The following is a 60,948-nucleotide window of genomic DNA, read 5'->3' as shown; positions in this document are numbered from 1 at the left end:
ATCACCTCCACTTGTCAAAGACTTTGCAGAAACAGGAACAGACGATCTTTGTGAGCATACTGATATCTAGTGGACACTGACATACACTGCATGAGCAGAGAGGAGTGAATCACTTCGTAAGTCACTACATGATGTTTATGTCTGTGCAGGTTTTCATCAGTCGTGGTAACTGTAAGAGCTTGAAAATAAAAGGTAACTGGACTTTTTGTTTTAAGTCTGTGAAGCCGTTTCACCTCTCACACAAGTGGTTTCTCAAACTAACAGGTGAAGACCACAAAAAGACTTGCAGCAGTCAATCTTCAGACTATCACCATGTTTCTGGTCACTTAAAGTGAGAGTAAGGAACTCTTCCTCAGCTCAGCGCTGATTTCAGGTCTATGGACAACAAACCAAAGAAAAACATTAGAACTTAAAATATGTTTGCGTGTAATTACACATAGTCTGTATTAAGTGATTATTAATAATCGTATGATAAATATGATAAAGCTAAAGTAACATCAATCTCGTACGAATGTTAAATGTTAAGAGCTGATCCTGAATACTCACCATGTTTGCAGCACAGTGTAGCTCATTCGATGTATGCCATGGATAAGAGTAGGAGTGATTAGCGGTGTTAGTTATTAATTTATTGTAAACAGACATATGTTTATATTTAATACTTACAGACAGGAATTGCCCACAAAACATCATTTTCATTTTAATTATGGTCTGTAATTAAGAATACTTTGACGCATTTGTCTCCAAATAATCAAAGTGTGTGTGTGTGTGTGTGTGTGTGTGATAATTAATAACTACATCGCTTAGCCTGGCGTTGGTTACATGAAAGATATACCTGCTCTAAGAATACTATGTAAGCAAAGAAAATATGTCACCTGCTAGTTGTATTTGTACAGTCCCTAAAAGTAGCACCAAAACTGCAGTGTGTCACATTAAGTTTAATTATGAGGCATGTGCATGTTCTTTTTCCACAAAGGAAGAGCTGAAAGCTTTGTGCGCGTTTCTTGTGTTTAGGTTAGAAAATGACACGAAAAGGAAGGCAGATGTTTGTTCATTTGAGGAAATGAAAACAAGGACACAAAGAGCTCAGAGACACAAATGTTTATGGGAAGCGAGGTCTGCTCTCCTTCTGTGGAATAGCACAGCACAGTGGTCTAAGCATTTCAAGGATATTGGCTCCCTTATTAAAAGCATCATGTAACACCTTCAGCACTGTTAATGTAAGATTTGCTACATAAAATGCCATTTCTATTCATACAACATTGAAAATGTACCTTAATATTCAAATTGACTTTGCACAAACGCTTTTTCACTAATCTGCTTGACAGTGCCACCTAATGTATGAGTGAGACACTGCAGGAGTAGACTCCGTGTCGCTGGTTTTTAGAAACTTTTTATTCCAATTTTAATAGCTTTGTTATTTTCTGAAACATTAAATCAGAATAAATATTTTCTGAGAAAAATAAAACCCAAATAGCAATCCCCAAAAAAAAAAAAGATTTAGGAGAGAAATATTTACAAATTCTCTTCCTGAATAGCTTTAGTAGACATCTGAGGACAGGAAGGGCTATTGGTTGTTTTTTTTTGGTACAGATCTGCTGAGAGTCTGTCTACTTGCTGATGACCTCTGTGTCTACATCTTCTGAGCGGGACACCACTTTCCCATCAACGATCTCCTCAATCACCACCTTTTTCCTCTGGGTTCTGACTGGTTTACCTGCGGAGCGAATAGGAACATAATTTAAACCTGTAGTATGTGTCATTTTACCAGGCAACAACACTGAGATAAATAAAAGCAGCAGTGACGTAAACTTACGTTCTTCTTTGACCTCGACGACCTTAACGGTTTTCCTGCATGAAAGCAAAAAAGTTAATTTTGGATTGCTACAAGTTTAAGGAAAAAAGTACTAAATGATGAACTTTTGGGTGCAGGAACTTTTAAAACTTTCCAAATGTGAGTCAGTGTCCACAAACTCCCACGTTAAAGTTTCCAGCTTTACAGCACAAATGAACATGTTTACAGCCTGGTATATAATAAAATAAGATAAAAAATAAAAGTCTTTACAGCCAATTTCCTCTTTTATGACATCTATATGGAGAGGGAATTTGTATAGCTCAGCTGGTTTGATTTTATTAAGGGTTAAAGTTTGCTTTATTTGGCCACAGAGTGCTGTATCCTCTTGCTTTCTGAGGATACTCGGGATACTGAACTGGACCTGCCTTTCCTGTTTGTGCTTTTGAAACATTTTAATGTTTTAAGGACGCTTGGCATTCCCAAAACTTTGGTTTGCTTTAATAAAACAAACTATAACACAAAATTATGTTGTTGGGTCTTTTTTTTAATGCCCACAGCTTTACGATTATGACACATTCGTTTCACTCATGTTTCCTTCTTCTGGCAGGAAGCGTTTTTACCACCATTTCTTCATCCAACCTTTTAACCTTTGAAAGCTGACAAGGAGTAACTCTTGAACTGTGCGGTTTGTATTATATTTCAGGCCTGTTTACAGAACAAAATGAATGGGAGTGCATCAGAGGTTAGTGAGGGTGGTCTTCGCCTATGCAGCTAACATTGGAAAAACCCAGGAACTATTCTACTGGTCGCCAAACCGCGTCTTTACTGATTACAAAATTTTTATTCAATTTTTTTTGGATTAGCTGCAACTCCTGCTCCTCTCTTCAGCTTTGGCTGACTTTAAATGCATTGATGCCAGAGCACTAGCACATTAATACAGCCACTGGCACCAGTTTAAACCTCTGCTTTACTGCAAAAGTAGTAAGATTTACAGTGATAGATGTTTATTTATAAGTAACTTACTGTATATCCTCTCCATCCAGCAATCTTCTGTACTCTGCAATCTCCATCTCCAGCCTGGTCTTGATGTCGAGCAGCAGCTGGTACTCCATGGACTGCCTCTCGATGTCCACCCTCACCTCGCTGAGCTCTTTCTCCAAGCCGTCCACCATAGCCTGGAGCCGGGTAAGCTGCAGGCTGTAGCGGGACTCTGTCTCTGACAGTTGACCCTCCAAGGCAGATTTCTTCATGGGAGAGTAAACACACGAGGATAAATGAGTGTGTGCCGAGTGCTAATTGCTTGTTTTGAAACTCGTATTTCCACTTGAGTTGCATAAGGCATAAAAAATGGTGACTGGCAGGTTGACTAACTGCGGTTTGTGGTGTGTTCAGGAAAATGCTGCAAATGTGTTGCTGCTATGTAGAGCCTTCCTTACCAGGCTGATCTGGGACTGTAGCTCGATCTGCAGGGCCTGCAGGGTCCTCTTGAGATCGTTGATCTCTGTCTTTGAGGACTGGAGGGTCTCTGTGCTGGAAGCCACCTGCTTGTTCAGCTCATCAAACTAAAAGGTATCAAAATGGACACAATAATGGTCACAAAGATATTCAAGCCATCGGATGATCACATTTATTTTAGTGCAGTCATGAGATGATTCAGTTCAAAGTGCAGCCTCTTCTCCTCACCTTGACCTTATACCAGGCCTCCATCTCACGGCGGTTCTTTTCATTGATGCCCTCATACTGAGCTCTGATCTCATCCAAGACCTTGTTCAGGTCTTCCTGAGGCTTGGCGTCCACCTCCACATTCACAGAGCTGCCAGAAACCTGTCCACGCAGGGCTGCGAGCTCCTGAAACCATGACAACAGTAACAGGTAAGAGCATGAAGTGCTAAGAGAGGAAAAAAACAGTTTGGGTCCTAAGGTGAAGAGCCAGTTAAAACCAGACTGCTACAGAAAGTACCAAAATTTATAAACACTGCACTCATGTAGCCTCACACTGATTCAGTTCATGACTCTGTGTGCTGCTGACTCGCTGTGTTTTCACTGTGTCCCACTGTTGTTCTGTGTGGCCAAAGCATTTTTCTTTGAATGTGTTTTTTTATGCAGGTGGACATTTATGAGACTTTTGTCATCTAAGCAGACCTGGACTGTCATGTGAAAAGTCTTATCTTTTTTTATCAGCCTGAGGCTCTGAAGTCACATTAAAATGATCTAAACAAATTCGGGATTAACGGCTGTTTGAGTAGGCAAATGATGCCAAATTGCTGGTGAACTGACTCATCAAAAACTACTTTCATGCTTTTGTTCTGCACTCTGTTTTCTCGACGTGCAGCCCTGAGACTTTCAAAGTGCATCACATGTCTGTTTTTTGTTCTGCCACTCTGATGTCAGTGACAGCAGGCCGCTCACCTCCTCGTGGTTCTTCTTCAGGTAGACCAGCTCCTCCTTCAAACCCTCCACCTGCATCTCCAGATCAGACCTGCTCATGGTGAGGTCATCCAGAACCCTTCGCAGCCCGGCGATGTCCGACTCCACCGACATGCGCACCGCCAGCTCATTCTCAAACCTGTTGGGGATAAAATATTGCTTATATTTCTGTAGCTGCTCGATTGATGTTAAAACAAAAACAAATACAGACGATGTAGCGTTAGCTCAAAAACCAGCTGGGCCAGTTAAACCACTTTTTCCTTTTGTTGTTGAAGGTTACGGGTCAGTGATAATATCAAGAGAGAGCAAGAACGGGTGAAGTCATGTCTGAATAAATACCAGTCAGCTAATTATTTTTCCACCACACAGACATCGGCAAATGTTCCCACTCACTTGATTCTGAAGTCCTCTGCAGCCAGCCTGGCGTTATCAATCTGCAGCATCAGCCTGGCGTTGTCCTGTGTGGCCAAGCCGATCTAGGAAAAGTAAACAAAGCAGAAATAGCGTGAGTGGTTTCTAATCCGAATATAATACTACCACAAAGGCGTGTTAGTGACTCATTGTCCAGAATGTAGGCTGGCAAGGTTGGGTTATTACACAGAATGACTTTATTTATTCATTCCAGAGTAAATGCTTTAACAGGATCAAAGAACTATTTTGTTCATCAAGTGCGTCTGAGCATCACTCTTGGCAGGGTTTCTACATCCTGTTGAGTAACAAAGTCCAGTTTGTCATTTCATGTAGTTTTTTTTTAGATCTGATCCACATTCCACGGACAGACAACTGAATGATGCTGCTGGTGTGTCAGCATGCCATATGTTATTGATAATGTTGCAGAGTAGCCTTATTGTGTTTAAAAGAAGCAGGTGACTTCCTTTGAAAAAGAGGCGACATATGTTGAAACGTTAATTTGTGTTTGATTTTTATGTTTTTCTTCAAACAAATAACGGCATTTCCATCATCACCTAATGCAGAAAGGGTTAAAAAAATACTAAGAAACGAAGGGAACTTAGTTCGACAACATTCAGAGCTTATCAACAACAGATGTTGGAGATAAAGAAAAAAGTTTAAGGGTTGGAAAGAAGAGTTCAGCTTCATTTTTTGAAGTTTTGAAATTGTTTTCTTTGCTTAAACATTTACTGAAGGGGAGAGCTCACCTTTTTGCGCAGGTCTTCGATGATTTTCTCATACTTGCTGTAGTCCCTGACAGTGGGGGTCTGCTTCTCGTACCACTCGCGGATTTGACGCTCCAGCTGCGCGTTGGAAGTCTCCAGAGAGCGCACCTTTTCCAGGTAGGAAGCCAGCCGGTCGTTGAGGTTCTGCATAGTCACCTTCTCGTTGCCTGATACGGAGAAGCTGCCGCTGTCACCTGAGAGCGTCTGTGACAAGTCAAAGCCGGAGCCGAGGCCGTTGGAGGCGTAAGACACCCGGACGTTTCTACCACCTGCCCCGCCATAGACGCTCATTGTACCCCGAGAGCTTCGCAGGCTGGGCGCGGAGGAGAGGGAAAGAGCGGATAATCCGTGGCGGATGGAGGTCATGATGAGTCGGTCTCTGTTCTCAGGTGCGGCGATCGCTAAGTCTCCACGAGTGGTACGCAAGAGGTGGTGCTGACGGAGCCCGGAGGAAGGTTTTATAGGGCAATGAGAGGAGGGAGCTGCCAAACAGGTATACTGCTCGTCACTGCAGGTGTGACCAGGCGTGGTGGGTCTTTTTGGTATTCGCTGTAACGGCCGCCACTGAATATTTTGTTCAAGAGGCGTGTTGGCCATTGTTCGTGCCGTTCGTCATTTTCAATTAAGCCTCTTAATCTGAGGAGGAAATGAAAGATGAATTTCTCTTTTGGTAGAAGTATGTGGGAATGATCTTTATAGAATAATTCGCTCATAACAAAGACCAAAAATAATATCCTTACAGAGATGAACGTGTCACCCTAATGTGTCTCACAGTTGGCATTTTGACCTGTTGACACAGGCTGCAGACAGGATGCCCAAAGTCAGGCGCAGGTCCACCTTCTATGGGTCGGGTGAAATGCAGACTCTTTCCCTTTAAAGGTGGTCTGTGGCTAACAGAGACCAGACGTTAGCGTCTGCTCACATCTGTCTATCCACATCTGCGGTTTTTTCTATGGGCCGCATTTTGAATTTACTCAGGGTGACTCATGGTGATTCTGCTCGGACACATCTGAAACATTTGCCAGTACTGTATGGTAGTTAAGCCATAAATGCAAATGCAGCTAAGATTAGGCTCGAATGTATCGCCTGTACGGCTGTTAGTTAGTAACTGCTTCTTACAGTAGGTGTTACAGTGACAGACCTACAAACTTACCACAAGAATAAAAGGAGTCTCTCAAAATGATATATTATATATATATATTAATCTAAAAAGTAACTGTATTCCATATGAGGTATAAGAAGTGGTAAAACCCAGGGATAAGAGGGTTACCTGACCAGACAAGCTTCATTCTCTGAACAGAGGCGGAGCCAAGGGGTGGCCATAGACTCTTAACCAGGGTGAAACCAGAAAACTAATGATACAGTTCTCTTGGGAATGCATATGAATGGGGGCCTGTGGTAAGAGCGGGCGGACTGATCCAAACATTGATAGTATTAATGCAACGTTGCTACTGGCATCATATAGATGGGGATGGCATACTTCAGTTTCAGTTTTTCACTCCTTAGGTTCAGTATGTTGCTCCCCTTTCATCACAAAGTAGACGTGTCTGTGCAAACACAGCTCCTCTCATGCACATACGATTCTCCCCCTCGTTCTGTCATGTGACACCTTGTGCAAAGACACATGCGGGCTGCAGAGAGGAGCATCCTGCAGGAACATTTTACAGCTGTCAGTGAACACACAGCAAACTGCAATATGTGTGTAAGAAGGGAATTCTCTGCTGTTGCAAAACAGTTTGTACAAACGGATGAAAAACTGAAAAAGGCAACAACAAGCTGCAAAATAAAAAAAATTAAAAAAACGCTCAAAGAGACCCAGATCCCCGGCACAGACACCGAGGCTCCTGGTAGAGAAAACCCAGGTAGTTTATGGTGGTGAAAGTCATGTTTCAGTTATGACTCATGTGGGCTCAACAGCATTAGTAATTTTCAAAGTGTTTTTGGTCACGATAGCTGTTACTTCAGCTGACTGGTTACCAATAGAGTACATTCAAAGATTGAAATAATGTAATCATCCTTTTGAAACATGTTAAATTATTTTATTGGAAGTGAAAAAATGTAAATGCCTGGATATAATAACCCCTTTGTGTTAACTGTTAAGATGAATGTATTTATATAGCACAACAATGATGCATTCACCTCATTAAGTTTGTTGTATCACTACTTGGTATCAGTGATACTGGGCCAGTATTTACACCTCTAGCCTACAGAGCTGAAGCTCAAGTTTCTACTACTTTTTATCACACTTTTAAAACACCTGGTTGGTGCAGTATAGATGTTTTAGTAGTAGTAAAGTGTCTTTATGTGAGTCTCAGGCATGTCACCACGCCACGAGCCAGTTTGATGTCAGGAAACAAGCAGCAGTTACTGGATTGCATCATTTTCCCTCCCTACAACCAGCTGTTTCTTATGTACACGTGGAAGTCTCCAGTGTGCTGTATGTCTAACATTTAATTATCTCTTACAATAAAATGTGTCCTGTCATAAATCCTGGACCAACCAATCAACATACAAAGGTTGTGTTTTATGGAGAAAAGAATCAGAATCAGAATTCAACTTTATTGTCATTGCACATATCAAAAGTACAAGGCAACAAAATGCAGTTCGCATCCATCCAGAAAGTGCTTTAGCAATAACATAGATATAGATACAATACAAAATATGGGTCTATTATGGGTATGTTACAATGTACATGGAGGTATGTTATGAATATGCTATAACTATAAGTATGTACAGGGTGTAGTGAGTGTACAAGCTATGATCAGGATATAAATATGAAACTATACAAGTTATAAACAGTTGTAAAATTATAATTATTATATAGTACAGAACGACTGTCTATATAACATTTACAGTAGTGCAGTTTATTCGGGCTGAGGCAGAGCAGCTCCCGTACCAGACTGTTATACAGTTGTTCAGGATGCTCTCGATGGTGCAGCGGTAGAAGTTCACCAGGATGTCTGAGGACAGGTGGTTCTTCCTCAGAGTCCTCAGGAAGAAGAGGCACCTTCTTGACCAACTTGGAGCAGTTGGTTGTCCAGATGAGATCCTCGTGTTATTTTATTTAAATTCTGACATTTTTTGTGCTGTACTTGCAAAAAAAGGGTGCTTTTTTCTGTCTGGAAGCAGATATAGATAAAGATTTTACAATTTAATTAATTAATTCAACAATTACACACTCCCCCTCCTGCACACACAGCTGAACTGCAGTTGTCTTCTGCACAGTGAGGTTACCATGAAGTGGAACGGCTCTCCTAGATCGGCTCTGGTGGCACTCTTTCTTTGGGGGCTCCTTAAACGCACTCATAGAACTGGAGTTAGGTCTGGTACCTCCCCTTTTCTATCAAAAAACACTGACACATCCAACAAACGCAGCGTGACGTCAGTGTTACCAAGAAATTAATTAATTAAATATGATACATCTTTGGTAGATGTAGCCAGTTCTGAAAAGTCATTTTCTCTGGAGTGTTGTTCTCTCGGGCTGCTGCTGTTGCACAAGCTTTTGTAGGTGAGCACTTGGGTTGCGTTTGCTAAAAGTTGGATGAGCAGCTTTTTAGGTTCATATGAGCGCTCATACAAACCAGAAGAGAAGAAACTTTTCCTACAATTTAGAAGATGAATCATGTGTTTGCAAAACTTCCTTCCTGAGTCCTTCATACTGGGTGACCGTTATTATAAGTGATCCATTTCAATGCCATGAAGGGAGTGCCTGCTTTGACTGACAGGTTGTTTCCATCTATAGTTGTTAGCTGTCTTCTTGGACTCACCTCAGCTAATTGGAGTCACTGAAGTGGAACAGTTGACTCTGTTTGTGCTGTTGGTGCATTTATGAACATTTAATTCAGTTAACTGACAAATGGTTGATGTGCTGTGTCATAATGGACTTCAAGAGGCACAGACAGGTCCACTCCACTCATCATCACAAATGTAGAACAGGGTGAATCTGTCTCCACCTTCAGGTTTTTGGGCACCCACATCGCCGCTGATCTCACCTGGACCCACAACACCATCTCCCTGGTAAAGAAAGCCCAGCAGTGGCTGCACTTCCTCCGTGTGCAGAAGCTGCTGCTGGCCTTCTACCGCTCCTCAGTGGAGAGCATGCTCTCTTACTGTCTGGATGTTTGGTACGTAGAGGCCACGACTGAGAACAGGAATCTGCACATAGTAATTAACACCACCCAAAACATAACTGGCTGCCCTCTGCCACCCCTGGAGGCCATCACCAGAACCTCCTGTCTCAGAAAAACCTGGGCCATCACAGGTGACCCCTCGCACGCACCCTGTCCACAAGCACTTTGACCCGCTGCCTTCTGACTGGTGCCTCAGGTCAATCACGTCCCACACTTCCAGACTCAGAAACAGCTTCTTCCCCTGGGCCATTCAGACTGTTAACAAACACCGACACACCCCACCGGTGTCCACCCACCAATCTAAGTCTTTTCTGTGCACTACTTCCAAGCACTTTGTTCTTTAATGTGTGTCTTTCTCATGTTTTGTATATATTTCTTCCGTTTCTTATTTATTTCTGCTGTCACCCATAATGTTATTATCACCCATAATTCTGTTGTACATGCACAATGACAATAAAAGGCTATTCCATCTATCTATTGTATTCTATTGTAGAAACTATCAAAGATGCACGATTTCTATTTCATTGAGTGATTTCTAGTATTTGTAGAAGTTAGTTATTTGTTCTTTAGTTCGGATTAGCAGACTTGTGTGTGTCTGCAGTGGTTGCCACTATTTCTTTAAAGCAAGAAGGTTGTGGTTTCAAATCCCCCATCCAGCCAGGGCCTTTCCATTTTTTGCTGTGTCTGCGTGGATGCTCTCTAAGCACTCTGGCTTCCTGCCACATGCAGTTAGTGGACTTAGGTTCACTGGTGGTTCTGAATTGCCCAGAAAAAGGCAAAGAAAAGCAAACGCAGCAGCGACCAAAACACTAACATGGATGGTGTTGCAGACATCATCTAACAGACTGTAGACTGGATTCAATGTGCATCTGTGGACAATAAACAAAAGATCATCTTAAGCTTAGTTAAATAAAATCAGCCATGTTCAGCTTCAGGTTTGGTCCGCTGTAAACTTACAGCTCGCTGCTGGATCCATGTTTTCCTTGAGTGCTAATAAACCAAAAGTCCACAAATCATACTTTTACCAAGATCAGCTGTTAACACCAGAATAAAATGTGCAAAGTTAGAATAATGTTTTCTTCTTTATTAGACATGATGTGTGGCAGCCTGAAGGAAAAAAACCTGAACATCTGAAGAAACATTTCTATCCTGAAGGAAGCACAGGTCTGTGGCCTCATGGATTTTAAACAACTGAGAGTAGGAACATTCCTACTCTGATTGATATGATTGCATTGCTTATCTGTTGCACAAAAATGTTGAATAGTATGGGTAGGTGTTGATCTTGGCAGTAATGGTGGTAAACTCCTGGATAAACAGAAACTATAAACACATTTTATTTTCATTTTCACAGCAGTTGCCAAGAGCCTTCTTTTAAAACTTGTGAATAGGCTCCAATTCCCATGAAGCCTGTTTGTTCTTATACAGACATGTATCCAAACACATCAATGCTTCATTTAAATTATGTCCAATTACTTCAACTACAGGCAATTGGCAGATGTTTTACTGTTAATAAATGCAGGGGTAGGTCCTGTTCAGTGTCCCTTACCTTTCAGTGTGATTAGGAAAAGTATTTCACTCTGAAATAATTCACATTATTCCGGGTTTTCAATGAATTACTGACAAGAATTCCTTGCAGGCAAATTCGTTGCAAGGAAAAAAGAAAACACAGATGAAATCCAGATATGGTTCTCTCAGAAGGTTTTAGAAGGTGCAAGTGCGTGCAAGTATACACTCCTACTCGATGCCTAAACAAACAAGATTAAATGTTGGGTTAAAATGACAAGGAAGTTTAGCTCTGGACCAACACGACTGGAGTTAGACACACAAGAGCTTAAAGTAAGAATCGAGTGAATGTGTGTAATGTGAAAATGGTCGCTTGTAAAAATGCAGGTTTAACAGTTATTGCTGTGATCTGGAGTTCACCTCTGATGAAGCAGCTTTCAGCCACACGCTGTGACTCTGAAGGCTCGAGTTAAGCGTCCTGGCGTCTGTCATCGTGTAGCAAAACTGAAAAGCAGAAGATGCTGCTGAAGCAGAAGGTGAACATGAAACGGTACATATGTTTATTCTAACTTACATCATGGAGCCCTGCTCTAAAAACTGTCAGATTTAACTCTGTCCATAAAACTTTATTTGCCCTGCTTTATCATCTAATTTACTGCAAAAGGGAGGATAATGATAAAAATGTAAATCATGTTGTATTAAATAAGAATTTAAAGTAGTGATTTAAAGCACAACCTCCTTAGTAAATGTTTACATCATAGATCAGGTGAGCAAAGATGTTTTTGCAGCGAGAGCAGACGAACAGAAAGAACGCAGGTTTAAGCTACCTCTGCATTAGCTTCCCTTTTCTGTGCGTTTTCAGCTCACTGGTTTGACCCGAACTCTTTCATGGCATGCATTTTTAATTTCTCTTTGCTATTTGGGCGGATTAGGGCCTGATGAATGTAAAAACAAAGAATTACCTGTTTTTGTTTTTTTTACCTTTATTTTGTTTCTGAGAAAAATTAGATCGAGGACATTCATGTTAAATTTCGATAGAACAGTGGCAGTATAATGTCCTTGTTAGTGGATATCAGACCCTTGTAGAGCAAATTTAGCATTTTGGTCTAAACAACCCAAAATCTGATGCCCACATACAGTGGGGCAAAAAAGTATTTAGTCAGCCACCGATTGTGCAAGTTCTCCCACCTAAAATGATGACAGAGGTCAGTAATTTGCACCAGAGGTACACTTCAACTGTGAGAGACAGAATGTGAAAAAAAAAATCCATGAATCCACATGGTAGGATTTGTAAAGAATTTATTCGTAAATCAGGGTGGAAAATAAGTATTTGGTCAATAACAAAAATACAACTCAATACTTTGTAACATAACCTTTGTTGGCAATAACAGAGGTCAAACGTTTACTATAGGTCTTTACCAGGTTTGCACACACAGTAGCTGGTATTTTGGCCCATTCCTCCATGCAGATCTTCTCGAGAGCAGTGATGTTTTGGGGCTGTCGCCGAGCAACACGGACTTTCAACTCCCGCCACAGATTTTCTATGGGGTTGAGGTCTGGAGACTGGCTAGGCCACTCCAGGACTTTCAAATGCTTCTTACGGAGCCACTCCTTTGTTGCCCGGGCGGTGTGTTTTGGATCATTGTCATGTTGGAAGACCCAGCCTCGTTTCATCTTCAAAGTTCTCACTGATGGAAGGAGGTTTTGGCTCAAAATCTCACGATACATGGCCCCATTCATTCTGTCCTTAACACGGATCAGTCGTCCTGTCCCCTTGGCAGAAAAACAGCCCCATAGCATGATGTTTCCACCCCCATGCTTCACAGTAGGTATGGTGTTCTTGGGATGCAACTCAGTATTCTTCTTCCTCCAAACACGACGAGTTGAGTTTATACCAAAAAGTTCTACTTTGGTTTCATCTGACCACATGACATTCTCCCAATCCTCTGCTGTATCATCCATGTGCTCTCTGGCAAACTTCAGACGGGCCTGGACATGCACTGGCTTCAGCAGCGGAACACGTCTGGCACTGCGGGATTTGATTCCCTGCCGTTGTAGTGTGTTACTGATGGTGACCTTTGTTACTTTGGTCCAGCTGTTTCTGAGTCTGGAAGTGTGGGACGTGATTGACCTGAGGCACCAGTCAGAAGGCAGCGGGTCAAAGTGCTTGTGGACAGGGTGCGTGCGAGGGGTCACCTGTGATGGCCCAGGTTTTTCTGAGACAGGAGGTTCTGGTGATGGCCTCCAGGGGTGGCAGAGGGCAGCCAGTTATGTTTTGGGTGGTGTTAATTACTATGTGCAGATTCCTGTTCTCAGTCGTGGCCTCTACGTACCAAACATCCAGACAGTAAGAGAGCATGCTCTCCACTGATTCATTTTGGACCCCACGGCGCATGAGTATTTGCGTGGAGCCCAGTCGAGGAATTAATCAGTGGTCTCTGTAATGTTGGGGTCATTTATTCTGAAGTGAGTGTGCTCCACACGAGATATGGGATCAGTCTTTTTCGACACCAAGCTGCTTGCCTTGCTTAGATCGGGTCAGCTCGATTCACGCTAGTCATGGCTGACTAGCGTCTGGTGCAATTTACTTTTCCTAGAGTGGATTGCTTATGGTGTCTCGCTGAAGGCTCGTTTGCGTCTATAGGTGCCAAGATCAGCGGCCGGATGCGAATGGTTTTGTGAGTCTCGCACTGTTTTGAGGCTGTTGGACCAGAGATGTCTATCTTCAAATACAGGCTGATAGATGGATAGTTGACAAAGACATGGTCGCCATTTCCATGACAGTGTAAGCGTTGGGGGAAGAAAAAAGCTTCTATTACATCAGAATACGTTACAGTGATTGCTATGATGAGATGCCAAGATGAGTTTTCTGTAGCTTCTGAGGTGCTGTAGCATTTCTCTTTGAAGTTCCTCCCTTGAATTGATACGAACTAAATTCTTGTACAATCACATAACCTATGCTGGATTCATGTCGAGTTTTATTTACATTGTATCTGATACTCGCTCATCAGTTCAATTGTGTACCTCTGAGTGCAAATGTACTGGACCTCATTGTCATCATGTTAACGATAAGGAGCAGGAGTACTCATTGCTCGTCTCATCGACTGTGCAGCTGACTAAATACTTTTTTGCCCCACTGTATGTGGACGCCAAGTCCTAGGAGGTTAATTTGACATGTAATTATTTGCTGTTTTAATGTCAGTCTTGGTGCTCTAGGCAGGTTAGATTCAGGCGGGTAAAATAGACAGAAATGATAACATCTGGCACCTTCTTCACAAAAAGTCCAAAACAAACAACCAACAGAATTCTGGCAGAAACACTCACGCAAGGAAGGATAACAGACGATGTGATAAAGGACAAAGGGAAGACACACATAAATGCAAAACACGGGTTATCATAAGACTACCAAAATAAAGAGAAATCAGCACACAGGGAAACACTGAAGGAACAAATACACACTAAATATTAACAGAGGGTATAACCAGAATGCAGGAGGAACAGAGTACTGATGAAAAAGCATGAACGTTTTATACAATGAGCACAACTCCTCGTTTTCAAAGACAAATAAAACTGCAGGTTCTAAGACCAGAAACGTTACACAGCTAATTGCTGTCCACATAGGAGACAGCTGCTTTTATAATAAGCTAATATGTGCAGTGTTTACAGCTTGTTGGCTGTCCTAATGGTCACTAAATAACCATTTATTGAAGGATTTAGCTATATTTAGGTCTTAAACTGAAGGTAGATGTAAGAGTTTTTTCATGAGGGTTAGAAATTAAACAGATGAGATTAAATTAATGGTTGATGGTAAATTACAGCTAATCTTACTGTAGTCTAAGTCTTATCACTGGTCTCTCAAGTGGGTGATAAAGTCAAGTGGAACTACATAAAATATATTTTTCAGGCCTCAGTCATTCAGTTTCCCCCCTCATGATATTAAAATCATTATCATTGTTGTCAGTGGTTTTGTGCTTTTTCCAGTTTGTCAAATCCTTCCCTCTAGTGGTCAAATCACAAGGAGAAAAGAAGTGGCTAAATGTGAGTAAAATATATATTTAAATGCGCCCCTGTGTCCTGGTCTAAGCAGCCGAAATACACTCAGTATGCTAGACTGTTCACTCAGCTAAACACATACATAAACATGCCAAAGCCGAACTTGAGTGAAGTGAGAAAGCCTCTGCAGTTTGACAGGTACCTGCCATCCAGCATACTCTCTGACCACACAGCCTGCCGGGAACTCCTTTGAGCTCCCGGCTCTGACTTGTTCGAGACGTTTGAGATATTTGCCCAACCTTTTTTTCTACGCAACCATAAATGACAGCCAACAGTGGCACGCCTAGTCTAATTGTTTTGTGAGAAGCAAACACACTGTAACCCTGGGGTGCTTTATGAATGTCAAACAAAGTGCGATGAAGATAATTGTTTTTCAGGCCCGTTTAAAAATCTATATTATACAAATATTTAAAGAATTTAATACTTTGTCCCTTCAGGTTGTTTCCACTCAATTTATTCCTTGTCCTCGGAGACGCTTGTTTCATGTCTTGATTCCTCACGTCTCATTAATATGTAAGAATGAGACTGCTGTGACATTGACAATATATGTTAACGACAAACGACTGATTAAAGATGTTCTGCTCACCTTCCTGCTCTGTTGGGAGGAGCCACCTTGCCCAGTGCGTGACAAAACGATCAAGCTGTTCCCTTCAATCATCCTCACTGTTATGAACTTGTGCATGTCACATTTGTTGGCTTAGCAGCCGTGAAATGTATGGCATGATGCATTTCTGGTCGTTACCACATTGTTTCCAGTGCTTCCAGTGGTTTGATCCGCGTTTATGTCTAAGGTGTGAAGGGCTTAACTTGTGCTCGTTCTGCTTCTGACACTGTGTGAGTGCTGGAACGCGTGAAGAAACCACACCACTCAATTACAGATGATTAAAAGCTCTTTTTGCATAACGTGTTAGCTGGAAATTACTGGGATCAAACATAACAAAAACCTGCTCTTAGTCTGCATTCTCATGAATTCGTGAGGTATCTGAGTCAGATTGTTCCACGTCAAACTGGCAAAAACCATTAATTTCACAATGTGCAAATGACAAGCTGAGACAGGAAGGCTCCTTATCCAAACTGTAAGCAGGAAGTTGGCACCACTATCAATGCTTTAATATCTACAGATTACTCGTGTAGAACTGAAAGGCCGAACCAAACCATAAAGATTACTGATGTGGCTTATATCACAGTGATGGTGCTGCTCCAGGCCGATCATAGCAAACGATCAATCGGGGGTATTTGTGATGTCACAGATTCCATGAGGGGGTGGAAAAATACTGAAGTGTGGCTCATTTGATTTAAGCGACAGTGCTCACATCGCAAGGGCATCGTGAACTGGTTAAAGGACAAACTTGAATGTAAGAGATTACAGGATGACCCCAACCTCAGCAACAGGACCACTCTCACCATCGAAGTGCGTTTGCTTTTGGAACTGTGTCCACCTACTTCAAGGGTCAGTTCTACAGGCAGAAACATGGGTGTGCCGTGGGCTCCCCAGTTTCACCCATCGTGGCCATTTTGTACATGGAAGAAGTGGAAAAGAGGGCTTTGTTATCCTACCCTGGAACACCACCAAGCCATTGGTTCAGGTATGTGGATGACACCTGGGTGAAAATCAAATCTCAGGACGTACCACATTTCACAGATCACATTAATTCGGTGGACTGACACATCAAATTCACCAGGGAGGATATGAAAAGTGGCAGGTTAGCCTTCTTACACTGTGTCTAGCTGTCCCCCATCAGTAATGGGGGGACATCTGCCAGGGAGGCAGAAGAACGGCACATCAAGAAGGCTCTGAGTAAATGTGGTTATCCCAGCTGGACTTTTGTCAAAGCTGGGAAGGCGCCTAAAGAAAGCTCCAGCCGATCCAGGAGAGAAGGACAACCGCTGCCCAAGTGAAAACCTGTAGTGATCCCGTATGTGTCAGGAGTATCGGAGCATGTTGAGATGCATTTTTTCTAAACCCTGGGTCTCTGTGGCTTTTAAACCCCAAAACACGCTGCGCCAAAAACTGGTCCACCCCAAGGATCGGGTCCCCCGACGCAAAGAGAGTAACATAGTGTACGCTGTTAAGTGCCAGGAGGATTGTCAGGATTTATACATCGGGGAACCAACAACCTCTGGCGAAGCGGATGGCACAGCACAGAAGAGCTACCTCGTCAGGCCAGGACTCTGCAGTCTATTTACACCTATAGGCCAGTGGACACTCTTTCAGTGATGAGGATGTGCACATCCCGGACAGGGAGGAACGCTGGTTTGAGGGCGGAGTCAAGGAGGGCATTTACGTGAAATGGGAAAGACCATCTCTGAATTGAGGAGGGGGCCTAAGGGTACATCTATCACCATCTTACAATGCTGTGATTACAGCCATTCTGTGAATGGTACTCATGGACATTGGTCAGTGGTTGTTGATCAATCGTCATGAGAATTTGCATAATTATGATTAAGGAACTGACCTCCCAGCCCATTGTTCCTTCAGTGGGCTGGTTTCAGTCATTATGCAAATGTACTGTTTATAAGATTGAAACCTGCAGTCAGCTGAGACTGAAGAAGTCACTTGGATGAGTGACCAAACGTTTCTCCCACAAAACGCTACGTCCAGATGAACAGAATCAACTGTTGGAGGTTTTAAGTGGAATTATCCGAAGAATAGCACAGTTTGTCTGTTCAACATGTTTGTGCTTCAGTTTTAGTTAGTGAAATTCCAGTTTTTATTAGTCTGTTAATTAGCACTCACTAGCAGCTAAGTGCGTGCGTATGATACCCATGGACAGTAACTGAATGCAGCAATATATCCCTAGCCCTCCACCATCGAGGTTAAAAGGATTCGAATAGTGTCCTAAAAGTGCTGGCTGCTGCTTAGAGGGAAAATGCAAACACAATTACCTGAAAGATGTCTAAACTTTCTGCAGAGGTGAGGACGACCTGGTCTCCTGTTGTGTTGTCCTTTACATTAGTCATTTGGCATTGTGGAAATGAAAACATTTCTTAGTGAAGTTTTAAACTAGGGCTGCTCAATTAATCGAATTTTAATCACGATTACGATCTGGGCTTTCAACGATCATTAAAAATGACTGAGCCGATTATTAGCCCCTCCCTCATGCTTTACTCTCGCGCTGCTCCGTGTGGCAAATCAGCGCACCTCTCTGCATTTCGAACACGCGTCACAACAATTAGAAGCAGCGGTCCCCAACCCCCGGGCCTGGACCGGTACCGGTCCGTGAGTCGTTTGGTACCGGGCCGCGAGAGTTGAGGCTCAGGTGTGAAATGTATGTTTTCAGGGTTTTTATCGGTTTTCAGCGTTATTTTGTTATCGTTTTTATCGTTTACTCGGTTTTCCTGGGTCTTTTCACGTGTGTTATGAATAAATTTTCTTTTTTTCGGTACCGGTACTAGTTTTATTTTGTTGTATTTATCCGCGACACCTTAAAGGCCGGTCCGTGAAAATATTGTCGGGCATAAACCGGTCCGTGGCGCAAAAAAGGTTGGGGACCGCTGATTAAGAGGACCCGAGGGAAGCTCGGAAAGCTAAGCAGAAGTTATTTGGAGAGGAGAGTGACTGCGTTGGTTGAAAAGAGAGGTAAAAAAAAACTTCAGTGGTGTTGGACACTATTTTATATTATTTTTTAAAGTCATTATTCAATACGTTGTTATTGTTAACCCTTTAAAGCCGGTCGGAGGGCACGCTCCGTTTTGGTAACTATTTTTAAATCCCGTAGCACTGAACCCGTAAGCTAGCGCAATAATTTTTTTTGCATATGAAACCGGAGGAGTTGTACTTACATCTTATGCCATCAGCTTGTCCTGGTCACGGTTTCCTTCCACATAAGCTTTGCAAAAATGCATAAAAAGCACTTGCAGCAACAAAAACATAATATTCCAGAAACACGCTTTGCCGATCCGATCAGCTGTTTGTAACACTTCCACAGTCAAAGACATGTCCGCCATTCCTGCCCGAAACCGGAAGTGACGTCATTTTCGGGAAAATGTAGTTTTTTACTTTAGGCCTTAAAAGCTATACTGGTGTTTTTATAAGTCATGTTTGACTTTTCTGAATAGTTTCTGGGATGCTTAGAACTCGAATTGCACTGCTGGAAATAGTTTATTTTGATGCACTGCTGTTTTCTTTGCAAATTTGCATCATAGGATTGTTTTTTCGTTTTTCCTGCAGTATATAAAAATTGGTGTATCTCAAAATAAAACTATGAAGACACTCAAAATAAATTTCCTGTTGTTGTAAACTATTTTTTGCAACTTTTTTGTATTTAAAGTTTTGAGGGATAAACCTCTTAAATTTCTCCAAGTAGAAATATATGTAAAAAAACGATTTTCAATTTTTTTGTAGTTTATTGCACTTTTTTGCAATTAATGTAGTTACTATGACTTAATGCATACATATTATTAAAATATGGGCTATAACAGTTGTATAGCAACTTGAAATGCTCCCACAAATGGCACTACAACATGTAAAAAATAATATAAGCTCTGGCGGACTTGGTTCTATGTAGGTCTTAAAGGGTTAAATAAATATCGTCAAATAATCGAGATCTCAATTTCAGTGAAAATAATCGTGATTATCATTTTTGCCATAATCGAGCAGCCCTACTTTAAACAGCACAATGATTGATAATAGTGATTTGAGTAGAAACATATTTTATGGTGCCTGAGCGAGCGGGTTAGAGGTATAAATAAAAGCCAACACAGGTTAAAGTATAACTGTTGTGTACTTTATACCACAAGTAAAAGCACATGACACACGCTTTAGCTGAACATAACCCCTACAGCAGAGTCTGGTGGAGTTTATGCGAAGTTAATCCTTTCTGTAGTTTTGGACTTAGCCCACAATAGTCTCTAAATCAGATCTGAAGTGACTGTTGTGGTGATACCGTGTATGAACAAAAACTGTTGGCACTGAGTTGGTTTTAAGCAGTAATTACGAAACAAAGGATGAAAGGTATTGTGTGTTTATAACAGGTTCCTTCTGTTTTTTCTGTCAGACACGTTTAGCAAAAGGCTCATGAAAATGAGGGATCACATGAAGAAGGATCAAAGAGCTGTTGCTGCCCCTCCTCCCTCGAAGGAAACAGAGGTCGAGGAATGCGAAGAGGCAAAGTTCATGTTCGTGAGACTGTTTGGTGGTAAACTCATAATCCGGGGTGGATTTGTTTTGTTTTTCACTCTCTTTTTGGGCAGTGTCCACCTCTAACGCCTCCACCTTTTCTCCTTAAATTTGTGTAACAAGTTAACACCTGCTTAAACCCATCAGTTAAATGCAGTGCAATAAAAAAACACATCTTGGATGTCTGAGGGAGCAACACGGCATCCAGAAACAGGCTCGATGGCATTCCCCCGTCACGCTTGCAGCAAAAATCATCTGTCACAGACACCCAAAGCAGAGCCACCTTCTACGCCCTAAGAGCGTTTTTTTTTAATCATGGAAATTTTTTGCTTTTTTGTTTCCCGGATTTCAACTGACTATCATCGTTGCTGCTCTCCTGCCAATCCATCTTACTGACAGGGTGTGGGAGTGCAATGACAGTAAGTGTCCTGGCATACAAGTCTGGCATTGTTTAGTTAGACAGTGTGCTTTGTGTGTGTGCGTTTAATTATTAAAATCTACACAGCTCATGTCCTGTTACAGACTTATTCTCCTTCTCTTGCTCTTTCACTCTTTATATCTGATTTTTTTTTCTCTATACATGAACCCATTTCCTGTCTTTTCTGGCCACGCTGATAGATAACCACAACACCCACAACCATCAGCGAAGCCACATGAAAAAGTCAGAGATAAAGAATGAAAGTCTAGACAGAGACAATATTAGGTTGCAGCAGCACAAAGAAGCTCAGATGTGTGTAATAGTACCCCCACATCCTTTCTCTTAGCAAACATGCTTGTTTTGCCTGGCAAGCAAATCCAGACAGCTCAAGTATTTGCAAATCCGCAAACAAGGCTCTTTGAAAACAAAAAAAGGTGTCCAGGTATAGTGAAACGTTCATCTTCTTAAAAATTGATTCATCTTTGTGAGCCATTTTTAATGTAGCAGACCTTAAAGTGATACGAGTAAGTGACAGAAAAGGGAAAAAACCCTGCTCTTCTCTAAAAGTCCCAAAAATAGAGCCCAAGAAATAAAACACAAGGTCGTTTAATTTCATGCACTTTTCTTACATCTCCTGCTCTGTCTCTGCAAACTTGCGATCCTTGAGACCTCAGAATTAGGGAGACATTCAAGGGGGTTGGGGGGGTGGGGGGGTAGGAATGCATGTACATATACAAATTTTACAGTGTTTATTTATTTAAAATTATTTATTTAAAGTAAGTTAAATGTCACCCTTATTGCTGTCCCCCAGGGCACGTTCAAAGTTGTTTTTCAGAGCTGAAAGCAACGTTCATCTTTAATACTATGATTAGAATTTTGATGCCAAAGGCAGTGCTGAAAGCTGCAGTAACCTGGGTGGCTGCTGTGGCTTTAAAGAGAGTTGACCCAAAGATTCGCAGGTAAACAAGCCAAGTTTCAGTTATGAATTCATGTGCAACAGGGTGGGAAAAAAACACCTCAGTTTGATCTTTAGGGATCTGTTCATGGCAGTGAAGCCTGAGTAATCTGATCAAAAACTCACAAAGCTCTGTCATTCTGCTTGTGAGTTCATGTGAGTTCAGCTGATTTTGATTTTGTCTTACAGACATTAGACACGCTCACCATCAACTTCTAACATGCACTTTTGAATCCTCCGTCAAGCCTTGTTTTTAGTTTTTTTTCTTTTCTAGTTGTTACAGTGGCCCACCCAGTTGTTTATACTGGGTTTATCCTCTTAAACATTGAGAGGAGAGAGTGTTTGAACCACACCCCACCTTAAAAAAACATACCTCTCTTATCATAACACATTAGCCATTTCCATGATATTATTGAAGTCTAAGATGATGCTGCAGAGTCTGTCCGCTGAAAGCAACAGAAAGCTACAAACTCCAGATGACATTAAGTAACTGCTTAAACAGTAGTTAAGAAAGCGTATCTGCAGTCCTTGTAACCAAGGGAATATAAAAAAACCACATGATAATATTTGGAAGAGAAAACCTTTGGCCCAGACAGCACAAACACATCCAACCAAGGCTGTCATTGAGCAAGTCTGCACAAAGAGTGAGAGAGTGTTCAGGGACACGGGCTTCACATTCATTACAGTGAATGTAACTTCTCATTACAGGACCATTCACACAAACACACACACACACTCAGGTCCTGTCACTGTGTCTCCCTGAACATTCCCTCCGCAGCTTGTGTTGCTGCCTGTTTGAAAGCAGATCAGTAATCCTGGATCAGAGAGTACAAAGGGACCCCAGAGCGTTGGTGATGCAAGCACTGTGTCCAGTGTCCAGCGCTTACCCCACATGCTGCCTGGGAGGGGCCGAGGTGGGACAGGGAGAAACGTCCCTGCCGTGACTGACCCTGAAGACAAGCGAACGCTGATACCGGCAGGCCAACCGGCAGCCTGTCTGCTCTGTCTCGGGGGCCTGCTGCCGATGATCTGGGACACAGTGGGAAGTGCTCTCCAGCTCGCTGTGGAGGAATGCAGCTAAGCTGTGAGGAGTGGTGGACTGTGTGACCGGGCAAACAGAGTGACTTACATATACTGTGCTTCATTCAGGGAAGGCCACGTTGCTGCAGGTGAGTATCACTAGGTAAACATTTACCTTGTAAACGCCTTTGGCAGCGTGTGGGTTTCACACTGCAGAGAAAGTTGTAAGCTCTTGTGAACACGCGCCTGTCAGTCACGTACTGCCTGAAAGGTTTGGCCATCACAGGCACCACCAGCTGCGTCATTTGACTGTATGAAAATTTCACAGGCTCAGCAATTGCGTGTGACTGTAAACATTCGCTCTCTCTCAGATGTCCATGGACTCGCTGCAGGACTCCAGTCACACAATGTGGGGCCTGAATGCTCGCTTGAAGAGCTTCTTGGAGCAGGTGAACCGGCTGCAGGAAGAAAACCAGCGGCTGGAGGCTCAGATAGCCAGCTGGGGGGTCAGGAACACCGCGCGTTCCCAGGACTGGTCCAAACAGGAACAGACCGTCAAGGAGCTCCGTGCCCAGGTCAGATGGTATAAAGAGTTATGTAAATTTCACAGCTGTTTGACATAATTGTGGTGCTGCAGTATTATTTCTACTCAGGCTTTATAATAATCAGCTCAAGGCCATCTTGCAGCCACAGGAGAGGAGTGGGTGTGTATAATCAAACAATGAGTGCAGTAAAAACACAGCCTATTGTCTAGTGTAGTGTAGTGTCGATGACAGCTGGATGCAGCATCCTGTGAACAGCCTCGAACACATGTTTAGTTAAAGGATAGGATAGGTGGTTAATGGCACCCTGTTTTTAAGACCATCACACAGTTTGTAAAATGAACTGCCTTTTATTTCTGAAGTTCCTGTTAGGACTACATACAAGGACCGCAAATTTAATCTGTTGTTGATCATTTTTAATTAAATATGTGAAAGCTAGATGTAACTTTGCTACGCTGCATGAATGTGGCAACAGTTCATTCACGGCTGATAAAATAATTTGACAACTACAAGTTAATTTATCACAAATATCACAGGAATCAGATGAGTTACTAAAGGCTAGAGATGTGAAAAGCTAGTCGACTAGACAATGCTGCTCGTCGATTAATCGTGTCATGGCATATGACATGAAGTCACTGGAGAACAGGCATGTCCAAAGAAGGAAGGCTGCTGCTGTTGCACTGCTATATTCAAAGTTAGCTGTCACTGTGTGTGTGCACTCATTTCACTGACACATAAAACATGATTTGGTTATTATAGAATGTAGTAAACAGTTTCAAATAGCTCATAAACACACAGCAAGATTTTTACTTTTTATTTCATCTGCCAAACTCAGTCCAATGTTATAATATACCGGTAGTTATAATATAATATAGTCAATTCGCTTCCAGGAGCAACTCGAGACAGCATTTTGGGGTTAGTAGCTCACAACTCAAGGTTAGCTAGTGTTGCTTAATGCTATTGACGTTTGCATGGAACAAAAACTTGAACAAGCGTAACGCTAACTTCAAAATAGAGAAAGTTGTGCATCAGGGCTGCAGCCGACATGTTTTTGGGGGGCGGGGGTTCGATCTCCTCTCAGTTTCAGTGCTCCTCAGCAAGCAGCTGAGCTTATGATATGATTACAAAACCAATCATCAACCTGAGGCCTAGGGTGTCCTGGTACCCTGTGCACTTATGGGCACCCTTATGTGCGAGCATGGTGTTCCTCCCAGTCACATAACTCCAGGTCACAATGTCATTGCCCTCGTGAGCACAGGGGTCCCTGAGTAGGGCAGATGGGGCATCTTCCAGGACTCCACTCAGGGACCCTACTGGGTACATTGAGATGCTGTTCAGCTTATAAGCACTGCAAATTACAGGCACTGAACCGAGGGGATAAAAATATACCCACCCCTGCCTGCCACCTCTCAGTGTCAGTCCAACCGCTCTCCAACTAACTGGTTCCAAGTTGTGCACTGAGATGAGTCTAACTATACTTAGCCATACCCAGTATCCCTCTACCTCTAGAACTACCTCACACTCCTTCCCCACCAGACAGGTGACGTTCCACCTACCCAAAGCCAGTTTCAGTCCTCAACAAGAGCCCAATCCACATTGCCTGGACTCCTATGGCCCCTCCTGAATGTGATTTTGCTTTATTATGTAATAAAACAAATCATTGCAATTGTCCAATACTAAAATCCAAATACTAAAGACATGTATGTCATGCAGATATAAAGCTTCTGGTTTATTAGTTTTTAAACTGTTATGATATATTTTTTATTCCTCGAGGCATCCAGAGACGGCACCGGACTCAGTAGTCATTTTCACAAAACCTTTATTCACCTTCATTCATCTTCAGTTACGCAAGAGAAGGGGAGACACGCAAGGCCGGTGTCCCTCTGCAAATCTTCCACTCCTTTGTTTGTTACAGACAGCTTTATAGAAGTGACCCCATCATAAAACCCCCACGGTGTGCTGCAAACTCTGTGTCTGTGTGTGTATGCACGTGCACGTGAGTGAGTGTGTGTGCGCACCTGTGTGTATGTGTGAGTGCACGTGAGTGAATGTGCATGTAGGTGTGGGTGCGTCATAACAGTCAAAGCACTGTGTATGTGTCTCTGTGTATGTGACTTCCTGCCGGTCATAAAAGTAATCTCCTCACCCATGTGGAGTGTCTCCTGCAAACCTGCTTCTAAGTTATAACAATTATGAGTTTTTATTAAAGGTACAAGCATCAGCATCAGCAACCCCCAACTGTAGCTTCCTTTTATGACAGGCAGACTCCCAGTCTCCATAAATTCCTTTCCCTCTACACAATTACACACACTCTCAAGCCTACAGCTAAACCAAACTAAAACACACAAACAAATGCTTCCCTATTCCTCTGATCTATTGCTGGACCCTCTCATCTAAGCCAATTTAACACATTATATTCTAATAATTATTTTCTTGTACTCACATAATACATAACATTTTTTTTTTAGCTAATAATCATTTCAGGTAGGTAAAATGCTTTTAGACTTAGTTTATTATTGTTATTATTAGTATTATTATTATTTAACAACTAAAAGGCATGGAATTTTGACATGTAGGATAGGGTGAACAAGTGGGTCTTCAACTAGTTTTAAAAACCTCCACAGAGCATGCCTGCCTAATATCTTGAGGAAGGTTGTTCCACAAAAATGGGGCACTAAAAGAAAAAGCACGCTCTCCAATAGTCTTTTTTTCTGGCTGTAGGAACCTTTAAAACGCCAGAGTCTTGAGATCGGAGAGCACGGGATGGAACACAGGGTGCAAAAGGTCAGAGAGGTATGAAGGTGCATTTGAAGCCTTGTAGGTGAGCAGCAGGACCTTAAAATCTGCTTGAACTTGTCAAGGTAGCTAATGAAGAGATCTCAGTACAGGGGTAATGTGCTCAGATTTCCCAGTTTTAGTTAAAATGCGAGCAGCTGCATTTTGAACCATCTGTAAACCTCTAAAACTTTTCTTTGGTAGCCCAGAAAGGAGAGCATTACAATAATAAATACGCGAAGACACAAATGCATGGACAAGAACCTCTGCAGTGTCGCTTGACAAAACTTATGTGATTATGTTTCTTAAATGACAAAAGGTGGACTTTGTTGTCTCTGTTACATGAGACCTGAAAGAGAGCACCATGTCGAACCACACGCCCAAGTTTTTTACCTTTAACATTAGTTATCATTGTAACAGCCTTGGTATCAACGAGACTAATCGAAGATGTTTTGCGTACTGTGAGAGGCCTCGCCACAGATATAGAAAGATATGTCTTGTGCCCGTATCATTACGCTGCCACAGAGACCCACGATTGATGGCTGCCACAGAAAGAATGCGGAAGCGCTGAGTCGACGACTAACAGCAGTGATCTCCCATGACTCAACTGATGGTTTTGAGCTGCTCCCTGGATTTACTGTCACTTTCTTTACACCGTGCATAAGTAGGTGTCACTGACAGACACTAATTAGTTGTTCACATGTTCCCATGACTACCACAGACAAACTCAGCCAACTTCATTGTCTGAGGATCCAGGGAGTGCTTCCATATAAATGTTAGGGATTAGTTCTCTATTTATCTTCTTAAGAAGTGCTCAATTTAGTTACATCACAGGAGACGGGGCAGACATTACTCCATGATGTTGTCAGTCTCCTGACTCACATCCTCACCGGGAGTCTGAAGCTGGGATTGTAATGTTCTATCCATACAATGAGTGAAGCTTGTAATGGTGCTTATGGTAAAAAAAAAAAATGGTGGAATAGTCTATGTTATCTTTGGCTTTCTTTCAGCAAGGGTGTGTCTTCTTTCAAAAGTTTTGTACTCATAAGAAAACAAAGGAGAATGAGGGCGTGTTAAGATTTTTATTTGTGTTTGATATAATACAAGGATCCAATGTTTTATACTTTACTTTGCTGTATTAAAATAATATTAGAAATTATAAAAAATTGTGGGATTTGATATAAATCCCTGCAGAAGGTGTATGCTAAATGAACTCTCCCATGAACAATATGTAAACAGGATGTGCAAACTGGACCACTGATTTGCTTTCTGAGTGCAGAAGTGACATGAGGAGCAATAACACTCAAAGGATCGATTTTAGCTTTACCTGTAAATTAAATATATCAAGTTTATATTCAACAAGCTATATTTTGATGTATTAGTGTAATTTATATTTAAAAAGTACAAAGAGGAAGGGCGTGAGCTGAATCGAGTCAATCGCATCACCTTTGATGTACAAATGCTTTGTTTTCTTCTGAATAGGCCTAATTCATAACAGTATCTTTTCAGAGTCTGTGTGCGTCTGATAATATGGGGATTTTGGCATGCAAAGTAGGATGGATTACAAGCATGAGGCGTCTATAGCATGGGTTGGGCATTTTTATAGCTCCTTTTTAATCTCACTGACCACTCAAAGTGCTTTAGATTACAAGCCACATTTACATTTTCACACAAAGTCATATTGCACTTTATTTTATGCATTTAGATTCTTTATGTACGACCAATTTAGAATCACCTCTTAACCTAACATGCATGTTTTTGGACTGTTTAGCAAGCCTGAGCACTTGTAAGCCCACACAGGATTTAGGAGAATACCGGACCATCAGGCAGGCCCGATTATAAGGCGCATTAAGCGAAACAAAACAGTCAGATGAGTCAAATTTTACTCAACTCATTCTTCTTGCTTCCTCCACTTCCATACGGAGCCCCACAAGGGACATGGGAGAAAAAAAAATTAAGATGAACTTTTGCGAGATCTCGCAAAGGTAACTCGGTAACTCGGGATCTCGCAAAAGTTGAATTCCAGACATCACATATTTGCAAAAGTGCTCTGACATTTTCGGAGATGTCTGTCTTTTGCGAGATCTCGCAAAAGTTCATCGTAATTTTTTTCTCTCCCATGTCCCTTGCAGGGCTCCGTACTTCCATACCATTGATTCATTAATGTTGAATTCTCTGGCAGCTGCTCTATTCCCATGTTGTTGCAGTATATTAATGACTAACCTCTTATTGTGGATGGATTATCTCAGTTGTTCTCCTGTCTGACGTCTGGTCCGTTTACAGCATTCTGCCATGCAACTGCATTTGTTCGTAACCAACGGGAACCCTCACGTTAACTTTTACAGAGTGGAAAAAGGTTAGCGTTAGTCCTCCAGTTTGTTATGCTAACATAGCTGTGTAGCTAGCGATCATGTAGCGCATCATTACATACCAGCTAGCCCAACTTCAGCAACCCTAAAAAAGTCACTGCTGTTTAGTTTTCTGTCTTCATTTATGTTGAAAATGATAGAAGAGCTGTAGGTGGAAACTAGCGAGCTAACTTCCTGCTAACTTCTGACTCTGTTAAATTTAATAAATTCTGTTTTCATGGATGCCTGGATGTTAAACTTAATTGTTACATCCAGTAAAGCAGTAACGCTGATCATTTTATTAAAGATGAAAGAATTTAGACAGTTTTTAACTCCCAGTGATGCCGCAGTGTTCGTTTGACCTTGGGACAGAAGTAGAAGAAGTTTAGGACCCAGATTACTCCGCGAGGCTCCTGACTACAGTAGCCATGAGGCTCTGACAATCTATCAAGCAGTGCGGCTTCATAGCTCACAAAAGTCCTACTAAAACATTGTTGACAGATTTTGAGCGCCGTGTACCACATAAAAGGTCAGTAAGCACAACCAGAATTCATACATCAGGCACACTGGATTATAATGCGCACTGTTGATTTTTGAGAAAATTAGGATTTTAAGTGCGCCTTATAATGTGGAAAATAACCAGACTCCACACAAAAGAGTCCAGAGATCACGAGATTCAAACCCAGAACCTTCTTGCTAAAAGTCAGCGGTGCTAACCACTGCCGCGACTTGCTCTCCCACTTTTTCCAGGTTTTGTGACTTTCATCTCATGATTTGTTTCTTAGAGAGCTGTAGCTTTGATCATGCCATCAGAACATGGAAACTGTATGTATAGAATCACCGGTCAGATTTTGCCTTGACCTCCAAATCTAATCACATCTTATTTGTTTTTTTGTTTTTTGCTTTGTCAGGTCGGTAAACTACTGATGGAGAATGCTCAGCTGGCTTTAGAGTCTGACAGCATGAAGTCCAGAGCGGCTGCCATCCAGGCCAGGTCAGCTGTATTTGGCTTTAATTTTCCTGGAAGCTCCAGTGCTCCTCTTCCTCAATCAATACAATTTTCTGATTATTAATTAGCATTAGGTATGATTTCATATTGCATAAACCTATTGCATCTATTTTATGTCCAAAGTAATCGGCCACAGTGGGCAAAAGACATGGTTTTGTTTGTCTACCATTGGTAGTTTTTACCAGATGACAGGCGCTAATATGGGATAATCATCACCAGCCAATAAAGATGTTTCAGTGTTTGAGGCAAAGCTGTTGAGTTCAGAATAAAAGACTTCCTGTTTTCATCCTTCTGCAATGCTTTTCCAGCTCCCCTTTTATCGCACTCAGGCCAGTTCCCGCTCCTGTGAGCCAACCTGCATACAAATTCAGGCCTGACTTTGTGCCGCGTCGGCGCTTTCACTTATGTATTGATGCAGAGTGACACAATCAGCACCACCTCTACCTCCCTCACACATCTCCCGCCTGCTGTCGGATGTTAACCCCTGAAGGACAGCGGCTGAAATACCTGCGTCTCTTCCTTTTATACCTTCACCTGACGAGTTTCCTGACCATCTGTCTGTTTATGATGCACTAGGATGACTCCAAGGTCTTTTTATGTCCTTTTCTCTTTTAGTTATCATTTCTGCAGCGCAATGACTCACAGTCATGGGGTGAAATAAAAACTTCCAGCTGATACCAGAGACTCCAGCCCCTGGTTAGACACTCACTAGCTATTCTTAGAATTGCTGTTTGCATTAGTCAATACTTGACCTTCGAGTGACTGGGTGGGGTTAGCCATATGTTTGTATGTGCTCTGATATTTTTAATAATGAAAATGTTTCCTACAGAGAATTTTTCTCCTGCTCTTTGTAGTTTATTCCAGGAACTGGATCTTTGATGTGGCTAGGGTAATGGAAAGTTTTGTGGTCTGATTTTATTTGTAATTATCCACTTTTAACCACTACATTGTGATGTTGTGCAGTGAACCATTGCTATAAGACTTAGAGGAAGATTCAGAGATATCCTGAAGTATGTGGTTTGATAACAGAGCAGACAGGCAAACTTAATGCTTTGAAGGATGTTTATAGCTCACATACTGTCTCTGTGATAGTGAACTCTGAAGAACTCTGAATTATGGCATAAAGATCTCATATTCATAAAGATTAACATGAAATCATAAAGATTTCATATTAAAACCCCTTTTTGAATAATTTTTAGAATATCTGTCCAAGGCTAAGAAAACAGTATAAGACTTTGGATTCAGGAGAGAGACACTATCTCTACTTTTAAGACGAGGCTTAAAACTGGTTGCAGCAGTTGACCCACCCCTCCCCTCCCTTAGCGTAGTTCTGCTGGAGGTTTCTTAAAAGGGAGTTTTTCCTCCCCACTGCTGCCAAAACGCTTGCTCATAGGGGGTCACATGAATTTTGGGGTTTTCTCTGTTTTCTTTGTATTATTGCAGGGTCTTTACCTTGAAATATAAAAAACCTTGAGGCAACTGTTGTTGTGATTTAGCGCTATATAAATAAAAGTAAATTGATTTGAGTTGAAAGCTGTAGATAGGATGTGACTCAGTCTTTAAAGCTTGAAGGAAGCAACTGCAGTTTGTCATGGCATTGAGTCTGTGACCCAGTGTTTTGTGTTTGATTAAGTTATATTCCTCGATTATTTGTTATTCATGGCTGGGTTTGTGTTTATACTATATTTGTTGTTCTATCTCCTAGTTTCGCTCACTGTGTCTTCCCTGTGTTCCACAGTGCATCATGTCAGTCATGTCTCAGTGTCTAGTCCGTGTCTCTGAGTCTGCGTCTCTGCGAATGTCTCATGCTTCCTGTTTTACTTTGATAGTCCTTGTCTTATGTTAGTGTATTCTGCTTTGCTTCCTTTGTCTTATTATGTCTGATTTGTCCCAGCTGTGTTCCCACCTGTTCACCATCCTCTCATTGTCCTGCCTGTGTATTTAAGCCCTGTGTCTTCCTCTCTGTGCGTTACCTGTTGCATTTCTCTGTGTTCCAGGCTCCATGTCTCAGGTTGTTATGTTTTATGTCCCGAGTTTCTAGTCCCAGGCTTTTGTTCCTTTGTATCACTTTAGTTTCACCCAGTTTAGGTTTTGTTTCAGTTTAGTTGCTGCCATGTTCAGCTTTTGTTTGTTTCGTTTTCCCCACTGTAATTAAAGCTCACTCGCAATACGTCATTTGTCAGTGCCTGCACTTGGGTCCTTTCTCAGTTCAGTTCAATTCAATTTTATTTACACAGCACCAAATCACAACAACAGTCGCCTCAAGGCGCTTGATATTGTAAGGTAGCCCCTACAATAATACATACAGAGAAAAATCCAACAATCATGTGACCCCCTATGAGCAAGCACTTTGACGACAGTGGGAAGGAAAAACTCACTTTTAACAGGAAGAAACCTCCAACAGAATCAGGCTCAGGGAGGGGCCACAGCGCCCTTCTGTGGAACTAGCTCCCTGTTGAGATTCATCTTCTGTCTAGTTTTCTTTCCGTTGAACCAAATGAATTGTGGCAGAGGTTTTAACAGGTTTCTTTCTTTTAAAGGGGAGTTTTTCCTTCCCACTGTCGCCAAGTATGTCACCACAGGAGGTCGTCTGATTGTTTGGGTTTTCTCTTTATTATCGGGTCCTTACCTTACAAACGCACCTTGTGGCGATAGATTTGATTTCACGCTATAAAATTAAAATTGAATTAAATTTAATTGAATTTACTTTTGTCTTTAAGTGTGAGGTGGGAGCAGTTAACTGGTTCCTGCCTGAGGATCTCGGGCCATGCACTGGTTGGCACAAGGTTCCAGTGTATTCTGGAACAAGGCCACAAAGAGCTTTAAGAGTAAGAAGCAAAATCTTGGAAACAATTGTAAAACTAATGAACAGCCAGTGTAGAGTCAGTAAAATCTGTGTAATATTTTTAGACACTTTCATTAGTTCCTGAAAAAAGTCTTACTGCTGCATTTTGAGTGATTTGAAGTCTATTGATCGATTTTTGATTAATAGCTTGTAAAAGAGCTTTACAAAAATCTGTCCAAGAGGAAAAACTGAGTGCTAAAACTCAGTGTGTATTATACCGACCCTCAGGTGGTAGTACCAGGGATCGGGTGACATTATTTACATGTTTCTCAAAAATGGTTGTCGTGTTGTCATCGTCGCCCTCTTCTTCCTCCTCCTGCCTGGTCTCTTTAGGGATCATCTGTCTCTGTCTCAGCCTGTCACATCAACCTTCTCTGCAATCTTCCTCCATGTTGTCTGGACCAATGATAAGAATTTCTGGGGTGTTTTCTTAGTTTACTTTCAAATTGCCCTACTCAGTCATTTCAGTTGCTAAATTAGCTCGGTCTCGAGCCGGAGCGATAAATAAAACATGACTTTGAACATACCTCCGCTGCAAAATTGCCAGACTACTGGCAGATTCAAACCCAGATCCTTCCTCTTGTGAGGGAGCATTGTTTATCACTGCGCCACTTTGGACCCTGGCATGTCACAAACAGTGCATATGAGCATTTCACATACAAATCCAGGATTAATCAAGATGTTTTTCACCAGATTTACAAGTTGAAATAAAAATGACACATTTTTAACCCGTTTACACTTCTCTGAAACAGTTAACTGGAAAAGCAAAGGTTGAATCTTACAACACAGATTTCTTTATTTTTTTAAGTGTGCGTGTTAGTCCCCATAGGGAAATAGTTCCTCTGCATTTAACCCATTCACCCAGTGAAGCAGTGGGCAGCCACCAGTGCAGCGCCCGGGGAGCAGTGTGTAGGGATGGTACCTTGCTCAGGGGTACCTCAGGGTAGCCGTTCAGTGGAGTCGAACCCCCGACCTTCCAATCATGGGGCCACAACTCTACCTACTGAGCTATCCCTGCCCACTATACAAAGGTCAAACATTTGATGCACAGTAGCGATCAAACCTCAATTTAAATGCTTGCCACAGTGTGAGCTGTGATCCTGTGGTGAGTCCTGAAGGTACTCCAGGTAGGCTGCAAGCAGTGATTTATAATAAAACACAAAAAACTTTTGACTTTTTGTCATCTATAAAGTACCTTTCAAATGTTTTAAATTAGAAGATTATCTAAAAATCACAACTAATCAAACAAAAACCTGGAATTTAACTTGAATCATTATTCATTCATTTTAATTCATGTGGCGTCTTTCATCTTATTCTGGTTTGTTCATCAGCTTATTCCATTTTATTAAACATTGGCTGCACATGATCTGCTAAACTTCCAGTTTGAACTAAACCAGATTAAAGCAGATGCTACCCTGGACTGGTTTTGCACCAGTTAGATGTTAGATGGTCCTCTAATCAATCATACATTGCTCAGCAGGCATATTTAGTTAAGGTTGAAATTAGGATGAATTCATATTTTTGTAATGGCCTCAAAAATGCAAGTTTTCCCCCAGAAAACAATGTGAATGGATGCCGGGTGGTTGGTGTGTTCATGCATTTTACTGTTTAAATAATAAAACTAGGTCGATATGTGTCAATATCCCCTCGCAGGTGCGAGACCGAAGAGAGGAACACCAGGCGTCTGGAGGAAGAGGTGGCTCTGCTCAGGGAGACCAAGAGGACGGCAGATCACAGCAGCATGATACTGCATGCAGAGGTTCACCGCTCCATGACAGAGCTGCAGGAGATGCACCGGGAATTTGAGGTCATTAAATGTTCTTCTGTCTTGCCTTCTCATTCATTTGTCTTTTTAACTTTGCTCTCTTTTCTGTCCTCCCGTGCTTTTCCATCTGCATGCACAGTAGTAACTGTGTTCCAAAGTAGAAACTAGCTCACCCCTATAACTTCAGCGAGAACATTCAGGGTCCCTGGAGGCTGCAAAACTCAGTAATTCTGAGACAGAGTAGAGGAAGAAGAAGCGAAGAGGCAGGAAATTACAGTACCTGCATGTTTGGAGGAATGAGTTGACATTTTCTCGTTGGTGCTGGATTCAAACTGTCATCTTGTAGTGGCTGGAAAAGAGAGCAGAAACCAGCCCCTACAAGTCTATAACCAGTTTTCACACGTTTCCACTGCAAAAACATTGTGGTGCCAAAAAGCTGCCATCGGCATGGAACAAACTTAAGGCCTTTGAAGCCTTTATTGTCAGTGACTGTGGAAAAGAGGTACATGATGAGGCACATTTTCAAGGGACTGTCTATTAACTGCATCTGCTGTCTCGATCTCTCACATTAAAAACAGGATGAAAAACAATTTCCACACAGTCTTTGTTTGTCCCTTCACTCTGACCTCCACAGATGTGCTCCTCTCGTGAACGCTACATGACCCTTAAGTGGTTATGATATATAAAATGTGTGTAATAGTCCTATTTAGATCTCTAATTATAGGAATACTTGTTATAATAACACGTAAATTATAAGTGATCTGTTCCAACCTCGACATAATAGTCCTGTAATGACTGGGTGTGCATGAGCACTTTTTTTCCTTGTGTGAGAAACACTTCACAGTGACCTCGTCCGTCCCTCCTCCATCTTTTCTTTCCTCCCTCCTTATCTTCATTTTCTCATTCCTGCTGACTAATACTCCCCTCCCTCACTTTCAGGATCCTTTCGTGCACACACATATGCATAAATGTGGTATTGATCCCTGCTTACTCTTCCTCTCCTTGTCTCTCCACATGTGTTCCCACTTTTTTCTCCTTTGCATTTTACTCACCTTTTTCATTCAGAATTTATTTTAATCCAACTCTCATCTCTCTTTTTGTCTCGCCTGTATTTTTTACCATCCTTCACCCTCCCCTCTCTCTCTGCTCCCTTTCTCTCTCCCTCCCCCTGGTTGGCTGTTTTGCAGGCAGCCCGGGCTCTGCAGCTGCAGCGGGCCAGCTCCTGTGATGCTCTGTTAGCGACGGCCACGGCAGCAGCAGCAGCAGCAGGAGGAGGGGAGGAGGAGGATGGCACAGGGATGGAGCTCACCCAGCTCCTCGACCGAATCAGAGCGCAGTGCGAACAGAGCAGACTCCCCAGCCCGGGGGAGAGACACCTCGGCCTGGGCGCCATCTCAAATCCAGCCCCCGGCTTGGTCGGGCCTCCTCATGCTGGAGCTGGAGCAGCAGCAGCATCCAGAACACACAGAGGAGCCCTCAGCGAGGTACGCATCCACTCTTACACAATCTTCACTTGTCTTTTCTGAGGACAATGGTCCTGATCTGTGCCGGTCCGACACACCCTCAGGACCAACTCCAGGCTGTCCCACAGGCAGGGTGATGCATGTGCCCCGCTGGTATTTGTTGACTGGGGTAAAAAGCTTGAAACCTCTCCTTCCTTGCTATATGGCCTGTTTGTGTGCAGATTGTGTGTTTGTCTCCTTTCTCTCTTCATCTAAACACAGTAGTGGTGGTCTGTGTGAATGATCCCTCACCTTCATTAAATATTTACAACCCAAAATACAACCTAAGCATCCTCATCCTGTGTCTAGTAATAGCAGCTTTGTTTTGTTTTGACGTTTCCACTCTTATTTTAGCTCAGCTGGCCTCTTTTCTGGGAAAAACACAGTCCAGAAGCTGTTTATTATTCCACAGCACCATGACTTTGGTCTGACAGCAACAATAAAGTGCCTTCGCCAAGGGCTGAGAGCGACCACGGCACTAAATCAGGGCAGGTTTTATTAAATTCTGCTGTTTACATCAGACCCACTAACAGCAGCACAATGCAGCAGTCAAGAGCTGACAACACGGCAATAAAAAATCATTCAAAGATTCAAAGACTGCGTTTGGCTTGTTTCAGAGGAGTTCTTCTTTTCCTCTAATCTGTAGGAATTAAGGCAAGGGACGTTTGCGTAGCTAAAATGAATTGTTTTGTGGGGGTCGTGAGCAGTTAATATACTTTAACTGATTTATCAATACATGGACAACTGCTTCTTGTTGTCCTGTTATGTGTGGATGTGGACTCCAGAAGTCAGACTAACACACGGGCAGGTGGAAAACTCAAAGAATACCTTTAATGAGTACGTGTAGACAGTTCAAGGAAAACAAAGTCCAAAAGGTAACTAAATCCAGAAGGAGGAAAAAACAAACCAACCAGGAAACAGGACAGGAAGGAATAACAAATGCACCGACAAAGGACTGACTGGGCTTGTACACACACTGAGGGATAATGGGAATTGGACACAGCTGTAGGAAGCACAACAAATGGGGAAGATGAGACGAGGGGAAGTAAAGTGAATGCAAGGCGCAAGGACAGATGACTTATCAAAATAAAAAAGGAGGTGAAATAAAACTGAATGGGGAAACAGACACAAATGAACACAATATGGGGGAATTACACAAAAGTGTGAAACTAAACTCTAAACTACCAAAAACTGAGAATGGAACTAAACTGAAAAATATATAAAGAACAGTACAACCGAAGATTATAACCAGGAACTAAGGAACAAAGGAAGACTAAGAATTGCCAGAAGACATTCAGATAAAACATCTGGACTTCTTTAAGTTGCTTGAAGACTTTTCACCTCTCATCCGAGAAGCTTCTTCAGTTCTAAGGTCAAATGGTGGGGAGTCCCAGATTTGACCTTAGAACTGAAGAAGCTTCTCGGATGAGAGGTGAAACGTCTTCAAGCAACTTAAAGAAGTCCAGACGCTTTTCTTTGCAAGCTCCTTTGACTACGATGACCTGGATGACTGAGAACCTTCACAGACATTCAGATAAAACAAAAATACAAAATCTATAAACTTAAGACACTCGGTCCGTTACCCAGGACCACAACTCCCTGTACAGCATTAGGAGCCTCTGTTCGTATTTTACCTGCTAATTAAACTAAGCAAGCAAAAATATTAGAAATTAGGATAGATTATTTGCCAAATATGTATTTGGCAAATAATCTATCCTAATTTCTGCAGCTCTGCCGAATAATTATCTGTTTTAGATCTTAAGTGCACACACCAGAGTTTACGCTCTGTGTCTACATTGTGAACTGCCTGGTTCTGGAGATTTTAGCTGAGTAGACATCAGCATTTGCTTCTGCACACTGGACAATCACTTTATGGTGTTCAAAGTGCCAAAAATGACATAAAAAGCGCAGCAGTAATAGGTTATTTCAGAGACAGTAATCTGGTTGCTGAAACAAAGTATAAAGAGCTCCACAAGACAGAAAGATAATATAATAATATGTAGGTTTAATTTTAGGAGGAGCTGTCTGGATACCGTGTAAGAGTATACAGAGCAGCCTCGTTGTCCCCGGGAACATTTACAATGTTTACCTTATGAAACGTCAAAGTCTGAGTGCAAAATAGACTAAAGAATCCAAACCTCCATCCATGCATGACTTCTGTCATCACGTTCAATGACAGTAAAGCTCTTTAAGCTTAAAGGCGCCAATTGGAGTTGTCTCTGAACAAACAAAAGTTTATATTTAGATTTTCTTAAAAGCCTGGATTGGAATCGCAGCAGATGCAATTCAAGCTTTGTATAACTGTAATAATGTCAAGATGATGTCATATTCTGCAGTTTTCTTGCTACTGGAAATGAAGATGAAAAGACTTTCCATAGTGTTGTATAAGTGAGGAGAATGTGGTGCACTGATGTTTCACGGTATGCAAGCGTGAGTCTGACCAGGCAACAAACAGCATTATGCACAAATTAAAAACATAACAGGATGAAAAGAAAAGCAAAAACAGGAATAAGAACAAAAAACTCTAGAATTTTAAAAAATGTACCGCATACGAAAGCAGATCAAATGCAAATATTTACCCAAACACATGTCAACAGTATATAAAGCACACACATGAATGAGCTGTTCCAGAACAATAATGTTAACCCAGTGATATAATACACATAATAATTTAACTCCTAGAACAGATTTCAGCGTCAACATGCTCCACATATAACGGCCCCATTAAAAACTCACTGATATGTTCTTATGTAATATAACACAACACCAACACAACCTCTTCTGTAAGAGTTTTTATTTGGATTTTACTGCTAGTGCTTATCTTCTGTTGGATATAGTTGATATATGTGTATGATGTAGGTGTCATATATAGCTCGTTTCAAGTGTATGCTCAACTTTCAAATAAAAATCTATGTATATGCAAGCATATGTAAGTAATCCCTTTTAAATCCACTGTCAGGTCAGGTCTTGTTTGCCGGTGTTATCATCAATGAGCTGCTGATTTCAGCTAATATTGCCCTAAATGAATGTCTCCTTGATTAAAGATCATTTTTTAAATTTGTTGCAACTGATAAATGGAGTCAGTGAAGTAACAAATTATACAGGAAGTATCTTGCGTAACTTTGTTTTATCTGTCAAAATATTGTCATAAGTGCTGAGACAGCTTCACCGCTCTGCTGCGTTTTAACGGGGCGAGGACGAAGGGTGTGAAACGCCTCACAGCTGTACAGTGTGTGGACAGCTGTGTGTACACGCTGTCTGTTTACCTTGCACTGAAACACACATCACCAAAGGCACCACCTGTGACTGCTTCGCCTCTGTGTTGTCTGACAGTGCCAGTGGGAAAAAGTACTTACTCATGAGGTGTGTGTGTCATTGTGTGAACAGGCCTCTGTTTCGTTTATATAGTACAGATATTAAACCCAACAATTGCATCTCATCAGCTACTTTACATTAACACAAATATGAAACCACTTGAGTGTGTTCTATAAGGGAAAAATAGGTAGGTGTGTGAGTGTTTGGCGAAGAGGGTGGTGGTGCTGGGATTCGCACCTCTTTAAACATCTGGCTCCCCTCTCGTTGTGCAGGAGGAGGCAGCGTGGGCGCAGGTGAGCCTCGGCGGCGCCGCCCTGAGGGAGGCACGGGCCGAGCTAGCCGAGGCCAGGAAGCAGTGGCACTCGCTGCAAGTGGAGATTGAGACCCTACATGCTTTGGTAAGAAAAAACAAATATCTGAAGTTATCATTCACACTGTTAACACTGCTTCAACACCACACGGCAGACTGCCTGTGAAAAGACGACAATAACAAGAAAAAATACTGTTTTTGCGTAATGGTTCAATTTAGCAACTAAAGGGAGTTTTAATACATCTGTGCCAAGATATGCATAAGGTTTCTATCTTTCAATCAACGATACTTTATTATTATTTCTTCATTTTCAGAGCTGCTTTCATAAACATTGTGTAACTGATTCCATAACTGCAATTCATGGAAAATCTAAGGAATGAAAACTGGAATAAAAAGAAGTAAAAGTTATGAATATAAAAAAAAACCTCATTCAGTTTAATTTCAGTTCAGTTTATTTAATTCCCAACTGCTGCTTTAATGCAATTTTACATTATGGATGTGAATGAACCCACGGAATTAGAAAAAACCCTCTAAAGATCAGACAAACCCCTGTGAACTGTGGGTTGGCAATGGTGGGAAGGAAGAACTCATTTTTAACAGGAAGAAACCTTCAATAGAACGAGGCTGTCATGGTTGGCTGTGTGGCAGGCAGGCAAGCAGGAGTGGTGGACCCAAAATGCAGAACTCAGACACGGAAGTGAGACTTAAAGCGCAGCTTTATTGCTTGGAGAAACCTCGTACAAACTAAACTCACTAAAAGAAAATAAAGGTCGTAATAGTGGAACTGAGGACTGAAACACTAGACACACGGAAGCAGAACACACAGCTAGTTGAAGGTACGACACTAACACAGAGAAACACAGGGCTTAAATACACAGACTGCAGTAATCAAGGGATGAGAGACAGGAGGGGAACACACCTGGGAGAAATCACAGCTGACGAGACAGGGAAACGTAAACTCAGCACACTCACATAAGACACAGACCTTCACAATAAAACAGGAAACTCAGACACAGGGAACCAGACAAGACGCTGAACTGAACAGACAGATTCACAAACAGACGGGGTGACACCATAGACAGACGGGGTATAGACAGACGGGGTGACACCATAGACAGACAGAGATACAGACGCAGACTCAGAGGCAGACCGAATATAACACTTAGAACTCAAACAATAATCATCATCATAATAATAAACTAGAAAATGATAATAATAAACTTAAAGCGCTGGGTCACTGACCCAGGACCATGACAGAGGCTTAGGGAGGAAGAGCAGTCTGCTATGAACAGTTTGAAGGTGAGGAGACAAAGAGAGGAGCATAGAAAGACAAGAACAGCATAAAACAAGCATTAAACTGCTAGTCACCTGATCCAGCCCTAACTAAGTTTTTAGCCTTGTCAATTTGATACACAGAGCAGCGTAACATTTCCTCTTCTATGTACAATGCTTTCTAGAAGCACCTAATTATTAAGACTGGAAAAAGAGTCATGACTTTAATTTTGCTGGTTGATGATAAATTAAAAAGCTGCACAGAATCCCCCTTAAATTTAAAAACGCTGAGTTTTCCGTCGTCTAACCGCTCCATCTGGAGAGCTCTGAGCGCTAAAGCGTTTCGTTTCATTGTTGACACTAAAGTTTTAAAAGTCTTGATATATTTAGGTGAATTTGTAAAATTGTTTTATTTAATATCATTTTGAATTCACTGCATTCCTTTTTAAGAAAACAAAGACCATCAAGTCATGATCCAAACAGGTCTTTATTCTCTGGCGTCTAGGAGAAAGGCCTGGAAACGTCCCTCCAGCACACCCAGAGGCTCTACTCCAGCCAGCTGCAGGATCTTTCCCAGGTGATCGCTGGGCTGGAGAGCGAGCTCGAGCAGGTGAGGAGCGGGTTGGCCACCCAGCGTCAGCGCCACAATCAGCTTCTCAACACTAAGATGAGGCTGGAGAGAGAGATTGCTACTTACCGCCGTCTGCTGGAGCGCGAGGAGGGAAGGTGAGCGCGAGACAAAGGGCGAGGAATCTTAAAAGAAGACAGGAGGGTTGTTTGAGCTGGAATTTTGTGGTTTTAGAGTTCTTCCTTGTCTTTACAGTTTAATGAAATGTCTTCCTTGAGAAAAAGAAAAAGATCGCGCATCAAGCAGCAGAGTCTGACAAACTTGGCACGCGCTTTAGTGCCGTGAGCAAGTTAGAAGCGTCATTGTCAGAAGTAATGCACAAAGTAAACAAAATTACTTCTTGTTTGTTTTCTTTAACTTGAGCTGTCAAGCTTTTATGAGTTGACACTTTCAAATCTTAACCTTTATCTTTTGGATTATATTGAATTTACCTGAATACAAATTCAAAATCCACAATAATTGCAAGTTGAGACGTACTCAGGCCCTGCTCTCCGCCCACACAACATAGTGGCACATAAACATTTCTGTTAAACTGAAATGAAGATGACAAACTCTCCGATTCATAGCCTGAAAATCCAGCTGTGTCTTTAATTACATGAGCTGACAGAATCCAGACAGTAGAGGCGTCTTTGTCTGGCTTTTTCTGCAAGCGCCAAGTTGTTTTATAGGGGAATATTCAGCTCACCTGACGGGGCCTTTAATTATCTCCTTCCATTTGGACGCTAGACTCTTCTGAGATGCTTCAACACATTTGCTGCATCAACCGCACTGCTGACGTTTTATAGCTAGGAGACATCACTTTGACTTTATGCCACATAGGTTACGGGCAGAGTGGAGTGCTGCCTTTGATTTGTCTAATCTCTTTAGATTAATGACGATGATGCAAGGACGGGCAGGACGCATATGAAATTTCTATTGTTTAGTCATATTTGAGAAGGGCGGCATTGAGTGGGATAAAACACAAGAAAACAAGAAAAAATGAGAGAGCAGAGCATCTGCATGCATTAAAAACAAGTCTCACTGAAGCTTCAGCACATAAAACCACTGAGGTTTGTGAAATGGGTATTTACCGAATAAAAGCACAAAAGATGATTCTGAAAGGTCGCGCCACAATACTTTTAGATCATCTGCTCAGTCCAGAGAATACATCACCATTGTCTTTTGCACCACACTGTGTTAATATCGCAGATGAATTGTTAAATAACAACAACAGAAGTCATGCTCGTGTGTCAGTGAGGTTGTAGGACACATTGCACTGTGCTGCATCATTTGGCTCCAACTGCTCTCACAACCTGAGCACACACTTTGGATGGTCTGTCCAACTCACTGTTAGCATGCTAACATCTGCCAACCTTCACAAGTACGCAAAACACAAAGCAAACTTTTTAAAATGATAGCGCAACGTTACCAACAGTAATGTCAGAAAAAGGTAGTTCTGCTGATAATAGTTCCCAAATTTCTAGAAACTGTGGCTCAGTTTCTCCAAACTCTGAATACAGACTGCTTTGTCAAAACTCCACACATCAAAGGCCTCAAAACAACGCTCTCTCTATTCAAACTGAATCCTCCCCCCAAAATAATACACACTGCTGTTCTATGCTTATGTCTTATAGAACATCAAAGAAACGCTCGTGTGGTAAAAACATCAAACCGTGTTTTAATGGCTATATATTTTTTAAACGACTTATTATAATTTCCAGTTCTTTTGATTCTCATATTCATCATCCGCCTTCCAAGTGTGACGTTACGTTCTTCATTTGTGCTCGTTTCACCCACTGAATTGTTCTTCCAGCGGAGTTTAAACAGGCGCAACATGAGCGAGGCTAATTGGCAGTCAGGATGTTACATTTTGATGTCCGGTGTGTGCAGAATGATGACATCTGAGCGAGACTGGGAAATGGGGTTTGAGTGATGTTACTGTTACACTTCATGAGCTTCGTGTTTTCCAAATTGTGTGCATAGTTGAAAATGAACCTCCAATTTGTAAGATTGGGGAAACCTGCAGTCGGCTGAGACTGAAGAAGTCACTTGGATGAGTGACGAAACGTTTCTCCCACTGAAAACTCTACGTCCAGGTGAACAGAATCAAATTTTTTGGAACATCTAAAAGCAATTTTTAGTACGGATTAACATCTGAGGATTTCCTTTTTGACAGCCCTAACAGAGGTGCTGGTTTGAGGCCTGGTTTTATGTTTGCCACGTGCTTGCTCTTAGAGGATTGTTTGGTGGGGTTTCTTTACAGTATAAAGCACCTTGTTGTGAATAAAATTCCATTCAGTTGTTTTTTATTAAACCTGTTCATGTGTTTCCAGTTGGCCAAACTTGTTTAAATTGATACTTTTTTTTGCCTTTTCTGTGTTTATCCTCCCACAGTCTTCAGCTAATCTGCTTTTCGTTTCACATTAGCATAAAGGATGGGAATTTCCTGGGAATTAAAATGACATAATGAAAGCAGATGACTAAGAAGCAGTTGGGGTGGTATGGAAGTATCAAACGACTTGAAAATTAGTAGTAACTTCAGGAAGTTATAATGGCTTTAATTGGAGACAGACCTCCTGCCTGCATAAACATGTATTAGCAGTCGTGGCTTCTACATTACTGTGGATATGAACGCAGAGCGGAGAGCTAACGACCAGCAGTCTGGTTACAACCATAGGTGCTGTATCCTTTATTCTACAGAGAAGCGAAAGTAAAGAACTGTGAACTCATGATATGACAACTTGGTGTCAAACATGGAAACAATCAGACTTCAAGGGATATAGTGCCGCCACAGATCCCTCCCGCCGTCCGAGTCGTACATATATTACACATCTTTACGTCTTCATGTGCCTGCAGATACATGGGTCGTACTGCACAGCCGATGGTTCTGCGGCCATGGAGGTCTTCAGTCGTGGAGCCAAAGGAGAATGGACTTGAAAATGGTTTCAGTGACCTCGCCGTTACTCCCGACGAACCCAAGTCAGAGCCCCTCCCTGACATACCTTCACTCCTCCCAACAGAAAATGGGCTGAAGAAAAGCATACTGTACAGACAGCGAAGCCTGGTGATACTCACAGGTAAGACACACATTTACCTCGCTGTGCGGAGCAAACCAGTCCCTCTTTGATTTAAGGTGTCTCTCATACAGTGTGTCATAATTAAATGAGCCAATGTGACACATTAGGCCTTGTGCGCCCATGTGTGAGCCACCTCTGGCAAACCAGATCTGGGCCACCAAAGGGCCGTCATTCTTTGCGGTATGTGCAAAGAATGTGTAAGCATATTGTGTGGGCCAGATCCGGGCCATACAAATTTTGCTATGTGGGAATTAGTGTTTTGTCTGCAAAATATATTGATGAAGCTAACAGAGCTCGATAGCGTTAGAATTTAGCACTCCAACCTATTTCTTTTTAATTATGGTGACTTCTGGCTCCAGAAACCAACACAGTAGCTTAAATGCTAACACCAAAACCGGCAGGTAACGTCACAGTGGCTATGTCCATCTTTTATATACAGTGTATGGGCCTCATCAGAAAAATCAGCTGTGCAGCACTGAGTGGGACATCTCACATCATACTGACAGAAAGATAGCCACCATGTAGCCGCCATTCCTCCATTTTTCTTTTTATTGAGCCAAAACCCTTAAAAGGACTTAAACACAGGACACCAGGCAGGCAGACGGGGAATACTACAAGAGATGTCAATGGACTTGAATGTACAGGGAAAAAATAACAAAAAGCTCTGCAAATATGCTGCGGGACATTTTGATTACTGTATAAATATAGAACAGGCAAATATAGTGTGTAACATGAGCCCGGTGTTATGTTCAGCTTCAAAGGAGAGGTTCAGGTAATTTCCATGGGAACAAATGATATGTAAATGTCTTTGGGTCGCATCGGTAATCTTATTTTTTGGCCAAAAAGCTGACGTCTCATCATTTCGGTGCATTCCTCTTTATTGATGGAAAAGTAGTGACACGCCTACTTGTTGCAGTCATTTCTTATTATGGTTTATCTTTAACGACTTCTCGCAGAGCCAGAACTAGATAAGGACTTGCCAATCTCCACTGTGAAGACTCAGGAGATTCTTCAAGGCAATGTGGTGCAAGAAAGCGCGGAGGGTCACGGCACCATTGAGTAAGTATTGATCGCTGTGCTCCCACTTGGCCTGCAGTCAGTGCTTCTGCTTCAGTCTGAAACCTAGGCATTTTCTAATAGTAACCGCTAATTACATCACACAGATAAATCCCTATTGCAAAAACATCTTACTCATGTAATCTCCTGAAGCTTTAACACATTTCAATTAGAGTCTTTATATTAGTTCACAAGCATGCAGTCATCATACTCCACTCCCCGGCGACGTCTAGGCGAACAGAAGAATTACCTTCACACATCGAACGAGTTAGGAGAAACAAAAACATTTAGCTCACAAGTTCCCATGAGTAATTCCTCACTGGGTTGCATGGGAATTCTCCTCCTTTAATGGCCTGTGTTTGATGTGGAGGTACTCGCCCGGTATGCATGCTTCAGGGCGTGACACCTGTTATTGTTGGACGAGACATGGGTGGAAATCTTTGTTCGTGCTTCAGGTATTACCAGACCGAGACACAGCCACGCATACACGCTTGCATAATGTCCTCAGAGAGCCGCAGATGCAAAGAGACGCAGTTGCTCTGCCAGCCCAGCAACTATCGGTCATGTCCTCACACTTTCTCCTGAGTGCGCTGTTGTTTGCTTCAAAGATCCTGTTATTTTCTACATTTTGCAGGTGACCGCGCTTGCCCACATCAAAGATGGACGACCCGTGTTTACTATTTTGTTGTGCTATTGCTGGGAGGGCCTCTTGCATAGTTTGACCTTGTTATTTTTTAATTAGACTAAACCTCGCCCTTCTTCCCTCTCTAAAGATAACAAGTAAGAATGCACCCTGCTGACTTATGTGTGCATATTTGATTGGCAAATAAGATTAGGCTGATGTCAGCAGCTGACTGTTGTGTCACATTCCAGTTTCATGCTGGTTAAATGTTCGAAACGTGTGATGAAGAGCTGAAAGACATTCCCACAAAAAATGGAAAAATGAACAAGAACTAAATAAAACTGTCTGTTTAAACTAATCGGCGTTGTCAGGAGCAAAGGAAGTGATCGCAGTGATGTGGCAACAGCAGAGAAAGTCAATGACATTCAGTGACTGAAAGTGATGAAGGGTAAGATAACTACTGGCGACAGCTACCAACATCAGGAAAAGTGACTGATTGATATATGACGGGCTGTTGATACATTAGCGTAACCTAGGTGACCAGAGCCTGAAATATCCACTAGTGTGCGGCTCTTAACTTCAAAGCAGTGCACAGAGCTACTCCCTGAGTGAGGCGTCTGTCTGCAGTTACTGAGCAAACTGGTGTTTCGTCTGTAACTGCAGACTTCAAATTACTAGTATACTAGGAGATAATTGCCAAGACATTTTTAGATTAACAATCCATCAATCAATCACAGTGAACGATCTACAGACAACTATCACCTGATGTCTTTCACCCTGCTTATACACTGCCTTTTAGTGCATGGCTAATTTGTTTGACCTTACATAGAAGCTCGTTTCTAGTCCAGGCAGACACTTGTTCCCAGCAGAAAAGCTCTGAAAAACCTGCTCCGTACTGCCTGATAAGACCAGACAGCCAAGGACACAATTAGGGAGTAGCTGGTCAAACAGTGAAGCAAGGGGCTGCTAGGAAAAAAGAAAAGGTGTAGATCAAACACAAAGCTTCAAGCAGAGTAAATATTACATTTCAATCAGGAGTGATTATTTCCATCTGATGTGGGAAAAGCAGCAGCGAGATCCCAGCGAATAAAAGAGTCTGCATCAGTCACAACGGACGAGAGATGGATGCAGATGCAAAAGCAACCGTGGGCAGGCTGAAGCAATTAAAAACATGTGATCGGCATGGGATATCTGGGATCTAGGTGGAGTGAATTATTTTTTTTATATGTGCTGGTTTCTTTTGTTTGGTTTTTGTTTTGTTTATCAAGACGAGCCCTCACCACTAAATTTGTTTTTCACTTTATCCAGAACATCTACAGATTTTAAAAGAGATCAGGCTTTCTCCTGGCAACCCATCCAAACAAGTCATACTTGTTTTGTCTATTTCTAATTGAACTCTCATGAACCTTAACATTCAAGTTGCTGACTGAGGCCTGTGGGGTCTAAACTGGAGCTTTTGTGTTTTTTGCAGTTTCTCTGAGCACTGCACGTCCGACCTCGGTGTGGATTCGCTGCGGCGTCCACTCCTGGGAAAACGGACAACGTTAATGTTTTCCACTTGTGAAAGTAGAGCAAAGGATTTCACATTGTTTGGAAATGGTGTGATAACTTTTCCCAGAATGATGGGCACCAACGATTGCTTGTCTGAGATCATTGTGGGCTTTCTTTGTCATTATGTTAACACACACATCATTGCTCCAGACCATCAAACTGTCAAAGCCTCTGCTTTTACGGCATCACTCACAACTGTGTTTGTAGAGGTGCTGATGATTAAATCAAGTGGATTTGATTAGCAGTAATGGGCTGTTACTTGGAAGCAGTCCTGTGAAAACTTGTCTTGATGCATGCTCAATCATCCAGGTGAGGAGGTCCCAAAAAAAATCTGTTTATCTGGATGTAGCGTTTTCAGTGGGAGGAACGCTGGTTTGACTGGGGAGTCAAGGAACACATTTACATGGAAATCGAGGAGGAGGCCTAAGGGTACATCTTTCACCATATTACAATGCTGTGAATGGTGAATGGTGCATATGACCATTGATCAGTAGTCATGGCAATTTACATATTAATGATCATGAAACTGACCTCACAGTGTTGCTGGTTTCAGTCATTATGCAGATGTTCTGTTTATAAGGAAACCTGCAGCCAGCAGAGACTGAAAAGTCACTTGGATGTGTGGTGAAACAACATGTCCAGAACAGAATCAACTGTTATTATTTTAAACCAACGTCAAATAATTTCCCTTTACTTTTGCATTTATATGCATTCTGAATTGTTTGAGTCTACCCCCGAACGTAAAACCCATATTTTAATAAGCTAAAACGACAGAAACGCTTAAACCATCAAAACTAAATAAAACTGACATGTTAAAATATTAAAGATGAAACTGAAACTATCGAACCCACTTTGGAAACCATCTGACACAAAAACAAACCAAAACAAACACACATAAATGTGCAACCTCTGTGTTTCAGTTTTCTACCACTCTGTTAGTTGACCCTGTTTCAGCTGTGACACACTTTAAAGTACAGTAGTGGGCTGAGGCAAGGTCTCTCTCTCTCCCTCCCTCCCAGACAGTTGTATCATTATGAATGTGCAGACAAATTAAAGGAAGCCCCAAATAACCCTTAGCATGAGAGGATCCAGAGGCTCTGTTGTGCAGTTTCAGAGCAGTTCGCTGACACGGCTTGGGTCTACTTGTCTCTTTAAAAGGAAGGGTCACTGTAAATCAATGGAAAGCTGATTGACTGTCTCCCAGAATATCAAAAGCCTTCAAAAATAGTTTGATGAGGATACAAAATGATGTGTTATATCATGATTAAAATACAGAGTGAGGGCGTATCTTCTTTATGTTTCACATCATGTCTTATCAAAGGCCACATCTAGGGCAATTCAAGCTCAGCACATTTTAGCATCAGCGCTCTCCGTCGCTGCCCCCTGCAGGCTCTATCTGTCTCAGCAAGGATGAGAATGAATGAATGACACTTAGATGAAAAGACAGATTTTCAAATTCAAAGAGAAGATGAGTCATTGCACAAACAAAAGAAACGTAAAGAGCCCGATAACGTTTTTCACAGAATCTGTTTACAGTTTGCATATTCACCGTTTATTACCAACATCTCCAACGTCTCTCACCAGGACAGAGAAGATTGATAAGGTGATAAAGCAGTGGGAGGGCTCCTTCTTCAGGGGGAATCCCAAGCTGAGGAAGAAGTCCGTGTCGCTGCGCTTCGACCTGCACATGGCCGCGGCGGACGAGGGGTGCGCCCAAACTAAACAGGACAGCCTCCCCGACGTGGAGGTGCGTCTCATCATGAAGAGATCCCGCAGCATCCCGACCATCACGCAGTAACTCGCTCACCGTTGGGCCCGAGCTGACACCGGTTTGCGGTAACAGAAATAACATTTGTGCCGCGACGGTGGGCACGTTACCACCCGTCACCATCGTGCTTAATCTGAAGTTTAGCTGATGAGCTCCCATCAGATCTCATCTTTGACAGGACGATCATTAACCATCAGGCTTTTGTGGTGACCATTTTTATAGTGTCAGAAAGACTTACAGTCATTACTTCACAGAGGATAAGTATTTAATATGTAAAACATATTTCTGCGTCATCATTTTAGATGAAGAAAAGCTTTCTTTGAACACTTTGTTTCAGTTAGGTTTCACTGGATTAAAGACATCATAACAATGACTCTGCTTAACTACAGCATTTAACCCTGATTAGCACCTGGTACAGGAAGCTGAGAGCACAGGTAGACTTGGATGGATGGAGACACAGCACTAAGAGCTGCTGTGAACTACCTAAGAGTGGATTTTCATGTTTTGGTAGATTTTCTGTGAGGGGCTGTATGAAAATTACAAAGTTTTGTTTTTTATTTGTTTTTTTGTAGGAATGACACATAAAATTTGTCAATGTCGCAGAATTGTTCAACTCCAGAGCAAAACGTGTGTAAAAACATCAATAAATAGATCAGAATTGGAAAATTGATGGAAGAATTTGGGAAATTTGCCATTTTCCCTTTTGATATGTGCATCGGTGACCACGTGAAAGTTATTTTCTCATCAGATCATTAGCATTTAATTTAGAAGACAGTGTTAGTCTTTAATCCTTCCACCGTGAGGTTTCTGCACTGGGAGAAATTTTTATCTGTTACAAAAGTGCAATTTGCACCATTTTTCAAAAAAACGTACACACTGACCAAAGAAGCCGCCTGATATTATTCTGACTGAAATAAAAATGCAATCAAAGTGTAATTTAAATAGCACTTTTAAAATAGAGTTTACAAAGTGCAAAAGAAAAAATCTGAGAAGGAAAACTTCTACTGAAAGTCACATGATGGACAAAAGAATCACTGTGATGGCTTTCAAATGTTTCTCCTGCATTAGGCACCAGTTAGTTTAACCTGTGGCCTAATCAGATTTTTAGGAGGGCCATCTGAGAGCTAAACCTACGTCTATTAACCAGCCGATATTCGTTAACACTGGATGGTTAGTAGATGGACATCCAGTCCCATCAGGTAACTTTTAATCGTGCAGCACACTTGAAAAAAACAGAAGTTGACCCAAAGGAAGACCAAATGAACAGCCCAGTTCTTTATGGGCAGCCCCAAAGTGCTTTTCAGTTATTCTGTGTATAAAAATGGATGCGTTAGAGGCAGTACTGAGCAGGAAGTGCAGGTGATCAGGTGAGAAATCAAAAGGTAGCGAATAAAACAGCGACAGGAAAAATATAAAAAGAATTTAAAAAAACACAAATCAAAATTAATAACAAATACTAATGATGATGTTGCGACTTTCATCTGTAGATAAAGCCGCGGCCGGCTGAGTTGGTTGTGTCCCTGTGACGCGCCTCCAATAATCCATAATGAGTCGTAGTTGTACTTTGCGCATTTATTTTAAGAACAAAACAAAAACAAACATTTGCGCTTTCAATCAATTTACAACTAGCGCATGGATTAACTGGTGTGCCAAAAAATGACGGTCAACAGAAAAGTTTGCCCACAACCCACTCACCCCACACACCTGCTGCGAACACCGACATCAGGTAAATAGACTGTGACCACACCCACATACCATCACCTGAGACGCAGGTAAAGCTATACACCTGTGCCACCAAAACAAAAAGGAAAAACATAAACATTGACTTTGGCTCTTACAGATGAATTTAAAAAATGAGTTTAAAAAATAATAAGAGATCATCAAATAGAACCGATTTAACAATTGTTGGACATATCAGACGGGTCCAGACTGTGGGGGGGCAAAAACAGAAAGACCAGGTCACCTTTGGGTTTCAGGTGAGAGGAGTCTGTAGTGAGGATGACTCTGAGGTGAAAGAGAAACAGAACAGATGGAAACAGAATGTTTGGGATTCCAGCACTGAGACGGGGGGTTAAAAAAGCTTGTTTGCAAATAGACGAATGTGCCACGATTCAAGAGGTCATCCTGAAAGGCGGAGTCCTGCACAGATCACAGATTCATTTTTAAAAATTAATTAAAAAATGTAAAAAGAAAAAAAAAAGGTTGATGGAAAAATCATTCTAACTAATCTAATAGATCTATATACATTTTTAAATGACATCCTTTATTTATCCCAATAAAAGACAGTAACATCTCTTTTTCAAAACAGCAGCAGATAGTTCAAACAAGTTCACGCAACTACAGATCACAGATCATGCACAATAACAGGTCACATTTCAGTGCAACTTACTTCAATTTCCACATTATAACCATCTCTGACGATTTCAGGTACATATAACATCAAATGTGTAGATGAGTGTCTTAAACTTTGCTTTTAAAGTAAAGCCTTGCTCCGTGTCCGCTAATTTTCATACAGTCCCTTCCTGCTTTGCACTGCAGACACTCACAGCACTGAAAGAAGAGTTTCTTTTACTCTGAGGGTCTTTTGTCATTGCGGTTAATCCTCTGTGTGGGGATTTAAAAAGAATACAATAATATATATTGCTATGGCGTTATTGTGTGATACTCACTGTGAACTAAACAGCAGTGAGAATTTAGATTCCCCGTCTTAACCAGAGGAGGGCAGTGTTTGTAAATAGTTACCACTGCAGTGTGTTCTCAGTGCTCCACTCGGTCCTGTAACACGTCCTGTTGCACCTTAGACTCAAGTTTTTATGCTATCTTTTGAGTTGGCACCAAAGATAAATATATATATAAAAGAAGCGGACCGCTGAGCTTTGCATTTGGGTCCCTTAAGATATGTTGAGAATATTTAAAAAAATTACCTATGCAGTTCTGTACTTGGTTTTGCTTTGCTTCAGGAAGCACACTCTTCATTTGAATGAAGCATTATGCTTTTATCTAAAGATTTATCATTTCAAATAAAACACAGAAATATGTGCAGACTGTTGTGTTTTCTGTCACGTCCAAAATAAAGCTTCTTCTTCTTTATTATTTTCACACACACTATTAACATATGAATAGTTAAAAATGTTTATTTTCCATCATGAAAAACAAAAATAAAAATCCACGAATATACAGAGAATAAAGTTTTTACAGTGCATTGCAGTGTAATAAATACATTCAGGGGTAGCTGCAGAATTTGAAATGAACTGACCTACCAGGGTTCATTTGTTTCTCTTCAAGTCTTTTCACCTTCAAACTTTTAATTACCACATCACTATATTTCGATGCATCAGATAATGCACGTTCGCCTCTCTGGGAAAAGGGCTCCTGTTCTTATGAAGACATAGCGTGCCGCTTTCTCACATCTACAACTGTTCTCTCAGCAGTCTTAAAAGAAATAGTTGGCTTTGTTTTACCGCTTTTACAAGCTGATTGGATGATATTCAAACTATGGCGCCTCATTCATTTACAATCATGTTATAGGTGCAGTCCACTATATCCTAATTTTTGCCATAATCACTCATATATCTTTTAATATGATTTTTATCATCTGATCAAACACCGGAACCTAAATCAGGTTTTCCTTGCAATTCAGCAGAAACACAAACTTGTCCAGTTTTCTCCAAAGCAGTAGCGACACTTCCTGTAACCACCTTACTGGACAGGTTATTTGTAGAAGAGCACAGTGTTAAACAGAAAGTGTAAGCAGGAGTCTTGAAGATGTATCACGCCGTCTCTGGGTTTGCATGTTTATGGCTTGGATACAGCTGCCTGAATCACCTTGATGACTTCGCTGCAGGGCTGCAGGGTGTCATATTCTGCAAATACGTGACAAACATTCTCCATACCGGCTTCAATGCCCTTTGCCACAAAGCCAAACAACCTGTCGGCACAAAGAAACATGAGTCAGATTAATCTGCACCCCAAGAAGAAGATATTTTTCAAAGGGACCTCTTCTGCTTTTCATTATTTACTGTCAAATATATTGTTCTCAGTAGTATTCATAGAAGCCCCACCCACATCCTATTCAAACAATTGATTTATGAGGGGCAGCCAATAAGAAAAAAGCTGGCTTAAAAGGGAGGAGCTGACTGAAACACCTTATTTCAGAAAGAGGATGAACTGAGTTCCTGCACCAAGACACAGTGTAAGATAAAGAAGGATTATTTTGAGCTGCTGCTGATGCAAAGCTACACTAATACAGCTAAAATGTGTAAATGAACAGAACAGGTCCCCTGTTTAGACTTGAAGTTCAGGTTACCTTGCACCAAAACTTGAACCTCTCGTCCACCTGTGAGTATAAGACAGACAAATGTTCAGATTAGAAATGAAACACGTTGATGACCATCAGTGGAGATGATCTCTGACGTCTGCGCTCGCAGCTCATGTCGTGCATACTCACACTCTATTGTCTGGATCTTCACCACCGTAGCTCAGCATGTGTGCAGGGTAATGGCGCCTGAAGAAGAGCCTGCAAGAAACGATGAGTCTTGACCCAGTGTCACACACAGACCACACCTAAACAGCACGGCAGCGCATAAAATCTCAGCAACACGTTGATTTCATGTGTTTTCTTACTTCCTGTTGATGTCTGTGAGAGTGACACCCTTCAGAGACACTTTCATGTTGACTATGGTTGGTGTGAAGGAACCCGGAGCCTTCTCGAGTGTTGAGGACACCGCCCTTTGCACTGCACAGGGGCCCGTCAGCATCTCAGTGGGGATGGCGTTAAGGTAGACAAAGTTGGAGGCTGTTGACAAGACAAACAAACACACTTGTTAAACACAGAGATGAGGGGTTGTTTCGACTCTGCCACTGGGAGACTTTAAGTACAGAAGGGAGTGTTGTCAGAAAGTAAGAAGCGCTGAGGAATGTCCTCAGACTCCCCATGTTTGTGTGTTAATAAAGGAGACTATAAAGTTTGTCTTGTTGCTTTGGAGGATTATATATTTTCACTTCATTTATTTATTTTTCTGTTGAGAAATCTCTCAGTATTTCACCGAAGTAAATAAAATTTTGGGATACTTTGTCCTCCATTTATCTGTGTCGAAACAAAGATGGCTGCCTGCCTGGTTGAGTGGACTTGAGCCAAAACAGCTGGAATGTTTCAAAGCCTGAACATTTTTCTCCCACTTAGTGAAAGGAGACTTTGAGGAATGTGGAAAAGCCTTCAGGACGACGCTAAGTGTTTTTAATAATATCCTGAGTTTTTCAGACTTTAAAAGAAAAGTTCGGTCTTTGAACTCTCACTGATGAAGCAACACGTGGCTGTGGCGTGAAATCAGCAGCATCTCTAACGCCGTAGCTCTTTACCGAGAAGAGGTATTATTACCACCTGTGAGAGGCTTCACGGCTGTGGCAAGTCAAACTGCCTGACAGTCAGTCACGCTGTTTGCTCAGGAAGTCAATGCACATGAAAACAGGGGTGCAGGTAAAAGCAACACTTTATATTCTGCAGATAAAAGCGATGTGCAAACCCTCAAACCAGGCTTTCGATGTTTGTGAGCAAACCTCAGATAACAAGTCGGTGGGACACGGTAATATCAGCATTTCCTGCTTGGCTGCAGAGCAGAACAGTAGTGTTTATAACCGCAGGACAGGAAAAGGTTGAATGCAAGGGGGTTAATTGTTGTTGGTTTCTTAACTCTTCTTAACTCTATCATAACTCTGTTGGTCAGACTCCTGTTACTGCTTATTTTAGAGTTTAATTTGTTGGAGTTTAACTCTGACCCTGGCTGTGCTGAAGCACAGGTACAGCTTTGTGGTGAACAGAAGGAAACCTGCAGCTGCGCTATATTAGGTCACACTAACCTGTGTTTCCATTAGCTTAATTTTAAATTAACCCTGTCCTAGTTTTTGGAGTGTTGGTGCAAAATTATGCATTTAATCATATCTTAAATCATAACTTATCATCAGTGTTTGCTGCTTAGAAAAGGTCCACTTTTTAATACCTTTAATATTGTGATCTGACAGAAAATGTCCAGTTTGTCTTTATTTTGGCAAAGGCAAAGAAGTCTTCCCCAAATCCTGGACTCTGGACCAGGCCAGGTCCTGCACAGGCCAGTACTACTTATCTAAAAATGCCCAAACAGAGTCAGTTGTTGGGGCGTTACATGGACTCACCTATTTTGTTGTCGTCCTCTGAAGGTGCTCTCTCTTTTGCTCTCTCCTCTGCTGATCTCAGGTCTGTGTAGACAGATAAGATTTGAGTTTTTTATTTGAATTTGAGGGGCTTTACTGGCACAACAGTAACACCAAATGACTTAGAAATGACACTTTCAGTTGATTCAACATTAATGTTTTTTCCAGTGTTCGTGGTGTCTGTCCCTGATGTTGGGGGCGTGTTTGTCAATACTGAGCAGCAAGTTGTCCCTGTTCTTCTTCTGCTGGGAATATTTCTGCTTTTTTTTTTTTTTTTTTTTTAATGTGGCATTAAAGCACAATAGAACTTGTTCAAGTAAAGATCTGTTTTAGTGTCATGTTTCAGTTTTCTGCTCATTGCCAGTACATTAGCAGACTCTTGGAAACACCCCTGGTTTCCCTGCATTACTGTTTCTTCCTTTTTTCAGTTGCCAGCTTGTGGTCGCTGGAGCCGCACTCTGTTAGGATCTGTTCCTGCTTTTTGTCTCTGACGTGAGAAAGATAACCCGACAATCCATAATTTGAAGAAACATTCTCATTTAGTTTGGCTTTTATCTTCTTTCCAAAATAGTTTTAGTTGTTAGAATTTGGTTTGGAAAGTAGCCCTACTGTGAGAAAGGCCAAGCGTCTGAGTGAGGACGCCTTCCTACCTCGTTATCTTTGACACAGACAGAAAAACACAATCGACTATATCTAAGGGATGGTCATGACCTCAGTGATGCCACTCATTGGTTTGTGTCCATCATTTTGATTGGTCGAAAGGGTAATTTTGGTTGTCAGCACCACATAAGAAGTGTGGCTTGGAGCTGACTGAGGACATTGCTCACTCATTGACTTGCATCTTGTGATTGACAGGTTATTAGCCAATAAGTATATCCTGGAGAACCCTCCTTTGTGACTGATGATGATCATGATTTACAAAATGAACTAAATATTTTATTCAGTATTACCTGAAACTACAGGTTGAGCCCGACTGCAGCTGGCCTAAAACGCTGCAGCACAGTTACTAAGTCAGTTTCTGAATTGCCTTTAAGATTTTATTGTTTGTTTTTAAGGCATTGCAGGAATTAGCACCTTCATACCTTTTCTGATCTTTTGAACCAGTACACTTCTTCAAAGTCACTGAGGTCTGCAGAACAATCTCCTGGCTTTCCTGAGGTCCAGATTAAAGCACAGAGTTGATCAGGCCTTGGCTTAAAAAGCTTAATTCCCAGCAGTTCTTTTTAACCCTTTCCTAAAAGCTCAGACTCGATCACTGTTAAGTTCAGCTCGAGCTAATATGACTGAAATTAAGCCGTCATTCAAAAATATCTTTATATAGTATGAATGGTTGTCTACAGCTGCTTTTGTCTCCAGATAGTTCAGTCTCTCTCACATAGTCTCTTTCTGCAGGTATCTGTCGCTCTCAGGGCCCAGCAGTTGTCCTTTGCAGTCGATTCATTATATTGAAGGAAATATGTTAAAGGCCCCTTTAGAAATACACTTTAAAACAAAAAGTCAAACTCCATTATTTCAATGTTTATGAACCAATATTGTTTGCAAACCTTGGAAAGGATGCAGGTTTAAGACAATCTGATAGTTTTCAAACATGAAGATTACTTTTATTATTTATTCTTTATTAAGTCTCAGCACTAAAAAAGTTAAGTGCTGGTCTCCTGCAGGTTTTAGATCTCACCCTGGGTCAACACACCTGAATCAAATGATTAGTTCGTTACCAGGCTTCTGGAGAACGGCAAGACATGTTGAGGAGGTCATTTGAATCACCTGTTTTGGAACAAGGATACATCTAAAACCTGCAGGACACTGGCCCTCAAGGCCTGGAGTTGCCTACCCCTGGTGTGTGTGTGCAGTAATAACAAAGGCTCAGTTACCGTGGCAGTAGAGGCATAATCTGCAGGGTAAGGCGTACGCAGAAATGGTGTGCTGGTACACCAGGGCAGAGAGACTACCTGCAAAGACACAAAGCAAATCACAGCTCCAGCTGAGTACAGATAAGCAACTTTCTGATTGGCTATTTCAAGAACAATAAAGTTTGAACTTTATCCTCAACACTTTGCCAGGTCTGAAGACAACCTACAGAGTTTTGTTATGACACAGAGACTCACTACAGTATAAATCCTTCTGCTGCTATGATGACTGTTTTTCCATATTTCAGTGACAACATTACTGTAACGTTACATATCTGTGGCGAGAGACATATCAGTACATGGCCATGGGTGTCTGATTACAAACCAGTGGCCCACACTACTGATAAGAAAGGTTCTTTGGGTGTGAGAATACACACCCTTTGTACTAATGCTCAAAGGTAAGATCCATGGCACTCATGCCCACCCACATCCCAGGAGGCGAGAGATCTCTGAGTCAGAGCAGCACTCACTTTTTAAACAGACGAGTGAATTCTCGGTGGGTATGAAACTGATAACTCGACTCACCAAAGTAGGGTTCCTGAGAAGAGCCTTTAATGCGCACGCCTTTGGCGGATGATTCAATGAGGAAGTGTCTGATAAGATCAGAGCTGCTTTCCCCTGTTTTGACAAAAGGACAAATGTCAGAGAATGAAATGCACACAGAATGAACAATATATGAAGGCAATGTGATAAAGAAGCACTGGAATAACCCTTTCCCACCAGTTTCTTCAAAAAAGAAGACACAGAACCACTTAATTGCTCGTGTTGACGTCAGTGGCTGTGTGGCAGGGCACCGCAAGATGTTCATCAGCGATTGGCAAATGTAACCTACGAATTCTTTCACCTGGCTTCAGTAGCGCTGCTGCACAGGATTCCCAAACCTTTCGAAATGTGAGCTTGTTCTTAAAAGGCGCTGAAGCAGAGCTGCCTCTGCACAGCACTGAGACCACAATGATGGAAGAGAGGCATTAGTAACTAATGGCGCTGGATGGCAGTGATTTCTGAATGTGAGAGACGCAGGGTACATAAAGCTTTCAAAAAACATTATGTTGCTGCTGTAATAAGTAAAGTGCTGCCATTCATTCAGTGCGTTTTGTCTCCATACAGCCCAGATAAATTAGATTTAATAAATGTAGAGTTTTTCAGGTAGTTGTCTCCTGTCATTTGCTGTGATCAGGGAGTTAATTTACTTTAATTTAAAATTCATTCTGACTTACAAGGCCACCATAAACACATAAATGAGGCCATCAACGATCTGATGTTGTCGTCCTGTCCTATGTTTTTCCCCCTAAGGACTGACTAGTGCCGGTCTGTCGGTAAAATAGAGTCGCAGAGCTTTACAGCCTAATTTATTGGCCGTTCTCACGAGCAGTGCTGCGAGGTTTCAGGGCATGCACTCTCTTCTTTTGTTCCTCACTTTTTTGGGGGACTAGGTGATTATCAGCATGCACATGATGCTGTCAGTCATGTGCATGGAAATTATAACAGAATATATACTATTATTTGCTCAGAGTAGAGCAGCTGCTGCTCCACATCGAAAGGAGCCAGCTGAGGTGGTTCGGGCATCTGACAAGGATGCCCCCTGGGCGCCTCCTGGGTGAGGTGTTCCAGGCATGTCCCACCGGGAGGAGGCCCCGGGGCAGACCCAGGACACGCTGGAGAGATTATATCTCTCGGCTGGCCTGGGAACGCCTTGGTGTTCCCCCGGATAAGCTGGAGGAGGTGGCTGGGGAGAGGGAGGTCTGGGCCTCTTTGCTTAGGCTGCTGCCCCCGCGACCCGGCCCCGGACAAAGCGGATGAAGATGGATGGATGGATGGAAATATACTATTACAGTGTTGGATGCTCATCTTAAACTAGCAGAAGTTTTGTTCGGTAATCTCTGGGAGCGGAAAGCTCACATTGAGAGCAGATATTCATCCACCTGCTGTTTGAACCTTCTGTTTGTACGGAGCAACCAATCAGGTGAAAGTTCATTTAAAGGGAGAGGAGCTAAAATGATTCATTTATGACAAAGGGTAAACTGAGGGACTGCACTGAGACCAGAGTTAAGGATAGATTGGTGCTGTAAGCGAGCAGAACAGGCAGCCTTTACATGTCTGTATGTGAAGGATTTATAACTTTAGCTTAGCTAAGGCAAACTGTTTGGTCTCACTGAGTTAATTAGTGCTTTTAGTTCCATTTTATAGCCTTACATTTTTGTGGCTGGTTTAAATAAAAGAGGCATTATTATATAATGTTCTGCTAAAGAAAACCATGCTAAATAGGAAAAACATGTTGCTAGATTGCCCGGGATGTAGGGATTAATTCGATGGATGGAGCCTGTCAGTGAAGTGGTCTCAGAGCTTGACCAACGCTCACATATCCCGCATTCCTGAAAGGGATGAAAACGTACAAATCTACAAACGAGGCAAGCCTCAAAATTGTTTCGTGAGTGAGGTCCTTTTTTCCCCTCACCGACTGCTTACAGTGCCGTAAACAGCTGGTTTTCTTTTGTGTTTATACAAGGTATACTGTGGTAGGAAAAAATGACAGCACTGCGTGCTAGCACGCCACAGATCGCTTGATGTCGTCAGCAGAGTTGGGTAAGGCATGCGCTGCAGGGCTCTGGTATAGACCAGAGCATTTATGTAAAATTAGAGATCTTTATACACCGTCTGTGTTATATATGAGTAACAACAACAGCAATACGCTACGCTGTATTCATGCTTTGTGTGTGCAGTTGTGTTTTTGTGGCTTTAAGATCTTCTGTTTCCTGGATCTGACTGATTTCTGCTTTTGAAACTGAGGTCAGGCCACTGCTCTTACTAGTGAGCTTACCTGGATAGGCAGCAGCAGTAAAGCTGGTGGGCGTTTGATCTACCTTCATGGCCAAACCAAAACTGCCTCTGTAGGAGGTGCTGTCTCTCACCACAAAGGTTCCTGCTTCCTTGTCTTTTACCAGAGCTTCAGCTAGAATAAATAAGACATCAAAAATGCTCAGAAAAATGCAACAACGTGTGTTTTATTACTCAAGAAAAACACTTATGGATCACTTTAGCTCGATGGCACACTTTCAGAGTTTGAACAAAGCTTTCGAGAAGATTCCCATTGATGGAAAAGCACCGAATGTGTTTAACTTTGGTGAATGCTTTCATGCTGAATTGCATCAACATTTTGTGCTTTAAGCAGGACTGTGAAATGAAATTGTTACTTTTGAGACCTCCTCAAACAAATCCACTGTGAATTTAGTGCTTTTACTGTAAGGTCTTCATGTGATGCTTGCTTGGGTCTCACCTTCTGCTCTGCTGATGTGTGGACGGAACCAAAACTTTGACGTATCCATGACAAATTTCATCGATGGCTGGCTGCCGTTAAAACGGGCTTGAGAACTGGAATATGTTGGTTTTGACACAGGGTTCCTCTGGAGTAACTCGATCTGTGGTTCAGGGCTGTGCAGGTCCTGTTGAGGTGCACCGTTGACTAACAGTATGGGAATATCGGTCAGTGACCCTGAGACTGGGCCGTTCTGTGCTCTTCTGCTGTTCACTTCCTGTAAATGTCCTCGCTTTGTCTTCAAGGGCTTCTCCAGGCTTTGCCTGTTATTACATGGCTTCATCCTGGAATCGTCACTAAAGGAGCTGGGTAGCATGGACTCTGGAAAATCAGCATCTTCACCGGTTAAGGAGAGGTTACTATGACGAAAGAAAAAAGAGGAAAAATAACGTTGGAAACACAAGGTTCTTTTGCAGTGAGACATTTTTTAAAATTTTAATTCCCTCTAGAAGGATAACTATAATTAAAGGAACAAAGACTTTAATAAAAAACATGTTTTTTGTGTTTTGAATTTAAAAGTGTTTTTGTAATTATCCTGTGCAGAAGCAAACCTCTTCGAGAGGCTTACCTTACTTTGTGAATGAAA

At 41.9% G+C, this 60,948-nt stretch overlaps 3 protein-coding genes across 5 annotated transcripts in view; 1 reads left to right on the top strand and 2 right to left on the bottom strand.

Annotated features, from left to right (window-relative positions):
• Positions 1–1,083: 1,083 nt before the first annotated feature.
• LOC102292943 (keratin, type I cytoskeletal 19) lies at positions 1,084–6,006 on the bottom strand. Its single transcript, XM_005919262.3, has 8 exons — positions 5,377–6,006; positions 4,613–4,695; positions 4,202–4,358; positions 3,476–3,640; positions 3,229–3,354; positions 2,816–3,036; positions 1,814–1,848; positions 1,084–1,714 (listed from the first exon to the last, which is right to left on the bottom strand). The coding sequence occupies exons 1-8, from the start codon at positions 5,989–5,991 to the stop codon at positions 1,608–1,610; spliced, it is 1,509 nt and encodes a 502-aa protein (XP_005919324.1). The 5' UTR covers positions 5,992–6,006; the 3' UTR covers positions 1,084–1,607.
• Positions 6,007–11,194: 5,188 nt separating this feature from the next.
• On the top strand, positions 11,195–50,379 carry krt222 (keratin 222). 2 transcript variants are annotated; one of them, XM_042219587.1, is made up of 11 exons: positions 11,195–11,577; positions 20,078–20,618; positions 22,964–23,167; positions 29,169–29,251; positions 33,765–33,918; positions 35,064–35,360; positions 38,966–39,091; positions 40,781–41,001; positions 43,739–43,959; positions 44,916–45,018; positions 48,773–50,379. In XM_042219587.1, the coding sequence occupies exons 2-11, from the start codon at positions 20,613–20,615 to the stop codon at positions 48,984–48,986; spliced, it is 1,629 nt and encodes a 542-aa protein (XP_042075521.1). In that variant the 5' UTR covers positions 11,195–11,577; positions 20,078–20,612; the 3' UTR covers positions 48,987–50,379. The 2 variants fall into 2 exon arrangements, with proteins under 2 accessions (XP_042075521.1, XP_005919322.1); XM_005919260.3 differs by lacking the exons at positions 11,195–11,577; positions 20,078–20,618 and adding an exon at positions 21,415–22,741.
• A 1,635-nt stretch (positions 50,380–52,014) lies between these two features.
• LOC102292130 (tensin-4) overlaps positions 52,015–60,948 on the bottom strand; it is a 15,589-nt gene continuing 6,655 nt past the window's right edge. For both annotated transcript variants that reach the window (XM_042219586.1, XM_005919259.3), the window contains 9 exons: positions 60,324–60,721; positions 59,868–59,999; positions 57,575–57,667; positions 57,014–57,091; positions 55,125–55,187; positions 53,580–53,751; positions 53,404–53,472; positions 53,263–53,292; positions 52,015–52,884 (listed from right to left, as the gene is read on the bottom strand). In XM_042219586.1, coding sequence (XP_042075520.1) covers positions 52,752–52,884; positions 53,263–53,292; positions 53,404–53,472; positions 53,580–53,751; positions 55,125–55,187; positions 57,014–57,091; positions 57,575–57,667; positions 59,868–59,999; positions 60,324–60,721 — 1,168 coding nt within the window. In that variant the 3' untranslated portion in view covers positions 52,015–52,751. The remainder of the gene's footprint in view (positions 52,885–53,262; positions 53,293–53,403; positions 53,473–53,579; positions 53,752–55,124; positions 55,188–57,013; positions 57,092–57,574; positions 57,668–59,867; positions 60,000–60,323; positions 60,722–60,948) is intronic.

Source organism: Haplochromis burtoni, unplaced genomic scaffold (assembly GCF_018398535.1).
Source record: "Haplochromis burtoni strain Fernald_Lab_line unplaced genomic scaffold, NCSU_Asbu1 Contig_35, whole genome shotgun sequence".
NCBI classification, from domain to species: domain Eukaryota; kingdom Metazoa; phylum Chordata; class Actinopteri; order Cichliformes; family Cichlidae; genus Haplochromis; species Haplochromis burtoni.
Note: the sequence above shows the minus strand (reverse complement) of the source record. Positions and strands in the feature narration are given on the sequence as shown.

Bases quoted from the DNA above. Each gene is read 5' to 3' on its own strand.
- LOC102292943 (XM_005919262.3), bottom strand. From the start codon at position 5,991: ATGGCCAACACGCCTCTTGAACAAAATATTCAGTGGCGGCCGTTACAG. The intron at 4,696-5,376 runs GTGAGCTCTCCC...TACTTTTCCTAG, and splicing joins TCGAAGACCTGCGCAAAAAG to ATCGGCTTGGCCACACAGGA. The intron at 3,037-3,228 runs GTAAGGAAGGCT...TCTCCCATGAAG, and splicing joins TACAGTCCCAGATCAGCCTG to AAATCTGCCTTGGAGGGTCA.
- krt222 (XM_042219587.1), top strand. The intron at 29,252-33,764 runs GTCAGCTGTATT...ATCCCCTCGCAG, and splicing joins GCGGCTGCCATCCAGGCCAG to GTGCGAGACCGAAGAGAGGA. The intron at 33,919-35,063 runs GTCATTAAATGT...GCTGTTTTGCAG, and splicing joins AGATGCACCGGGAATTTGAG to GCAGCCCGGGCTCTGCAGCT.